The sequence below is a fragment of the Dermochelys coriacea genome, chromosome 15 (genome assembly GCF_009764565.3).
Source record: "Dermochelys coriacea isolate rDerCor1 chromosome 15, rDerCor1.pri.v4, whole genome shotgun sequence".
In the NCBI taxonomy this organism is placed as follows: Eukaryota; Metazoa; Chordata; order Testudines; family Dermochelyidae; genus Dermochelys; species Dermochelys coriacea.
In genome coordinates, this window is record NC_050082.1 from 6,417,989 (window position 1) to 6,490,077 (window position 72,089).

The window sequence follows — 72,089 nt, forward strand, 5'->3', positions numbered from 1 at the left end:
ACTAAGCTACGCTTCTCCCCTTTATACTGCACAGCTGTTGGAGCATGCTCAGCAGGGTCAGAGGGTGTGGCTTCTGCTGCTAAGAGCACTGCTTTAACCCCTTCTGCTCCAGTGTGGAGCCCGTATGCCCCGTCACAGGGAGCTTGCTGCATTCATACGATTCTGCCAGCATCCCAGGAGGTGCTGGGAGGAACAGCAGCTGTACATTTGAATGACTGGTTCTCAGGGGCATCTCCAAGTGCTTGCCCTCCCCTCCGTATGACTCGTTAATTGCCATGGGGGAGGTTTCAGCCCCACTGGGGTTATGCAATGTCTATACCCATTAGACAAGAAATCACCTTTCTGTTATCTCTGCTCCACATGTCTGCTTACATTAGGGGGCTCCCTCACCCACAGAAGTGCTGCTGAGCTGGTGTCAGGTTTGGGATGGCCTCCCCTCTACTCTTCATATCCAACCTGGGGCTGGAACCAGCTTAATAAGAAAGAACTTCCATGTCTTGTTTGATGCTTGGGGTGGCAGGGGGATTGTTTCTGTGCCTTCTTCCTTATACGTTACAAACTAGGGTAATGCACAGTTGCCATTAGGGATCTGAGTGCTTTTGGCCTGGATCCTTATTCAGTTCAGAGAGGAATTAGCGCAGGTCCTTGCTCTGTTAGCTCAACACCCTTCACTGTGCTTGGAATTAGGAGGTTACCCATGCTCTGGGTTTGGTCCCAAGGATTAGGGGGCTGGGGGTCCTCCCTATGATTGCAGCGAGCTAGGGTTTCAACCCACCTTGGCCCCATGGGGAGAATGTGTTTCTCTGCCATCTTTAAATATAGTTTGTTGCCTACACTTTAGAAAGGGTAAAAGAAGAAAGAGTAGGGAAAAGCTGATTTTTGCCCCATTCGTCTGGGATCCCAGCCACTTTGCTTCTCTGCCCATGCCCACAGCTCTAGGGTCACATGGAGCTCTGCTGATGCTTCTCAGACCAGACCCACATCCTCTTGTTTCTATCCTCCTGGGGTCCCCACTCAGCTCTGCTAATGCACCTAAAATCCATCATGCAGCACCCCTTGCTAGTCCAGTCCTGGGTGTCCACACATCGACGTCCCTCAGTCCTGATTTGCACCACACTCCTGCTTTTTTCAGTCCTGGTCCATCCCCCAGCTCAGCTAGTGCATCTCAGTTCTAACAAGCAGCATCCCCTGCTATTCCGGCCCTAGTTCTCCCCTGAGTAGAAACTGAAAACGCCACCAACCTGTGCAGCTTTTTCAAGCGGCACAAGTGATATCCCTAAGTCGTTTATGTCCTGGTGATGAAGGGGAGCCTCCATGGAGGAAGACTTAGTTTCCCGACCCACTGCCCTGCATCACCCTCCAGCCTAATTTGTTCATGGCAAGGTGTGAGAATGAGTCTTTGTAGGGTCTTAACACACTCTCAGAATTGAGGTGATGCCTGTAATGAAAGGCAGCTCTTGCAATTGGCTTATGAGGGCAAGCTTGGCACGGCACCGGCAGCACACGGATTTAGCCAACCTGAGATGGTAAAACAGTGCAGCTTCTAACAGAAGTAAAGCCGCATTCACTCCTGCTGTACAGACTCCATGCGTTGTGCATCGCACACACAGTTCATTGGTAAGTCATACACCTGCCTGGGAGCTGGGATTAGAACCCTGATTCCCAGAGCTCTAAAAAGCACAGGCCTCACCTACTTGCGTCTCTTAGCATCTCTCTAAACCACTGCATGAGTCAACCACTAGAGGGCAACATCTGTATATCTAGACTTGGAAGGATGAGATTATCGGTAAATGTCAACAAGTCTCGATTTCACTGTACATGCACAAACAGACAAAAATACATCTCCATCGATAATCACTGAAATTTACAGATGGGCAAAGGAAGAAGAATGCTGCCTGAGAACTTACTAGACTTGAAGGGTGTTTACTTTGTATATTTTGACATGTGATGCTGACAATTTGTGTTTTAATGTTATAACTTTTTGAATCTCAAACCCTACTTTCATTAAACAATTATTTCCCCCACCCCATAATTTCTTGCAACTGTGAACATTTAAATTAATAAATAAAAAATGCTTAAACCCCATAATTTTAGGCAACTGTGAAAATATAAATAGATAAAAATGCTTAAACAAACATCAATATTATCCAACAAAATTAAAAACTAAAAATTGAATTCTGCCAAACCTACTTATATCACACTATGCTGATAAGAAACATCCAGAGTACAGGGCAATATGGAATGGGGCTTTAGGAATAAGGTTGACAATAATGTACTGGGAAACAACCCTCAGGGCAAAAGAGAGGGAAAAGGAACCTACAGATGAATTTTCATAACCCTGCTGTATGTTCTACTATAGGCAGGGTTGATTTCTGATCACCTGTGACTTGTGGTTATGTCTCCTTGAATGCTTTGGTGTCAGTCCTTTAGGCAGCCTAAGTGGATAGCAGACAATTCCTCACACACACACACACTCTCTCCCTCTCTCTCCTGGTCCTTAAATGAAGTTGGCTGGGTAGGTAGGTGGGGAACATTTTTAATTTCACCCCATGGCAATGGAAAGGGTTAATCCATCCCAGGGGAAGTCCCACAGGATCAGGTGTTTGTCTCTGGATAATCATGATTTCTCCCAGGGCGCAGATTTAATGTTTTCTACTATCACCAGGGATGGGGAACTTTACATTTTGTCTAGCTTCAACACCTCTGAGGTGCAACAAGAGGCTCCTGATTTGGGAGCAGGGTCAGCTGGCTCCAGACCCCTCTAGTTCAGATTTTAGGTGACGTGTTCCACTGAACCATGGTTCAGAGTGGATGTTTTGCCACCCACAGCCTGGGTTCCACCTGTTTTTCCTGTGGTCCTCAGGGTGTAAATTGTGCTCACTCTGAAACATGCCTGCTCCTTTAACAGGGATGCATGAGAAGCCTCTGCACACTGTTTGCTGTTTACTCCACAGAAGATGCGTTTACTTCCCAGAATCATCCCTTTAACAGGTCAGGTCTCCGTTGCATCTTCCCCTATGAGTGCCATGGCTGTAGGTTTCTAGTTTCCGCAGTGGCTCATTTCACAGTGTTGCCATTCATAGTGTGTTTCATCTTCTCCTTAAAGAGGCAAGCGCCACAGTGGGCCCCACCATATCCTAATAAATGCCAGAGGAATTTGTGATTAAGCCATTCCATTAGTGTTTTATCCAGCAGGCTTTTGATTTGGTCGGTCATCAGTCCCAGGCTTTGCCCTGAGCACCCCCACTACCTCCATGTTTATCAGGCCCCGAGTGGTGGGAGATAGGGAAGGACTACGATAAGACTTTTCAAGTGGCAGTGTGCTGTAAACATTCCCACTGGTGCTGTTAGATTAGAGCGCTGGGAAAATGCCTCAAGCCCCCCCGGACCACCAATGTGTCATGACAGGGCTAGGGGCTGCAGAGTTGTTGAAAAACCAGGTGGGAGGAGCTGGCAGGGCTGAGAGTGCATAAACTAAAGCACTTGGCTGTCAGGCAGCAGGATGGGTTATTGCCTCACAAGATACATCGCTCAAATGCAGTATGTAATGCACACCAACAGGGCCCAGTTTTCCTGGGTGCTGAGCCTTGACTTCAGGGGAGTTGGGACTGATTAGCTCTCAGGATCCCAGGCCCCTCCGGCCTATCTACATCCAGGCCAACACTGAAAGTGTCTTGGGGTTTGGCTCCTAAATGGAAATATGAGTAGCCAACCCTCCAGCTGTAGTTCTGGACACAATCAGTGGGGGCTGTGTTTAACAGGTCAAACCAGATAATCATCACAGACAATTTTTAAATCGAGATTTTTCTGAAAGATCTGCTCTAGGAATGATTTGGGGGAAAAGTCTCTCTTATACAGGAGGCCAGACTAGATGAGCACAATGGTCTACTCTCGTGTAGGAATCTATGAATTCAGTAATCCCATCTGGCCTTAAATTCCGTGACGCTAGATGCTTCGAAGCCTTTCTTGTTGTCCCACTGGGGAACGTAGAGCGTGTCAAAACTCTGCCTTTCCATTTCACAGGCAAATTTGTCTTTTTCAAAAAAATGTTTTCGTTTGAAATGAAAAATATTTTCAAAGTTTCCTGCCAGAAGGAATTTCTGAACATTTCAGTTTTGGAAAATTGTCATTGTGGAATAGCAACCTTCTCTGGAATGGAAAGTTTCCAATGTGAGAAAAAAAATGTCATTTTGAATCTGGGAGGGAATTTTTTGTTAAAATCAACATGTTTTCCAAAGGTTCCAATTTGGATGAAAATGACATTTTGCATCAGACTCATGTTTCAAGAAAAAGCTCTAGTAGAATTCCTTGGTGTAATTCCATAACAACTTCCCAGTTGCCACAGGCTTCCAGGGACAGCCAGAAATCTGCAGGATTTACCCAATAATCTGGAGATATCCAAGAAACATATATATTTGGGGGGACAGAGGCCGTCTTATTGTGCTGTGTTTGTGAGTGCAAAATGGTAAGGTGCTATCGTTCAGCATACTACTCATTTTGACTGGTGTAAGTGACTTTGCACAGTGCTGAGCAATGGAGAAGCTGGTCCACACGGCTATAATTTTAACTCTGACAACATGTACAAACTAACTCGTCTTTGCCAATGCACATCAGTTCTTGTTCTAGACATGGAGTGCCTGGAATAATGCTACAATAGATGGGTTCTAATGTGCAGTGTCGGCAGTGAATTTGCCAGTCCAGTGTGGCCTCATCAAAAGAGGAATGTGAAAACTTATAGGGTTTCGCAGAAAGTGATGCGGGTGGTACAGTAGGTGGTGCTCTTTCCACTGAGAGAGCACTGAGCCACTGCCCCGGCATGAGGTTTGCTAGAGCTATGCAAAATCTTCTCAGCCAGACCCAAAACTGCATAAAAATTTGAAACCTAGAACTCAGACCTTATTGATCCAAAGGTGGCCAACATGGGCTCAGCTTATAGCAAAGCAGGGCTCATTTATTGGGCCAGATTCTCAGCTGGTGTCAAGTCAGTTCAGTAAATTCAAAGGAACTGCTCTGATTTTCACCAGCTGAGAATCTAGCCCATTGCTTAACATTTTTCAGCGTAATATGGTCCCATCTCTGATGGAATCCAAACAAACTCAATTGACTTGGGTACCCCTGAACTTCATGGCTGTCTTTGCAATTTGAACCTAAAGCTAAATTTTGCAAATGGCCCCACACATTAATAAATGAGCTGAAACAAAAAACTTTGGCTCCAAACAGCATTGAGACATTCAACATCCAGCTCTGGATCTCAATTATGCTGCTTGATCCTATGATGTGATTTCAGCTGAGCCTCACTTTGAGTTTTTGAATTCAAAGGAATTTAGAACTCAAAACAAGACTTTTGGGGTGCAAACCCACATGGGATGCAAGTGACGAGAATGTTTGCAGGAATCCTATAGTGTAAGCGGGGGAATAATCCCGCTCTTGTGGGGAACTTCCCTGGCTTCTGCACTACCCCGGTGAAGTGGGCTAGCGAAAGGATCTGAGTCCTCGCTCCCACTTCCTTTACCCAGTGGCCTCCCTGCCCTTGATGACTCCCCTTCCACTCTCCTGTCTGGCAGAGTCCTCATAACCCCAACAAGGCTGGGCCTAGGATTCCTGGGGGGCTCGACCCCCAACCCTGCTGTGGTCACCTAGGACAGGGGCTAGGGTGTCCCCCACTCCGGGGTACTCTCTCTGCACTGGGCACTTCTCTGACCCACTGACCATTACATACAAGTTAAAGCAAACGCAAGTTATTTAATCAACAATTAATTTTAAAAAGAATAAGGAAAAATGGGAAAGGTTAAAGGAAACACATCACTCCGCTCTGTGGCAGGGAACATCACAAACGGTGTCTCTGGAATGTCAGGGCAGTTCACAGTCTGTTCCTTGTAAGTCCCCGGCCTTCTTCTCAGGCCCTGGCTATGCTGCAGGGATGCTGTGGGTTGGACACTTGCTCTGTTGGTGGCCACACGCTCTCAGGCTCTAAGTGGCAGGACTCTTCTTCCCAGTGTCGCCCCCGCCCTGTCAGGATTATGATCCATGCCTGGCCTTCAGAGCCTCTTATCTGAGGCATCTCCCTGTGCTGGGCCCGCTGCCCAGGGTCCACCTCAGTCTCCCCAGCTGCTCACCGCACCCAGCTCCTGACTGCTCCAGCCCCAGGGGTACCATTCGGTCTCTGCACTGCTGCTGCTGCTCTGCCTCCAGGTCCCTGGGCTGCTTCTCTGGCCCCTCTGGCTCTGGTTGCTGCAGCTCTGCTCCCAGGGCAAGTCTGCTCTCTCTGGGCTGTGCCTCTGGCTTTGGGACTGCAGCTCTGCTCCCAGGACAGGGTCTGCTCTCTCTGGGCTGCTTTTCTGGTGCCTCTGGATCTGGCACAGCTCTGCCCCCCAGCTCAGCTTGGACCCCTACTTTCTCCTTAGCTTGGCCCCACTCTGTCTGACCCAGGCAAATCCAGCTCACAGGGAGGATGGGACCTCCCTGGCCTCCTGACACCCTGATTAGCCTGCTCGCCCTGTCATTCAGGCTCACCTGGAGCATCGGCCTCTCCCCATTGTTCCTGGGGACTGTCAGTCTCAGGGTCCTGATTCTCCATCGACCCTTCCCCCTTTTTAGTACTGGGAGCTAGCAACTAAAACACCCCCACTGAATGTTAGTAAGGGGGCAACAGTCCCCTTATACTATGGAGGGAGAGAGAGATTCCCATCGCTCTTGCATTCGGGAGCATTGCATCCATAGCAGTAAAGGGCCAAACTCTGCTCCCACTAACTCCCAAAGTCAATAGATTTACTCTGCATTACGCAGATGTAAATACCAGCAGAATTTAGCCCAGGTGCTTTTTGCATATCGATGTGCACTGCTAAAGAGCAGTCACATTTCACCCCAGAGGTGGCTGCATTTCAGTGGTGGGTATAATAACTTTGTATGTAGAGTCTGTAAGAGCCTTAGCACCAGGGTTTCGCTGGTAAGCCAGTGGGTTTACATCAGCTGAGGATCTGACCTTTGGTAAGACTAGGGAACAATAGGAATGTAAAATGTTCTTAGAAACTGGTAGGAACAAAACAGCCTTGTATCAGCCTATGATCTGAAACATGATTCACACATGTAATGAGTATGATCCAATTCCCATTGCCACTGAGTTCAGTGGAAGCAGGATTGGGCCCCTTGTGTTCTACTCAACTCACAATCCTGTGCAGTCTCAAAGATACATCCTCTCCCATAGGTTGGGCCACCAAGGATCCAGGAGGGGGGTGCAGGGGCAGTGATGCTGGGGTCTCTCTGCAGTCTCATTGCCCAAATGGAGGGAGATGAGGTTGAGAAGTGGTTCCATATGGAACAGGACCCAAAGCCAAAGTGAAAATCTATCCGTGAGGCTGGTGACTGGTATCGCAAAGCCAAGACTGAGGCTTTTGCTACACAATACGGCACTGAAGGAGGAACACAGAGCGGCAGTGGAATGCATCCTGCAGATCGGATGACGCCCATGTCCGCTACAAACCCTGTGCTCTGCAGTTTCTTAGTCACAGATTATAAATCCACAAGCGCTAGTGTTGAGGTACAACTGCAGGGGGAGGAGAAGAGGGAAACATAGCCCCCCAGCATCTCCCCACCCCTTGCGCATTTCTAGTGGCCAGTGACTCTGATACAGACATGGGGCAGATCTTAATACAGCAAAACCTATATGAAATGCAGGAGGAGGAAACAGTCTAGACAGACAGTCAACCGGACTCCCAGTTCTACTCTTGCTTACACCAGTTACCCGCTCCTGATTTACATCGGTGTGAGACCAGAATAAAGCCCAAATGTGATTACAAGGGTCTGACTGCTGCTGGATGCTTCATGCACTGAATATCAGCCCCGATTCCCATGCTGGTTTTATGCTGGTGTGACTCTAGTCACACCAATGGAGCTCGCCCATATTTATGCTGGCAAAAACAAACAGGAGAATCAGGCTCATCCATTTGGGTTTAAAGACGAAGAGTCGGATTCTCTGGTTCACATAAGCAGCACAAAGTGACCTTAAACTGGTCAGAGATTCCCACTGGAGAATTCACACTGTATAGGGCAGGGGTGGCCAACCTGAGCCTGACAAGGAGCCAGAATTTACCAATGTACGTTTCCAAAGAGCCACCGTAATACGTCAGCAGCCCCCTCCCATCAGCTCCCCCAACCCGCTCCCAGAGCCTCCCACCCCTGCTGATAAGCGCCTGCCCCTCCCTCCCCGCACCTCCTGATCAGCTGTTTCATGGCAAGCAGGAGGCTCAGAGTGGGGGGGAGAAGGGAGGGCATGGCAGACTCAGGGGAGGGGGCGGGAAGGGGTGGAGTGGGGGTAGGGCCTGTGGCAGAGCCAGGAGTTGAGCAGTGAGCATCCCCCAGCACATTAGAAAGTTGGCGCCTGTAGCTCCAGCCCCAGAGTCTGTGCATAGACAAGGAGCTACATATTAACTTCTGAAGAGCTGCATGGGGCTCCGAAGCCCCAGGTTGGCCACCCCTGGTCTAGGGGAAATCTCTGCCAGGGAAAAGCTACCTGCTATGCCAGCTGCCCCCACCCCCAATAAAAGCAGGAGGAGGGGGCATGTTGGAAGGGGGGCGAGGTGGAAGGAGGTATACTGGAGCTGAAATCGCTAGCAGAAGGACCCCTGCTGCTTTAACTGCTGCTGGGGCTGAGCAACTGGGGATCATGGAGTCGCAACCAGCTCCCTGTAGCCACCACTGTCCACTAGGTCAGAGCAAAGCTTGGATGAGGTGGAAATTCGGGCTGAAGGGGATTTAGCTCTGATCTCATTTACCACCAGCATCAACACGGAGCAACCCACTGCCTTAGAGGTGTTGCTTTGGATTTACAGGGATGTAACCGAGGGAGACTGGGGGTGCAGTTTGGAGGTAGGAATGGACTAAGCACCCAGAAAGTGCTCCTCCCTGCTCTCAGCCAGAACCTCTTGGGTCTGCCACAGGGGGGAAACTCACACAGCCATCATTTATCATTGTTCTGGCAGTACCTGGAGGTCCGAGTCAGGGAGCAGAGCCCCACTGTGCTAGTCACGGACACACAAAATCATTCCCTGCCCCAAAGAGCTTACAATTTCAGCATGTGTTAGTGGAAGGAAGTTTTTTTCCTGCTTAAATCTGGGATTGAACTAGCCCTCCCTGTTCCATTTGGGGGACAGGCCTCCTCCCCCCACATCAAGTGCAGAGATGAATGAAGGCTGTGGGGGGGGGAAGGCTTTTTTCTAATTTCCCAATAGGCTGAGGTTGGGGTTGACTAGCGTTGCAAGTGAAGGTTCATTCTGGTATTTATTTTATCTGAACTAGTTTGCACACACACCCCCAATAAAAACCAAACAGCTGCCCCACCTACTAGCCTGGTGATTTATTATTGGGTTTTTTTTTCTTTTTTATGCTCATTCTTCAGTGGTTTGTGTTGCTTCTTCGCATTTGGATTGTGTTTTTTCTTAAGTGTCATCATAGGGTTACACACATACAAACCCATCCATACATACCCACAGTGTCACACAAACCTTGTCCTGCTGACCTCTTGTCTTACACCTAGATTGCAAGCTTTTTGGGGCAGGGATCAGCTCTTTGTTGTTTGTTTGTACAGCACCTAGCACAATGGGGTCCTGCTTCTTGACTGGCCTCCTAGGCTCTACTGCAAACATAAAATAACATCAGCACTACTATTACACAGGGTAAGGTCCTAAGCCAGTGCAAACTGATTTCAATGGAGCTAGGCCCATTTATATCAGTCAAGTATCCTGCCCACAGAGCCATACTAGTTTGCTCATTTTGTTTGCTAATGCATCATTGCAAATCCTCCCTGAAACACTGCGTGGTGCCATGAGCTCATTGGACATCACTCCTTGGGAGGGATAGCTCAGTGGTTTGAGCATTGGCCTGCTAAACCCAGGGTTGTGAGTTCAATCCTTGAGGGGGCCATTTAGGGATCTGGGGCAAAAATTGGGGATTGGCCCTGCTTTGAGCAGGGGGTTGGACTAGATGATCTCCTGAGGTCCCTTCCAACCCTGATAGTCTATGATTCTTGAATCTATTCTATTTTCCAGCCGAGGACAGATCATAAAACACTCCTGGATCCAGACTATCTGGAAGCCATGAGGAAAGCGGGGGTGGGGAATTTCTTTGAAGCAAACAGCTGGCCTTCTATGCTGCTTTGATGCAAACTCCCCCTGCCCACCAATAGCATCTTAGTCACACCACTTTCATAGCTTCTATACCGGCAGCGCTGAGCTCTGGGGTCCTCCCACTTTCCCCTATTGGTTCTACAGTGAGTAAATCTCAGTCCTTTCATGATTCTAATTTATTATTTTTATATTTGCCGTGGGTCTCTGGCCCTCTTATTAATGATAACCTCCAGGAAAGCTCCTCAGATGCAGAGCTTGATTTTCTGCCCAGGACCTGTGGACAAGTTTTTCCAAGACAGCCTCAATAAAGCAGCAGGTTTCCATTAAGTCAGAGGGACTGGTCTCCTTTACTTTTGGGATATTGAAATCCTCCGGAGCAGGATAAATCTTGTATGTTTCACTTTCTGAATTTCTAGCTGCACTTTCTTTTTTACAATAAGAAAACTCCTTGTTGTCTTACACTGGCATTAGCAACATCCTTCAAGAGATGCCCAGACTGTGGCCTGGGGTCTGCATGCAGCTTGTGATATCCTCAAATGTGGTCCACTTGTGGTCTCAGCCCTCTCTGCAATTGGCTGGTTGAAGCACTATAGGTTTTTATTTGTGGTGAACACAAGCAACAAATGATTCCCAGGAGTCTGTAAAAGGCAAGGCGGCAAGCTAACTTTACGGAAGTGTGCAGTCATTTATGATGAAATATGCAAATACGTATGCAAATTAGACATGGGCCTTAACCAATTACAGCCCTCTGTGGCACAGCAAGTGAGTGTCCCCAGTGTAACTCACCAATTTAGGAAGATTTGACGGGTTTATAAAAAGGTGCAGTGCATTTCATAGGAAGCTTGGAGATGGATGCACATTTATCAATGAATATAAAATATTTTGTACTCAGATTGTGTGTAATCTTAGTACAAATATTTTATATTCGTTGATAAATGTGCATCCATCTCCAAGCTTCCTATGAAATGCACTGCACCTTTTTATAAACCCGTCAAATCTTCCTAAAGAGTAGCATAAATGTTTTCTACAATGCCATTGCTGGGGGTGGGAGGAGAAGGGAAAGAGGACTGGTAGATAGCTTTTGTATATGACCATAAATTCTTTAAATCAGCACAGTATAAAATAGTATGGACCAAATTAGTGGCGGCTGTATCATAGAATCATAGAACATTAGGGTTGGAAGAGACCTCAGCTGGACATCTAGTCCAATCCCCTGCTCAAAGCAGGATCAACCCCAGCTAAATCGGTGACTGACAGTATAGAATTTGACTTAATTTGCTTTTAGCTTGTGCCTTTTGTATTCAATGTACTCTAGCACTTTACAAAGCAATGGGCTAAACACAGTACTGTCAGTTCAGACGAATACAGCTGCTCTTATGTGCTCAGCATGCGGCTGTGAACTTAGAAAGATCCTTTTTTATAAGGATGCTGGTGTTACTAATAAAAATTATACCCTTATATCTATATACCGTAGCTCCTTTTATCAAAAGGACTCCAGTGTGCTGAAATGCAGGGGGAGGATTCAGAATCTGTTATTGGATAGAAGGTCTACACAGCAGTCTTAAGGAAAAGTGGAGAACAAAGACAGAACAAAAATAAGCTTTGTGTGGCAGGGAATGTCTTGTTATTATATGCTTGTACAGCACCTAGCACATGGCCTTGGGGCCCTGATCTATAAGTTATAGAATAGATATATACACACACAGAGCAGGACAGTCTTACTCTTTCTGAAAAGTGCCATTCCAACTTTAACTTGCATCTACATAGCCACCAGAGAGAAGAATAAGGGCCTGTGTGGATTACAGCATAGATAATCTAACCCTACCCTTATCCTGTTAATAAGGGATTTGAGCCTACAACTTTTTGATTCCAGGGCAAATGTACGGCCAGCTAGGCCTGTCAGAATACGAAATGAATGATGGCAGGAGTAGGGATATGACTGTAACATCAGCTAGTATTAATGTACCAAATGGGTCAATTTCAGGGCTTAAAAGTCCCCCTGAGATGGACTCGTGGTTTAAAATTGGCATTTAGGCTATCAGATATTATGTTTTAACTATCAAAATGGCCCCACCAGCTGATTTTTCAGAGGCCAGTTTGACTGTCCTATGCTGATATAAAAGAATCATCATAGAAAACAAGGGCCAGACACCAAACTGGGATCAGCCCTCTATATGATAATAAAGTGATAAGTAATAGTCAGCATGGATTTGTCAAGAACAAGTCATGTCAAATCAACCAGATGGCTTGTTACCCTGCCAAAGTAAGCTTTGTGGATATGGGGGAAGTGGTGGATATGGTATATCTTGACTTTAGTAAGGCTTTTGATACTGTCTTACATGACCCTTCTCATAAGCACATTAGGGAAATACAACCTAGATGGAGCTACTATAAGGTGAGTGCATGACTAGTGGGAAAACCATTCCCAGAAAATAGTTATCTGTGGTTCATAGTCAAGCTGGAAGGGCATAACGAGTGGGGTCCCACAGGGATCAGTTCTGTTCAATATCTTAATCAATGAGTTAGACAAGGGCATAGAGAGTACATGGATAAAGTTTGTGGACGATACCAAGCTGGGAGGGGTTGCAAATGCCTTGGAGGATAGGATTAAAATTCAAAATGATCTGGACAAACTGGAGAAATGGTCTGAAGAAAATAGGAAAACATTCAATAAGGACAAATGCAAAGTACTCCACTTCAGAAGGAGCAATGAGTTGCACACATATAAAATGGGAAAGGACTGCCTAGGAAGGAGTCCTGAGAAAAGGGATCTGAGGGTCATAGTGGATCACAAGCTAAAGGTGTGTCAACAGTGTAACACTGTGGCAAAAAAAAAGAAGCAAACATTATTTTGGGAATTATTACCAGGAGTATTGTAAGCAAGACACAAGAAGTAATTCTATTGCTCTACTCCACGCTGATTAGGCTTCAACTGGAGTATTCTGTCCAGTTCTGGTTGCCACATTTCAGGAAAAATGTGAACAAAGTGGAGAAAGCCCAGAGAAGAGCAACAGAAATGATTAAAGGTCTAGAAAACATGACCTATGAGGTAAGATTGAAAAAATTGGGTTTGTTTAGTCTGGAAAAGAGAAGACAGAGGGGACATGATAACAGTTTTCAAGTACATAAAAGATTGTTACAAGGAGGAGGGAGAAAAATTGTTTTCCTTAACCTCTGAGGATCGGACAAGAAGCAATGGGCTTAAATTGCAGCAAGGGAGATTGAGGTTGGACGTTAGGAAAAACTTCCTAACTGTCAGGGTGGTTAAGCACTGGAATAAATTGCCTAGGGAAGTTGTGGAATCTCCATCATTGGAGATTTTTAAGAGCAGGTTAGACAAACACCTGTCAGGGATGGTCTAGATCAGGGGTCGGCAACCTATGGCATGCGTGCCAAAGCCGGCACGCAAGCCGATTTTTAATGGCATTCAGCTGCCTGCTGGGTCCCAGCCGCCGGCCCCGCTCAGCCTGCTGCCGAACCAGGCTGGGACCCTGGCAGGCAGCAGCTTGCCATTAAAAATTCTGCCTGCCCCAGCCCACTCTTCTGCGCCCTGCCCCTGCCCCCTCCCTGCGAGGGCAGGGTGAAGAAGCTTGGTCCTGCTGGCTGGTGCTGGAGGGCAGGCAAGGTCCCCCTTCCCCTGCCTCTTCCCCCAGCATGCTGGAGTCCTGCCCCTCCTCTCCCTCCCTCCCTCCCTGCTGATCAGCTGATGGCCCTTGCGCGGGTGGGGGAGAAGCGGAGCCGCAGCACATCCGGGGAGGAGGCGGAGAAGAGGTGGGGATGGGGCCTTGGAGAAGGGGGGTGGAATCAGGGCACATCCCCTCCAGCCCCCTGCCATGAGCCGCTCTGGGCAGGGGGCTGGGAGCACCCCCACAACCCTAGCCCACACCCCCAGCCCTCTGCCCTGACCCCTGCACCCCCCACGACTCCAGCCTTGACTCCAGCACCCCCCACATCCCATGCCTTGACTCCAGCACCCCCCTCACATGCCCCCAGCCCTCTGTCCTGACTCCTGCACCCTCCTCATACACCCTCAGCCCTCTGCCCTGACCCCGGCACTGCCCCATGACCCCAGCCTTGACTCCAGCCCCCCCACACTCCATGCCCTGACTCCTGCACCCCTCACATTCTCACTCCCACCCTGAGCACCAAACGGGAGCTCCTGCACCCGCTCCCCCACATTCCTACCTTCACCTTTTGCACCAAATGGGAGCTTCCCAGGTAAACACTCCACATCCAAACCTCCTGCCCTAATCCTGAGCCCCCTCCCTCATTCTAGCTCCTGGCCAGACCCTACACCCCAACCCCAGCCTGCTCCTTCACCCCCAGCCCTGTGCTCAGTGCACTCCCACCTCAGCTCAGTGCAGAGAGAGAGGAAGAGAATGGGCTAGAACCAGGGAGAAGGTATGTACCTACTCTATGTGGGCAGGGCTGGGATCCCAGACTGGCAGCAGGCTGAGCTGCTCAGCGCACTGCCAATCTGGGTCCCGGCCGCTGGCCCCGCTCAGCCCCCTGCCGGTCTGGGGTTCTGGCTGCCAGCCCCTTGCCAGCTGGGGTCCCGGCCGCAGGCCCCGCTCAGCCTGCTGCCGGCCTACGTGAATGGAACCCCAGGCTGGCAGCTGGCTGAGCGGGCCGGCGGCATAAGATCAGTATTTTAATTTAATTTTAAATGAAGCTTCTTAAACATTTTGAAAACCTTGTTTACTTTACATACGAGAATAGTTTAGTTATATGTAGACTTCTAAAAAACGTTAAAATGTATTACCAGCATGCGAAACCTTAAATTAAAGTGAATAAGTGAAGACTCGGCACACCACTTCTGAAAGGCTGCCGACCCCTGGGCTAGATAATATTTAGTCCTGCCATGTGTGCAGGGGACCGGACTAGATGATCTCTCGAGGTCCCTTCCAGTCCTACAATTTTATGATTCTGTGACACAAAGGGCCTGGAAAGCAGCCAGGTTTCCCTACCTGGAGATTGTTTTGGGGAGGGAGGTTTCTCCAGCATGTGTTGGCAGATGTAGTCCGTGGAGGTGGGGGTGTTCAAGGGTTAGGATGTGTGTGGCTGGAGCAGCATACTTAATAGCCAGTCTGCTCCTGTGTTTTTCCCTCTCTCAGCTGCACTAGTGAATTCAGCATCTAGCCCTTACATTTTAAAAAGGCACTCTTGGTACGTCTACACAGCAAACATACCGCTGTGGCCACAAGTCTCAAAGCCAGGTCAACTGACTTGGGCTCATGAAGCTCGTGCTATGGGGCTGAAAACAGCCGTGTAGATATTCTGGCTCAGGCTGCAGCCCAGGCTCTGAGAGCTGCCTGCCTCACTCGCTCTCAGAGCCCAAGTAGGAACAACTACAATGTTTTCATCCCCATACCATGAGCCCGTGTTTGTAGAGCCGGGCTCTGAGACTCCCTCTGAGAGTTTTGGTTTTTGCCATGTAGATATAGCCTCCGTTTCTAACATGGACTTATGCTCTTTGATTGAGCTTTCTAAATTGCAAGTGTCAAAATTATTTAACTTTTTACATATAGTAGATGGCTCCCTACTACACATGCATGCAGACCACACACTCAGGGCTAGACTGGGGATGGATTGCAAGGTGCAAGTGAGCAGCAGTATACAGAATTGTTTGCAATACATCAGCTTAAGTTGGCAGGGGCCCTTAAACGTATAGTACATGTCTAATGGCCACTGTCATGACATAGGTACACCCTGTCATGGGGGTCAGGTCACGAATGGTTAAAAGAAAGGGAAAGGCTGTACTGGAGCTGGTTAGGTCCTTTGCTGATGACCCTGACAATAAGGCATGGTAGTGTGGCCTAGTGGCTGGAGTCAATAAAGTCATCCTTCCTCACAGGCTGTGTGGCCCAATGGCCAGAGTTAATGGAGTGGCCCTTCCTCACAGGGCTGTGTTGGCCTACTGGCCAGAGTCAATAAAGTCACCCACCTTCACGGGGCTGTGTTGCCTATTGGCCTGTTGGGGAAGTGGGGCACCACCAAGGGGTGTGTGGCACCCAGGTAGGGGGACTCAGGCCCTCCCGGCTCCTCTGAGTCTCCGTCCAGGGCCCTGGCAGTGGTGAGGGTGCTCGCCTATGAGTCCTTGGGAATCTCCCCAAAACACGCTGACCTGTTCCCTGGTTCTCCAACCAGAGCAACGTCTAAGTCCCCTGGGCTGCTCCCTACCCTGTCTTCCTTAGCGGTGGTCCACAGTTCCCCAGGGTCTCTGGGGTCCTCAGCTGGTGCAGCTCTCAATGGCTTGATCCCCTCTCTGGCTTCCGCAGGCAGCCTGGAATCCATCTGGGGCTCGGCGCACCTTGGCTTTGTGGTCGGCGCCTTTAGCAGTTCCCGAGAGGGAGCTTACGATCTGCATCCTTCCCCTTCAGCAGCCTGGCCAGACTAAGCTGGCTTGCTTCCTTTTATGTCCTGTCTTCAGGCAGAGCATGCCCAGCAGAGTTGGAGGGGCGAGGCCTCCTTGGCCTGCAATGCAGAGTTAATCCTTTCTGGGCCAGGGAGGGGTAGGCACACCCATTACAGCCACCATCTTGTCTGACACACTGTGCATCTCCAAAGCTAAAAGCGTGACCTGCTTCAGCACTAAATCTTTGTGGGGTAGGCTGTGAAAGCCTCATAACCTCTCTTGATTGAGTAGAGGAGGACCCGTAACACACTCACCAGTGAGCTGCATGCATTTAATACTAGTAAGCTATTACACTTTTTATGTCATATGCACAAGGAGATCAATTGATGGCTGTTCTGGGAATAAAATATATTTTGTTTTTTAACTTGAGAGTTTCCATTTAAAGAATGCCAACCTGCAAGTCAGATAATGCAGGGTTAACACTTGCAGTGTGTTTGATGACCCAGGGTCAAAGCACTAGGCCTAGGATACCTAAAAGACAGTCTAAAGCTCTGGGACAAAAACCGGCGTTGAACACTTCATTCCTCTGGCACAGCAGAGCTCTCACCAATAAGAGTAAATTCTCATCTCTGCAGAAGGTAGAACTTTCTCCAGGAGCTGGTCCACGACTGTGGAATGAAGTCCCCCAAGAACCCAGGACCATCACAAACCTCCCTTCTTTCTGCTCCAAGTGCGAGGCATATTTCTTTAACCTTGCCTTCTCTAATAGAAACACATAGCAACAAGGATATTTATTTAATAAACCTACCAAAAGACAACACTCGATTGCACATTTGTCCCTCTGGGGAGAGGATAAGATAAAAACTGTGTATGACAGTATATAGTCACATTGCTTAATGCTTAGATATTACAATGATGAGCATGGTATAAAAACGTATATAGAATAGAATGGGCAATTTTCAGTGTTGCTGAAAGTCCTGAAAAGATTCAGGCACAGAATCACTCTGGCTCCATCCTTCTGCAGTAGTTTTATGCTTCACAATAGGCCCCCATATCCTGTTAAGCAGTGGCCAGCTGTAATAAACACAGCCATTAACCACATTTCAGAACAAATACATAATACTATGTGGTATTTATATTTTTACCACCCCAATGGGACTTTGGCAAGTAAATAATATTTTACCACCATGGGCCAATAACCGTCCTGAAGTGGAAATATATTTCCTTTGCCTGTAATAACGACACTATTGTTCCAAAGGGGATGTCAGCTCTATGCTCCTGAATCAACTAGATCCTGCGGAATTTCCCCTCTTCTCTCTTCACTGTATGATGACCTGCAATACTGGGGCCTGATCCAAAGCTCTCATTGATGTCAATAGAAAACCTCCAGTTGATTCAACTAGGCTTTGGACCAATACTATGACCATTAAAGAGAAGGAAGGATTAATGGGTTTGGTTAAAGCAAGATACTGCAATCTATCAGTCTGCAACTCTTTGCCCGTCCTCCACCATCTCTTTCTCATGGGATTCTTGATCTGATGGGGATGGACAGAGGGAAGGATCTCAAGGCACCAGTGAAAACAATTAAAATTTTCCTTTGTTTTCTCATCCCTATTTCCTTTCCTTCCCCTTTATAAAAACAAGGAAATTAGATAACCAAACTCCCCCTCCTCCAGGACTTTATTGCCCACGTAAGGTTGAGAATTTAAGTGCACTGAAGTCAGGAAATCCCAGGTTTACATTTCCAAATAAACCATGTGCTGACTGCATTGGGCATATGGCCTTCTCCATGATCTAGCCTACTACTGATGAATACACACACAGCCGTAAGCAGAGACATGCCAGGTACCTGAGTTTCCATGAGAATTTTAACCTCTTCATTTTCTGAAGTTTGTTTAAATTCTCAGTCTTAATGTTTCACTGATGTAACTTCTTGCACTTCATGGTAACCTTGTTTCTTTGTTAGGCACCAAGGCCCAGATCTTCAGAGGTATGTAGGCACTAGCTGTCATTGAAATCAATGGTGTGTTTGTCCAGATTCTCAAAGGTATTTAGGTATCCAATCCTGCCACTTCCACTGACTTCAGTGGGAGTTCTCACATGAGACTTCAGGACTGGGTCCTTATTTTCCAAATGCTGTGACCACATTTCCTGAGCTTTGAAAGTCAGCATCCTCTATAAATATGCTATTATTTTGGGTATTTTGGGCTATACCCTCCCCTCTTATACACACAGATGGGTCCCACTGCAATCAACAGATTAAATTCTACAATGGGATGCATTCAGGTGGCTCCTTTCACGTCAATGGGAATTACATGTTTGGCCCTGTCTGTACAGCTGGTGACATGTAAGAGAGCTACAGAATAAGATAAGGCTGCCCCTTTGCTGAGTGCTGGTACTGTGTTCACCCAGTGTCTGGCCAGCCCTCCCTTCTTTTTAATGGAAGGATCAACTCCTCAGTTCAGGTTCTATAACTCCAACAACGGAAACAGCTGCCTATTCCCTTCTCCACCCTGGATCAATACTGTCCCTGCCAGGTCCCAGCCACAGCATTCGATGGCATACATTATTTATCACTAATTGGACTGGATGCTTTGTGTGTGCCAATGAATCAATTAATTCATGAGTATTTTCCATCAGGTTTCTGAGCACCCTCAGAGAGACTTGCAGCAGCAACGACAGGCAGCGAAGGGCTTGTGGGGAGTTCAGCAGGGGAAGGTAAATCTCAGAGAAGTTTCCCCTTTGCAAGGCATTGGTGAACTGAGCTGGAACCCAACACAAAGCAGAACTTACCTTGCACACCCACACCTATCTGAGGTCAAGGAGAAGACTTGAGCCAGCTTTATCTACACACTATCTACATCTCTATCACCTTCCTCTCCCCTAATGACCCTACCTTACCTTAAAGGGTGTACTGCTGGGGATGGAACCCTTCTGTCCCACTACCCTCCCAACCTGCTCAGGGATGGACCACTGTCCTCCTCTCACACTTATAGTCTGTAGGTGGTAGTGATCATTTTGGATGCAATTGGATGGCCTCCTTTCCAGGCTGTCCAAGGTGCAACCACCTTACAGTCTTAGGTCTTGTCAATACACTAACTTGCACCGGCTAATTTAAACTGGTTTAGTTAAAGTAGTGCAAACCCCTGTGTGCATGATCTTATTGTGGTTGAAGAGCAGCTTATTGCAGTTTAGCTTAACCTTGTTCCTAATCAATTTAAGCTAAATCCAAATAAGCCAGGCTAACGCTGAAATAAAAGCATCAATTTAGCAGTTGGTATTTGTTTAACAAAACTGGTTTCAAAATCGCACCTGAAGTTAAAGTGGCACAGTTCTATGTAGATGAGACCATAAGTGCTCAGACACCACAGTGAGGGGGGTGGCATAAGGACTAGAATAGAAAGCAGTAGACTAGACTTTCCCATTTCCTTATTTTGGGATCTTTACGGGGGTTGTCTGTGAATCCACCTTCACTCCAGCCCATGGAAAAGACCATCAGCTAAGTAGCTACCCATCTGCTTCCCAACTCCAGTTAGCAGCAGCAGGACCATGAAATCCCCCTTCAGTCCTGTTGCTGCTAATTTGAATGTCAGTTTATCTCCTACTCTGGCTGGGTAAAACAGCTTGTGAAGGAGAAACAGTGGGGTTGCAGGGACATTTCTGACTCCTGCTACTGGATGGGAACGTGGACTGTTGGCCCTGAAGAATTTTCCCATGGATTAGAGGGGCCAATAGATCTTTGCTGACTAACCAGTTCAGAGTGGGGGATCAGGCCAACCAGTTGCCCCTTGAAGCTCCAGCCTCTACAGATCCCTGGGAGGTTGATAGGCAACTGCTTCCTTCCTCCTAAAAAAGCAGTTAAAGCTAAAGGAAACTGGGGTTCTAAGGACTTTGGGAGGCTGTTGACAGGAGACATGGTCCCAGAAATCCTGTTGAAGGGAGGTGGGATATAGGGGCAGAGGGCTAAATCAATAAATAAACCAGGTTTCTTATGAATCTACCAGCTTTTGCAGGATCTGAATGGAAGACCTGATCCAAACCCCATTGGAGTCAATGGCAGACTTAACCAAAGCACAGAGTGAAACTCATCCACGTTGCCTTGCTGGACCTTCACACTGCAAGCACTCTTGCTGCATAGGAAGATGTATATCCACCTGGATGGTTCCTCTCTCTTGGTCTAGCTTTGCCTTCTCTCTTGGTACATACCAGGACATCCTCACCAGCTGACTGGATCGATTGCTCCTTATTCCAGATCAATCAGAGAGAAATCAGGTAAGAATAACCTACTCTTCATTTTCCATTTTCATTTTTCATTTTTCATTTTTCAGCTTTTCCTTTTCCCCCACCTGCTGCTGGTGATGGCTTATCTTAAGTGATCACTCTCCTTACAGTGTGTATGATAAACCCATTGTTTCATGTTCTCTGTGTGTGTATATAAATCTCTCCTCTGTTTTTTCCACCAAATGCATCCGATGAAGTGAGCTGTAGCTCATGAAAGCTTATGCTCTAATAAATTTGTTAGTCTCTAAGGTGCCACAAGTACTCCTTTTCTTTTTGCAAATACAGACTAACACGGCTGCTACTCTGAAACCTACTCTTCATTTGGAATTCAACCTGCAGACGGACTCAGAACACACTCTGCTCATGGAACAGCCTCACCATGGAGAGGGTTGTAAAGTGGAGCAGCCCCCAGGACCAAACTGGCCATGGACAGCCCTCAGGATTGGGGGAGCTCACGGGCATGCAGCCACCTTAACCTGACCCATGGTGGAGGGCACTACACACACATATAGGAACAGACCATCTGCTGAAATGATTACCCTCTAGTCTAAATAGACAAGCACAGAGAGAGGAAATGACTTGTGCAAGGTCAGAGCTGGAACTAGAGCCTGCATCTGCTGCATTCCAGCCCACTGCCCTATTCATTGAACCAGACTGCCTATCTTATGAGGCATGCATGATTACTAGGACAGTACTAATCACGATTACTACTGGAGTTCATGCCCTGCTGGGAGAAGCAGATAGCATCTAACCCAGGTAAATGCATCTCCATCTCTCTACTTCAAGCACATGCCCCTTAGCACAAAGGTGAGTGATTGCTTACTGTATGTTCAATGTCACTGATTTCCACAGGCCACAAGATACCCCAGGAAGGGCACAGGCCTGTAAGCTGTGGGGGAGATGCTTCCTGCACCCGTCACAGTGCTTCTTCAGCAATCACATCGGGCTGCTCCATGCTGATTCCCAACAGATGTTGCACTAATGAATAACAATGTAATCTCAGTTCCTTAATATAGTGCTGGGGTGTGATAAGTCTGAAATTGCTGTCATCGTCGGTGCTGGGATGGTCTGGTCATTGTTCAGAACTGTCCTCCTCTGATGATTATGTGAAGGGGAATTTATTTTCTTCCATCCACTCCCACTCCCACTCCCCTCCCTCCCCCATATTAAAAATATTTGGGCATATATATTTAAAGGAGCTCAATAACAGGCCAGGACGTACATTTTGATGGGGGAAGCATGGAATGGAAATGGGGAAACCACATATAACCATGCCTAGCACAGAACACACAATTCAGTATTTTACATATCGAATCAGTGAAAGAACCCAGGAGTGCTGGCACTGCAGCAGCAACCATGATTATTTCAACATATTTGGCCATTGTATGGGGGTGTTCATGAGTGTAGAGCAGGGGTGGGCAAACTGAGGGCCACATCTGGGTATGGAAATTGTATGGCGGGCCATGAATGCTCACGAAATTGGGGGTTGGAGTGCGGGAGGGGGTGAGGGCTCTGGAGTGGGGCCAGAAATGAGGAGTTCAGGGTGCAGAAGGTGGCTCCGGGCTGGGGCAGGGGGTTGAGGTGTGGTGGGAGGGAAAAGTGAGGGCTCCAGCTGGGGGTGCAGGCTTTGGGGTGGACATGGGGATGAGGGGTTGAGAGTGCAGGAGGGTGGTCTGGGCTGGGACCAAGAGGTTCAGAGGGCAGGAGGAGCATCAGGGCTGGGGCAGGCGGTTGGGGTGCAGGAAGGGGTCAGGGGTTCAGGCTCCAGGTGGCATTTACCTCAAGCAGCTCCCAGAACCAGCTCCCGGAACTTTTGGCTCCTACGCAGAGGCGTGGCCAGGTGGCTCTGTGTGCTGCCCTGTCTGCAGGCGCTGCCCCTGCAGCTCCCATTGGCTGTGGTTCTTGGCCAATGGGAGCTGCGGGGGCAGCATGCGGAGCCCCTTGGCTGCCCCTGTGTTTAGGAGCCAGAGGGGGGACATGCCACTGCTTCTGGGAGCCGTGCAGAGCGGGACAAGCCTCCGACCCTGCTCCCTGGGTGGACCACCGGAGCGGGGCAAGCCCCGGATCCCACTCCCTGGCGGGAGCTCGGGGAACAGATTAAAATGTCTGGAGGGCCAGATGTGGCCCCTAGGCCGTAGTTTGCCCACCCCTGTCTTAGGCCTTGTGATGGCTTGAGGGACAGCCCTCTTGCTAACTCCTGTCTAGTCTGGACCTCTTCTGGGATGAAAAAAGTACAACTAAAAGTTAAAAAAAAAAATCTCAACCGAAAAGATCTTTCTGCTCCCTCTTGGGCTAGTCCTTTAGGCTCATTCTCCAGCCCCCCTGGACTCAATAGTTCTTATTTTGGGCATATATTCCCTTTCTTCAGAGCTGGTAGAGGAACCCAGACCCACCCCTGCTCGGCATTCTGGCCCAGAGACCCCATACCTCCAAGCCCCACGTGCTGCATCCCTGCAGCCTGTGCTAAACACAACCCTTCCTCTGGTTCCCAGGCCTCTCACTTCTTCCTAAATTCTCCCAGTACTTTTTTTCTCTGCTGGAACACCACCCCTCAGGATTTCATTTCTGGGCCCACGCCCACACAGAGATTAATTCCATCTCTGTGGCTGTCTTCAGTTTGCCTTCCCCAGGCCCTTCCCAGAGCACAGGATCTCCCTCCCTCCTGGGATCCTCCTCCAGCTGAGTTCTCCACTCTGTTTATGCAGTCGTCTCAGATCTCCTCATAGTGGGGTCAGTCATTATAATAAAGTCTCCATATCACATTCAGCTGGGGGATAGCTGCCAGGTCTGATTCTGGCTTGCCTTAAAAAGCCAGTCAGCCTGTGACGTGGCCCTCTTGCACATAAATCAATTGTGTCCATCCTACCCAATAGGGAAGTCCACTGGCTTCTTTCACAAGCCACGTGTCACATTCAAGTGTCAGGAATGGGGAAGGCCAGATTATGAGGGGCACAGCTTTAATGGTGGACACCTCCTATGGAAGTTTGATGGCCCTTTGGTAAACTTAATTTCTGGGAGCTGAATGTGATGTTCTTGGAAGCAAGTGTGTGAGAACATTAAGTATAGTCGGGCACTGCACAAGTTTCGCCCACCCTTCACAGCAGTCTTGGCCTGCACCCGAGAGCTGGTCAGCAACTTTTTGACAAAACTTTTGTGGTGGAAAATCCCAATCTGTTGAAACCTTAACTGTCTGCTGGAAAAGGGCCAGTTTTGCTGAATTTCTGTTGCAAACAATTTTTTTAAAAAGTGTTGAAATTGTCAAAATGTCCCATTTTGACATTTTGTAAATGAAAAAAATTCCAGGTTTTGTGTCAAAGCGCCTTTTCATTAAGAAATGTAAGTAATGGATAGGGGGTTTGAATAAAAGTCAAAAATAAAATGAAATGCTTTAAAATTATCAAAATGAAATGTTTCAATTGACCCGATCCACATTTTTTTATTATTATTATTATTTTCAGTTTATGAAATTTTTCAAGATTTCAACTTTTCAGCCCAATTCACAGAGCAGGAAAAAATTTTGAAATCTTGAAAATTCTTACCAGATGGGAAAACCTGTTTCCTGCCTATCTCTACTACACTCCTGCTATTCATGTCCTGCCACTCTGCTTTCCTTAGCTACGGTCAACACATCTTTACCCTAATCCACAGCTCTCTTTTGTATTCCAGTCTTGGATTCTCCACCCAACATCTGCCAAGGCATCAGGGTCTCAAGTTACACAATTCTTTTGGTCACAATATTTTTTTCAATGAACTTTTCAACCAAAATTAATTTAAAATAGTCACTTTTGTTGAAATTGTCTGGTTTTTCAACAAAAACCAATACCCTATATTTTTTGGTAAAAATGTTTGGGTTTTGAAAACCAAACATTTATGTTGAAGTAACATTTTTGTTGTTGTTTTGGGGTTTTTATTAAAAAAAACCCCACCATTTTCCTTGGGAAATTTTGAAAACATTAAAAGAAAATAAGAAATTTCCAGTGCACAATTTTTTAGCATTTTTCAAGCCGCTCTTTTTCCAGGACACCCCTGTTATTTCACTCTAGAGTCTTTTCAGAACAGAGGCTGCCAGTTATGGAAAACAGCTACATTCTGTGCTGGTTTTCTGACAGAGACAATTGTCCACTAGAGACTAACCTGAGAGCCTCCCAAATGCTATTTCATTTGTGACTCAAGAAATCTTTACCCAGAAGGTTCCAGAAGTGAGGGGCCAGCATGTTATCCCCTTGCATCTCATTGCTTCCCATTGTGGTTTTATTTGAATTTCATGGCTATGCCATTTATTTTCTTGAAGCATTGTCTTGGCTCCAGCAGGGAGCTCAATAAAATGGCTTTGAAAACATTTTTTTCTAATGTGCTGCATAAAATACGGCAAAACACTGTCCGTGATTAGAGGAGATTTTTCTCAGGTGCAGCCTGGCTTCTAATCTGGAGCAGCCTCTTTTCTCTCTCACTGTCCAAACAACTGAGGAAATGTTATGGCCAGGTAAGAGACTCCTGTTTCCCAGTTTTAATTGAGCCCTAAATATTTCATGGACTATTCAGGGATCAACAGAACCAGAAATAATTTGTCTTTATTACAAATAGTACCAAACTGCAAAATTCACGTTCACAATACATCCAGATTTGGTTCTGAAGTTTCAGTTTGTTCCGTTATAAACCTGGGACCCATTTGCAAAAGTGGGATATGGATCTGGAATATACCAATGTTTGAGTCTTTTGGGACATGGGAGTTTAGCATGGGACCATATGTCATTTCCTTATGTTAATGGGTGAATTTCAGAAAATTTGGAGTTTGAGTTTGTTTTGAGTGAGCACCCAGATCTTTGGATACTTATTTATACAGAGCAGGTCCAAACATCCTGAACCCATTGGGTCTTCAAAACTGAGAACTCAGTTTCATCAGAACAGGTCCCTTCAGCTGGGAATTCCAGTTATAGGTAGTGTGGGGATGTGGACAGCTGTTGACCAGAAACTGGACCAAAACCTATCAACTTATTTCATTCATGGAAAAAACAGCCATTATATGAGAAAACTATCAGTAATTACCAACTTGTGTGAGCTTCAATCTATACTCAAGTAGAGGTGCAAGACGGTTCTGTTTCCTCTTCCAATCTCCCAAGCCAGCTTTGGTTTTTTCTTGAAATTAATCCATCTTTAAAAAAAAAGAAAGACAAAGAAATGGTCACTCTCACTTACCTGGGCTAAATCTCAGAGGAGCTGATCCCAGAGGGACCCATTCACAATTGCTCTATGGGAACAAAGAATTATCAAACCAGAACAGGGAATAACACCCACTTTATACCAACACAAATGATGACATAGGGCACAGAGCAAATGTGTAGCAGGCTAACACAAAAAGAATGCCTGAATTATTCAACATAACAAAGAGATTCATCAGATTTCATTAATATTACATATCCTAGGGGCTGGGGAAATGCTAGCTGGGCTTCTTTAATTCTGGATTGAGCTGTGACGGCTAAATCCCATTCTGATATGATATATCTCCTGCTCTTTTTATAAGTCTCCGTTTGTCAATGGCCACAGCAGACATCTCCATGACTAACCCTGCGATCCTTGGGTCTGGAAACAGCGCCGGTAAAGCAGAGGGGAACTCAGCTGTAACTCAATCTAGCTTGCTCCGTGTAAAATGCAATAAGAAGGAGGCCCAGGCCCACGATTGTAAATTTTCCTTCTGCACCATGCCTGTCCTCCTGAGTCTCTCTCTACCAGGCTATTCCTGCATCTGGGCTGTTGTATATTGTCCTGCTGCCTTCTTGACTCAAGGATTCCAGAGAAAAGCAGTTGGCACTAAGGCAGATAGCCCAACTGGCAGGAGGAGGGGAGGCTGGCAGGAGATGGGGAAGAGTGAAAAGAAAAAACTGGTATGCAATTAAGCTACTTGTACCCAAATAAGATAATTGGATTGGTCTGGGGTGGGGGTCTGACAGGAGGGATGGAGTCTTCTGCGTTCCATATGCACATATGTAGGGAGCAGTTCGGGAGGGGAGGTCACTTCCGTGGCACTGGTAATCACTAACTTGTGTGCAGCTGGGGAAATAACCAGCCTCTAACTGTGTTTTTCTTTTATCTAAAGGTTTTAATTGTAAAGAAATAAACTGAAGTGAAAAGGTCTCTTCCCTCCTCCTCTTTGAGACCATCTCGTCCCAGGTTCTCACAGGCAGTCAGATGCTACAGTAAGGTCTGTAAATAAAACAGAACTGAATAAAGGTAGTGCCACCTATAGCCTCCACGGGCACTGTGTCTTTCACATTCTTACGCTGATATTCTCCACCGCTCTCCTTAACAAGAGCCCCTCAGTTCACACCTTATTGTTATCATCATGTGTCAGCAGCCCAGGGGAGAGGAAGTACAGTCTAGTGGTGAGTGTGCTAGTTTAAGAGTGGGTAACTAGGAGTTCAATTCCCTACTCTACAACAGACTTTCACTGTGACCTTGGGCAAGTCACTTAGTCTCTCAGTGTATGTCTACACTGCCAATCCCCCTCTCCCTTGAAATGTAGCCACCACATTAGCATTATCACCTTCCAATAGCACAGAAACTTCTGAGAGGGACACTACGCTGCTATTTGGAGCCCTACAAGCACTAGTCAATGCAACTCATTGGCAAAGTGAGTTTTTGTTATTGTTGTTTTTTTGTAGTGTAGTACCTTATGTGCCTTGGTTTCCCATCTGTATAATAGGGATAACTACACTGTCCTACCTCGCAGGGGCATTGCGTGAATAAATAAGTCTCAAAGATTATGAGGGGCTCAGCTACTATGGAAATGGGGCTATATAAGTACCTCAGGCAGACAGATTACTATGATCGCTTAAACTACATTTACTATGTACTAGGATAGATTACCTAGTTTACTATGAGCCTATTACCTCTCACAACCTAATTAGGTTTGGCCTGGATCATTCTTTGGAAAGGCCAATACTCCGCAGGAAGTAAGATCTTGCTATGGAAAGTGGTGTTGTTCCATCTGACCAATCACTGACTGAATGTCCCTGTCAGGGGTCACTGTGCTATTGGAAGGTGGTAGGGATACGGAGGTGACTAAATTCCAGTTCTGGTAGAACACACCAGCTGCAGGTCAGCTCTGAACCCTCTTGTTTAGCTGAGAGGGAAACTTAAAATGGGGACTGGGAACAGTAGGGTCTGAGTCTAGCTGCTGCAGAACGGGTGTCCACATCACAAAACCCACTCCCCACCACCAGACCCTTCTGTGGCTGCCTCAGCAGAGAGTGCCTTCCATTCGGCTCTAGGTCAGGCTTCAGACATGTTGTGAGGCAGCTGCATTGATGCTGGCTATGCTATACCCATGATGCAACTAGAGAGCTGGGTTGAGTGGCCAGGACCCCAACAGCTTTTACGAGCACATGTAAGTTGCATGTAGTGGCCAGGACCCCAACAGCTTTTACAAGCACCCATGTAAGTTGCATGTAGGGGGCAGATTGGGCATCTGAACGCATACACACAGGCCTAGTTCTTACAGCTGTCCTAGCTGCCTTAGAATGGCTCATTCCAGTGTGCTGGTTTGATTTCAGCCATCCGATTGTGGGTGAGGAACTGAAACACCCAGACGCAGGTCAGAAAGCCACTTGAATCTCCTTCCGAAAGCCTGCAGCACGTGGAACTGGAGTATCCCTGGTAGGAGGAAAGGAAATGGAGCTGCCAAGGGCCTATCATCTCTCCATCCCTTCAGAAGAATTCTTCCCCCCCCCCCCCCCCCCCCCCCGCAGGTGAGGCATCACATGACAGTGGCAGCTGTGCAGGGGTAGAATATGCTGCACCTGTGTGCAATGTAGTTGCACCATTATTAGCATTCTTAAACAGCTGTAATTTGGGATGGAGGGGGTGAGAATCTGATGTCCCAAACCACAGCATCTCCATTGCTTTGTATTAAAATGGCCCGTGATGTACTTTGCAATAAATATATGAATAAATAGCCATTTTAAAATGAGATTCAGGCAAGCTCTTTTTAACTGAATTACCTCAGCAGAACTTTAGCTGGGGCTCCTCTGGTTACTTCCTACTCTTCAGATTTCCTCATTGTAAAAGCCATTACTTAGTACCTCCTGATTTATGGCTCCTGAGAGCACACATCAGCTTAATTAGGAGAGCTGCTTTTAAGGAGCATCATTTAAAGAGGCACTGATGGCAAAGTGGCTTCAGCCCCAGATTTGACCCGCAGTGCCATGAAATTGATATGATCGAGTACAGAACCTCCTCCAGATTGGAAATATCAGTTATCCTCAGTAAAATCACCAGCTGCAGGCCAAGTTAAACAAAGAAACAAATGCTCCCTACAAACTCCAAAGCGTTTAACTGATGATGAGGGACTTTTGTGCTGAGGTGAATTTCACGTTATGCCACTAAGCTTGTATACCAAAATCAGTGTGATTCCATTGACTTCAATAGAATGATGACAACTGACACCAGCTGAGAATCTACCCCAAGGGGTTTCAAAATGTAAAGCTGTGTTAGTGGGGATGGGATGTACTGATTCCACACTGGGCTAGAAGGGCTTAATGGGCTCATTCAGCCTTGTCCAACTACACCTGCAGTAGGCATTAAGCCTGAATAGAGGCCCTGCAAGGGCTGAAGCCAGCTAAGGCTGGGGCTGATAAGGAAGGAGAAGTGATGGTTAGTTGGCCCTCAGTGAGAGGAGTCTGGCTGGTGCCGCTGTCTGGAGTTGGTCTGCTGGTAGACAGCCTCCCTGGTGGAAGGTAGACAGGCCTGCCATGGGGAGCCCAAGTAGATGTAAAGGAAAGCTGGGGGAAGGAAGTCTGCCCCGGAGTCTCTGGGGGGGGAGTAGGATGGGAGAAGAGAAAACTCTCCAGCAGTAGAGCTGCCTGTGGGGCAGAAAGCGCTAAGAAGCTCTGCAGTGAGTTTGGGGAAGAGAGAGACAGCAGCTGATCCACTGGGAGCTTGTGAAGAGGCTATGGGAATAGAAAGGCCTTAGATAGAGCATGGTAGGCTGTGGCTGAGGGATGTAGTAAGGGGTCTGGATAGTCAGGCTTCACTGCTTATTAAAGAGTCCCCGGATCAGAACCGTGTGGAGACAGGGGGCCCTAGGTTCCCCCACTAGCCTGCTGAGGAAGGTAGAGCAGAAACCCCCTGCTAAGGGATAAGGGCTTTTGAAACCCCCTGCTAGCAGGGGTAAGGACTAGTGAGGCCAGAGCTGGACGGAATGGGCTATGTAAGACTGGACTGCTTTTTTTTTTTTTGTTGGACTTCTGGCTTGTGAACTATAGAGATACTAAGGGTTGCTGCCCCCAAAGAATGAGATTTATGGCCCCAAAGAGAGATGCAAGACCGAAGAGTGAAATTTTTCAGGTGGTATGTTAGATCATTGCTTAAAAAAAAATGAATATTTTATCAAAGTTAAATATATAAATGGGGAATTAATAAAAAGTCACCAAAGAAATTACTGCTGGGGAACTCAAGTGTCCTGAAGAGGGTTAATAATAATTATAATTAATAACAGTAATCCTAATTATTAAACACATTTGACTTACATAATCAGGGAGGGATTTCCCACAGGCACAAAGGAAATTTGTGGTTTGTGAAGACACTGCTCTACTTGTGTGGTGCATTTCACTTTCCAGATGATAAGTTGCATCTTTTTCTTCTCAATGGTCACAGGACAGCTCCTGGTGACACAACATACACTTTTAAAAAAAAAAAAAAAAAAGTCTTCCTTGCTACTGGGGTAATCAATGAAGGGCCATGAATTTGCAGTGTAGTTTAAATTTTGAACTGTATTTTGCAAAGCCTGCAAACTTTTGATCAAGTACTGCTTGTTTTTTGGGTGAACTCATTTTTTGACTCATGTCCACACAAACCAAAAACCCATGTTCCGCCTCCTCTCATTCACATATAGAATGCTGGCTTGTAGTCTCCATGATTACCAAACTACACAAGCTTGGAAAACAGCTTTCCAAGCTTTACGCCCCTTCTCTGAGGCTCAGGATATATTGTTGTCTCTTTCTGTGCCTGAGTAACAATATTTTAAATCTCTATATACTTACTCAAAATGAGTGAGAGAGGCTTAGGAACATGTGTGAGTGAGGTAGCATGCTGATGAGTGAGTCTCCCATGCAATGAGTGAGAGTTGATGTGTCTGGAACTATATGTGGCCCAGACAGAGGGCCAAGTTGCAAAACCCCCACAAGGCCAAAGTGGCTGTTAGCAGGGGATGCAAAAGGAGAGCCTGCCATGCCCAGCCACGTGTGGGGGTGTCAGCTGGTAAGTCACACTCTTACCTACTACTAAGACTAGTCAGACTTTTTTTCTCACCAAAAAACAAAATTCCCTTTGAAAATAGTGGTGGTTTTTTCCACCCAAATGCCATATTTTTCTCCAGGGAAGTGGGAAAATATCCAAATTGACAATTTTCTGATAGGAAAATTAAAAACAACAATTTTTTTTGAATTTCCATTTCCAAATAAAATGGAATCTTTTGTTTCATTTCAACTTAAAATGGAATTTCGGTTCAGTTTTCTCTCTTGGCTTTTTGGGGGGAAATGCGGATGATTTTGCAACTTTTGTTTTCCAGCCAATTCCAGAGCTGGTTGAAACTCTTCTGAATTTTGAAATTTGGATGAAATTAAATTCAAAATTTGATTTAAAGCAAGAGAACTTTTTTACAAAATATTTGCACTTTCCTCTCTCACCTACCCATGATAGTGCTGGCTAAAATTAATTTTTTTTTTAAATTGACAATGTTAAAATTCAATTTGGGGGAAAAACTGAAAATGTTTGTGGCGGGGAAAAAACAATCCACAACGTATTTTCCCTTTTCTCCCCTTCCCCAACCCCAGCTATCTCTTGTGTTGTTGATTAAGGCTGTATTGTGTTTAAGGAGCTGGTACTTGGATATCAGTTTAATTTGTATATCTAAGTAATGGCAGGGCTTTTGGATCAGGCAATGCTTTTAAAAACATTTAAACTAATAATTAAGCAATAAATTGCTAGTTATGGGACTGATCATTTTTTTTTCTACCCCTGGCTTCCATTCCATATGAAATCTAGCTTGTTGGGTAAGGCATCCCAGCCTCTTTCCACCATACCTGGTTTGGGCTTTCTTTTTCATTAACCCTCAACATGTGGAAATTAAAAAGGACCATGGAGGAAAATGAGGATTTGATGCTTTTATGATGCAGTTGTACTGCTGCCCTTTCCTTTGGGTTGCTGCTTGAGCTACAGTATTAAAGAGATGGAGTTTCTGTATGTCTGTGTATGGTGAGGGATAGGATGACCAGATAGCAAGTGTGAAAAATGGGGATGGGGGGAGTATTAGGAGACCATATTAAAAAAAAAAAAGCCCCAAATATCGGGACAGTGCCTATAAAATCGGGACATCTGGTCACCCTAGTGAGGGAAAAGACTGGAGTGCTTTACCTAGAGTGCTATTGCAGAGGTGTGGGGGGATTGGCTGGGAGGGAGGAAAAGAATGGAGTTATAGGACTCGCAATCATTGGACTTAGTCTTGCAAGTAGGAGAGAATGGAGAGTTCAGTGCTTAGGGTACTAGCCTGGGGCGGCTTGGATTTAATTTTTTGTTTTGCCACAGACTTCCTGCAAGTCCTTGGGCAAGTCTCTGAGCCTCTATTCCCCATCTGTAAAATAGGAATAATAGCACATTTCTACATCCCACGTATGTTGTGAGGATAAATACATTAAAGATTGTGAGGGGCTCAGATGCCGCAGTGATAAGGACCTAAGAGAGATTAGTCAGAGCAGTTGGGTAGGAAATTGATATTTTTGGTTCCAATGTTCAAAAGCATTTACTGATTTTTGTTTGTTTGTTTTTGGTGTCTTACTTTTGGAGTGTCCATCTTCGTCCATTTGGGCCCAATCTTCAGATGTGCTGAGAACCTGCAGCTTCTGTTGCTCTAACTGGAGTTGTTAACGATCAGGAGTACCTACAGACCCAAGGTATGTAAGCACCCCAAAACAGAGGGCCTTCCATTTGATTGGGCTTGGGGAGGGCTGAAAGCCTGGAAAAACTAGGCTGGAATCATAGGACTGGAAGGGACTTGAGAGGTCACCTAGTCCAGTTCCCTGCACTCATGGCAGGACTAAGTATTACCTAGATCGTTCCTGACAGGTGTTTGTCCAACCTGCTCTTAAAAATCTCCAATGATGGAGATTCCACAACCTCCCTAGGCAATTTATTCCACTGCTTAACCACTCTGACAGTTAGGATCCCAGAAGAAAAGGACTTCTTGTGAGAGTTCTAGGACCTCCTGCTTCCTTTCTTCTGGAAATTTGTTCAAGACGTGTTATTGAGGTATTCAGGTGCTTCTGTTGGGCAGCTGTGTCTGGAGCCCTCTAGCATCCAGGAATAGTGAACATGAAAGGATCGTGACTACATGGTTGAATAGAAATTCCCTTTGGACTCACATGCTCATGGGAAACTGTAGTTGCTGCCATCTCTAACACTCTGTCAATGAGCTTCCTTGGAATCCTGCCTCGCTGGGGGGAAAGGGCTGTGTGTGAAGGAGCCTTCTACACAGGAGCACCATCAATGGCAGTCCAACAGCACTAACTTGATACTGTCACTGGCAAAGGTGCCAGGCTTAGTGTGCACCTCTGCTGCCCTTGCTCTGTCTTCATGTCTTAAATCAACGATGGCAAACCATGCCCGCTCCCCCCATTGGCTTCTGGGACTGTGGGTTGGGGCTGTTCCTTCATCCGTCTGGATGAAGCCTGCTGGTGAGGTGAGCTTTCTCTTAACGTTACAGCAATCTCCTTGCATGGCAGCAGAGACTCTCCTCTGTCAGCAGCAGCTTCAGCTTTCTGTTCCTCTGGGTCTCTCATTCCCACTGGCTGCAGGGGCTGGGTTGCTCCACTACTAACCTGAGTGCTATTCCCAGCTCTGCTACTGAACTGCTGTGTAACTGCAGGCAAGACTTTGCCCCTCATTTGTCCCTGCTGTAAAGCGGAGATGATGATGATTGGCTTGCTTTGGAAAACTCTTTGAGATCTATGAATGACAAATGCTATATAAATATTCTCATTACCAGCTTCAGCTGCACTACCTCAAACCTCCAGGTATGCTTCCCATATTTACAGTGTAGGGCCCAACGTCTAAAAATGACTAGTGATTTTGGGTGCCTAACTTGCAGCAATTAGGCCTCAGAGGGTGGCTGCTCTGCACTTTGTGAAAACCAGCCCCCTTTAAGCGGATTCAGACTGAGTAACCCAAGAAAGAGGCATCTAAAATGTGAAAAATCTTGGTCCAGGTACTAGGAAGGTCCAAGCAGAGCCCTTTAGCTTTCAACCCAGTCTGCAGCACTGTGCGTCCCCCTTCTTTTCCCAGGTGTGCTCCCAAACACTTCAAAGGTGACCAGAAATTTTTTTTTCTTATGAAAATTTTCACAGGAAAACTTTCATCACAACTTTTGAGGATTTTGACAAAAATCCACTTTTTCCTCTGTTTTTTTGCAATTAAAAGTTTGGGGTTTTGACAACCAATACCCTAAAACTTCTGGTTTAAAACTGAAAAAAAAAATTTTAAAAATGCAAAATCCTGAAAATTTTCAATGGAAATTTTTTTTTTGAACCAGGAGACCATTTTTGACCACCATCCCCTTAAGCAGTCATTTCAGGCAGGTGCTCTCCTGCTCCATTCCCCACCCAGCCAAGCCCTTGGAAAGTGCCTCGCATGGCCGGAGTCACACACCTGTCACAAAGCAAGGCAGATTCTTCTGCCCTGACACTTCAACACAACCCACTTCGCTGTGTCTATTTTTAGACAGCTGATGAGTAAACTGGTGTGAAGCACTATGGGAAACGAGATGCAAATGCTGTTGTGGAAGCCCATTACTGTTTTATGGAGGTCACCCTGATCTAATTATGCCACTGTTCCTCCCAGCCCCAGCTTGACCCTGGCTGATCCTGAAACGGATTAACATGTCTTGGTCACTTGAGCGTGTGTTGTGTGTCTGCTCTGGCAGAGCAGCGGCTGAAGGTCTGGCCGTATCTCAGTGTTGTTTTGACCCCAGCCTTTCTCCCCTCCTCCCCCCCCCCCCCACCCCATGCCAAATCCTTCGCAGACCTGTTGAATAGGGGCTTTCATTTCAGTGACCTCTGGGGTCATCTGTTTTCGGAGCATGAAATATGGCTGCCCAGTGGTCAGAAGCAAAGAGATAAACTTCACTGAGGAGCCTTAACAGGCCAATGAGCCGTGACTAATGATGATTGTGGTTTGTCTTTCTAGAGTAAAATTTATTGGGCAGCTGACAACTTAGTGCACTGCCTGGGGGATTAACCCTTTCAGGTATGACTAAGGGCTTGGATTTGCATTGGATACAGAGCTCCTCCTTTCAAATATGCACCCCAAGAGGAGGTTGTTTTCATGGTCCTGAACCAATCCCCTGTCCCATCCTGAGCAGAACCTTTCTCCATGCCTGGCACTGCCCCTTCTCCCCAGATTCCTCTTAGCCCCACTCTAATGTGGGACATCTTAATCTTTTTTACCCTTTACCAAAGAATCAGTCCCGGGCTGGGCAGGGACTTTCCTCACAGCTGATTCCTACCATAATAGCATACTATTGCCATATCCCTAACACTAAGACTCTCCCCTGTCACTTCCTACAGTCAGAAAAGAAGGGAGGCCTTGAACTCTAAGTCCTGCACTGAGTTCAGCTGAAATGCAGCTGGATCGGCCTTGGGGCTCAGCTGCCAGAATGGTGTCCAGACACAATTGGGACAGCCCAAGGGCTCAGTTACCAACAGGCAAAGTGCTAGGGACCACTTCTTATGCCTCATCAGTGGTCTCTAAAGGCACGCAACTTGGAGGCTGTTGCACTGTAACTTATGCTTGTTTGCTTGATAGTACATCGCTGGCGTACCTCCCGTCCATCTCTGTGTGGAATGGCATGGCTTTGCACACCTAGTATAGCAAGATTTTTGGCTGCTAGGGCATAGGCACTGACTTTTTTATTTTATTTTCCCCCTTGGGCACTCCACTCCCGCTCCACCCTGAGGCCCAGCCCCCGCTCTGCCCCTTCCCACAGACCCCAGACCCTGCTCGGTGCTTTCCGCCTTCCCTCAAGTGCCTCCCACCAGCTGCCAAAAAGCTGTGGCTGGTGGGTGCTGAGCACATGCTATTTTTTTTTCCATGGGTGCTTGAGCCCCGGAGCACTCATGGAGTCAGCGCCTATGTGCTGGGGAGTTTATAGTTTCCTTTGGAGAAAGGCAAAAATAACTGGGATGGTGTGAAGCTTTTGTACAGGTAGGAGCGAAGGAAAGAGCTGATTGGTGGAATAGACTGTCAATCACCTGGAGAGATGGGGTGGGACTTCCCTTCCATGCAAAGTGTTCTGGGTAGGGATGTCTTCTATAAAACTCCCTTGGCTTCCAGCTGTGAGTTAGTTGTCAGAGTAGTGTTGTGTGGAGAAGAGTGGGTATGTTGGCTGTCATGGTATAGAAGGTATTCCTTGTTGCTTTTCCTTTTAAAATAAATCTAGAGTTTTTTTTAATTTCTCTGACCTGGGTTTTGCTGCTGTGCTCTGCCACAATAATAGTCTACCATGTTGCCAGCTGGGCTACAGCTGCTTGAAACAGTTTGAAATGTTGATGATTTTTTAAGTTGAAATTCAATATTTTAATACATTGTGGTGGAAACTTTGTCTTTTTTTAACCTGCTCTAAACTGGGACCCCTATTTTCTTCCCTAGAGGAAAAGGGTGGTTTTGCTTATTTGGGGGACCTCTGAAAAATCATCTTAATGGCCCTATCAAAAATCCTAAGGCCAGGCTTTGTGAGATCCCATCACTAAGGGATGGCTGGGGATTGTCAGTGCTGAAGAACGCTCCTAAACCTACTTCAATTACCAAAATCTGCTTCTAGATACACAGATGCAACTCCCATTCAAGTCAGCAGGCCAGATGTTGTTTGTGGGTTGGGAGTAAAGGCAGATTTCCACTCAATGGAAGCTGTACCTGGATGTGTCTGAGGGGAGAATTTCCCCCTGGGCTATTGTGTGTGGGGGGGGGGGGGAAGGAAGGGAGAGAGAATGTGTTATCTTGTTTGGTAGCCAGAACACACAAGCAAGCACTTTTTTACAGCACTCCTTTTATAATATGAGTCTGCCACCACCCTTGATCCACTACAAACTGGTTCCTGTGGTTCCGATGAAAACAGACTCCAAGTTACCCTTTATTGCTCCGTGCCTCAATTTCCCCACCTAACAATTGGGGATGGTACTGATCTTTTTGAAAAATGCTTTGAGATATATGAATGAAAAATATAACAAGGTGTTATGAGGAAGTGAGAGGTTCAGTTTTTATCTCATGCCTTCACTGAAAACTGGCCCCCTCAGCCTTCGTTTTAGGGATTTCTCAAATCTCCCATCTCGTAGGGGATCGTGCCTTCCCCTAAGAAGGCACAATAACTGCTTGTGCATTAATAGAATCACCGTAACTCCTGTAGGCCTGGTCTACACTATAGAGTTAAGTTGGTGCAAGGCAGCTTATGTCAACCTATGGAAACATGTACACTAAATTTCGCTCCTGCTGATGAAACTGCCGCGCAACGATGACTTACCTCCAGCTCTGCGATAGGCATAGAGTCAACATCGATGTAGTTAGGTTGACTATGTGTCAGTGTAGGCAGTGTGTTGCTTATGGCGACTGTTACTGGCTTTCAGAAGCTGACCCACAATGCCACGTGCTGATAGTATGATTGGTACAAGCGCCCCGGGGGAGGATACATGCTGCTGACACAAGGAGCAATGTGTAGATACGCACAAGCAAAGTAATTACTCTGGTGGCTGTATGCGGATGTAAGTTAGATTGACTTAACCGTGTAGTATAGATATACACTCAGGCTCACGTGGAGCCTGGTGAACGGGAACCTAGCTTCCCCTGGAATTTCAAATGCTGCTTTTTCCCAGAATGGTCAGCAGGGGGTGCCCTTGGAGAGTCTCTTCTCCCATTGCAGCAGGAGAGAAGATGTGTGCAGGGGTCACCATATTTTGGAAAACCAGATGGACAGCAATCAGTATTATAAAATCTGGGTGACTATAACTGCTATAAATCTCTGGGGTTGTGATGTTCCTTATAGTGATGCTATCATATCAGATAGATATTTATAATACAAACACGTGACTTTTAATAATCCAGTAAATGTTCTCAGGGAGGGCCTTTTTTCCATAAATTGCCTTTAAAAGAAACAAGCCCTAAGCCTGATATGAAAAAGGTATGAACCCCTCTGATTGAGCAGGACTTCTGGAGTTCAGAACTCTTTCCCCAGAAAACTCTCTCTCTTTCTGTGGAAACTCATTGATTTGAGAACTCCCTGTTTCTTCAGGCATCAGAGGTTTTTTATATCACAAACTTCAGTGAGCAGGCTGCCTAGGGGTTGTACTGGTTGACAGCAAAACAGTGGAGCCAGTGTTCTGCAGGGGGGAAATTATATGGGTGCAGATTCAACTGATATGCTGCAGGCTTCAGTATTCTGCAGAGTGCAGTATTTGGGGATGTGGTTTGTTTGCAGCAGGGAGATGCTGAATGGGAATGTGGGCGACGCTGACTTGCAGCAGCAGATTGCCAGGATGCATCACTGTAATTTCAATGCTGATCCCAGTTTCCCATTAGCCCGTCATTGTTACAACTCTTCGGTTCTTTGGAGCCAGGTTTGACAAGCATTCAGGGCTCTCAGGATTGATGCTTCCCGGCCTCGCACCTGTAGCACACAAATGTAATTATTGTGACTGTGCCAGAGTTGCTCCTGGTTTATGCCGTGTATGTTCCCACTAGTTATCCTGGGTGATCAGCACCTGGGTTAGTCTAGCCTGGTGTGAGCAGCCACACTGCAAAGCCATACCTGAGTTACAAAGTATGTCTACACCACAATAAAACATCTGTGCCTGGCCTGCGACAGCTGACTGGAGCTTGTGGGGCTTGGGCTGTGTGGCTACAAAACTGCAGTGTAGATGCTTGGACTTGGGCTGGAGCCAGGGTTCTGAAACACCACAATGGGGGAAGGGTCCCAGAGCCCAGGCTCCAGTCTGAGCATCTACATGGCAATTTTACAGCCCTGGAGCCCAAGCTACAGGCAGTTGACACAAGCCAGCCATGGGTGTTTTCATTGCAGTATAGACATTCCCACTGTATCCGTAGTGATGCAGCACTTCTGTGTGTTTCCTTCCCAGTGAATTGTAGGAGGATTCCTGTCCTGGGCACATGAGAATTGGGATAAGGCAGTGGAGGACTCTCAGCACTTGAGCAATTTAACCTGTGTCCCTCACTGGAAAGTGAGTGACAGCTTGAGTGAGCATGTAACTCAGGCTCCAATCCACACCTCTAGCCCTGGCAGCTAGCCTGGGTTTAAAGCACCACTACACTTGGATGAGAGGTTTTTGTGTGTGGACAGGACCAAGATTCTAGTCTAATTCTGCAGGAGTATATAGAGAAGAATCAGACCCTATCCAGAGCTTGAATAGTGCAATACTTCATCTGAAATGTTTTTCTGATGAAGCAACATTGATTCTTTCCTCTCCAATATTTTCTCAAATATTGTCTAGCCCTTGTAGGAAAATGGCAAGTGTTCCATTTTAAAAAATCTTCAAAAGAAGTGGAGGTTTTTTTTAAAAAAACTGTGGACATTTTTGAGGTTTTTAACAAAGCCAGAACCTGGAAAATTCTCTCACTTTCAAAAAAAATTCAATTTTTGGTTCTTACATTTTTGAAAAATGGATAATTTGGAAAGCAGCAACTTCCATAAAAAGATCACTTCTGGTTGAAAAGAAATGTTGACCAAAATCTTCAGCCAACTCTAGTAGTATCAGTATTAAAACTTTCCAATCTTGATGTTTACTAGTATAAATGATGTTGATTTCCTTGTAGTTCTGGGTTAGGACTTTCCTTCAGAATATTAGGGTGAAATATTCACAAACATTTTGAAAAGCTTAAAATTTGGGCTTTTTTGCATTTTGTTGAACACTTGCAGCTGACCCTTTTTTGTGGTAAAACCCTCTTCAGTGAAAATAGGTCCATTTGTAATTAAAAATGGTTTCCCCTTCTGAAAATGACACACTTGAATTTTCCAAGTTTTCACTGACAAATTATCAGATTTGTAAAAGTTCACACAAAGTTGCCTGAAAAACGGGGAAGTAGTCTGAATTTTTTTAAAACTTCTTTTTTTTTTGTCAACTTCAAATTTCATTAAAATCATAAGAGGTTTTCAATCACCCAGTCCTTGATAGAAAACAAGTGACAATTTTCTAACGTTTTTATTAATTAAAATGGCAACAATTTTCATTAAAACTTGTAAAAGGAGCATGACAAAAATGGAAAAGTTTCATGAAAAAAACAACTCCTCCTCCTCACAGCCATACAAAATGGTCTCCTGTCCATTTTCCTGGCTCTTCCCCTCAATAACCAGCTGGCCCCTATATTCCTAGTCCTGTTTGATCTCTTGCAGCAAGAGACCTTCCTTAGACTATTATCAGTGAATAGTATCCAAGCAGGAGATACAAAAATACAACTCTCTACCTTTTTTCTTCCCAGGTGGAGGACCACCCACAAAAAGGGCATGTGGTACAAATTCCAACCAACCTGCTAGTTGACTCTTCTCCTAGGCAGTTGAGTGAGAAGGGATAGGAAAAGATACAGAGGAAGTTGAGGGGACTGGATAGACAGAAGGAGGTAGTGGAATACATATATTTACAGAGAGGAAAGAGGCAGATGTAGAAACTAGGAGGTGGTGAACAGTGAGATGGGGGATGGAGGGAGTGATAAGAAAGAGGAAACAGGTGGGGAAAGCGAACTCCCAGTTTCCCATTGTAGAGAGAGACCTTTAAGGCTCCAGTCTCCAGCAGCAGTGATTAGCCAAGACATGATCCAGCCTTAGCTGGCCTGATACAAGGTGAGAGGTCACCAGTTGTCTGATAAAAGGGAGTATCTAAAACCTCTGGGGCAGGGGGGAGGGGAGTTGGAGTAATGGAACTGTAGCAGAGAAAGGATCTCTAAGCAAACAGATTGCAGCCCAGCTCTACAGACACACTGTGCTAAACCCTGCAATCACACAGCTATATAGGTATCAAACTCAGCACTGCCTTGATCCTCCATTACGTGCCTATTTGCTTCTGTTTTTGCAAATGTTACCTGTAAAAGCGATGGGGTAGCCTCAGCCACTGCATTGTTCTTCCTGTGGTGTCCTAGCCATCATGTTCCGTGCTTAAGAAAGTTGTGGTTTGGGGACTTTGTGCAATCTCAGTGTTTGAAGTTATGTCAGTACAAAGAGCCTTGAACCTGCTGTCAATTAGCCCTAATGGATGAGAGGCTGCTGATTGGGTTGGGAGAGGGTTGGAATTCCCTTGCTGAGCCTTGTAAAAGAGTTTAAAGGAAAGGGGGAGATGGTTAACCAAGCTGGGACTGTCAAGGAGTAGGGAAAGAACAGTGTCCATAGATAAAGCTATTAACCCCTTGAGTGCTCACTTCCATGCACGTGAGAACTTCATTAGAAAAAACAATGGCCAACCAGCACTTTGTACCAAAGACTGAATCAAATCTGTAATTTTCAAAGGCCTTAATGTTCAAATTCCAGGGAAATCCAATGGGATTTGGGCACTTAACTCCATTAAGTTCTTTGGAAAATCCCAGACCACATTTTGAAGGGGTTTGAGGAAGTTTGGTTAACTTCTCATGACATCACCATTCTCTTCTCCCTTTAGTATTTTGAGGTTACAGTCAGGCCCAGAAAAAAACTAGCTCCCAGAGCCGTGGAGGAATGGCAGTGTTACAAAATCTGCAGCTCAGCTTTGCAAATGCGTTTGATACTTCAGATAAATAGCTCAGTGTTTGTGACTGAATTACAGTGAGTGCTGGTGAAAGGTTCTCGATTTATAACCTTGGAGGCTGACTTTTTTTTTTTTTAAAGCCACACAGAAGATAAAGCTGGTGGAAGTGTCAGTGTATAACACCCCCTACATTGCTGCCTGCTCATGTGTTTCATCTTAAAGATACCCCTTTTAGGAAAGAGGGGAGTTTCCATAGATCAGTCAATCCTTGGCTTCTCCACTTGTTAAAGGGGGCAACTAGTGTTGACTTTGGTGGCAGATTTTGGGTTAAGGACACCTGTCTCCTTGAAAATAGACCAAGAAAACAACCAAGTCACCTTCTGAAGGTTGTCTAATGGCCTTAGTGAAGGAACACCTTTCATTCTCTGGTAGGTTTGGAGGTGAAGCTGTGTGACCTAGAGATTAAAGGCATCATGGCCCATTGGTAGATCCTTGAGCTGCCCAGTTCTCCTCCTGGCTGCTAGGTGCTTTTCTGAACCCAAACCACAAAGTTCACACATACCTACCAATTACGGGGTTGGTGACACCACGCAACTGGGGGCCGGGGGCGGGGGAGGTTTCTGAAGCTGGAGGAACTCTAAGTAGCATGGGGGGTAGTTAAGAGAGGAGGCGGAAATGATTGCGGTTGTGGATCTTGTTGGCAATCTCCAAGGACATGCTGGAGTTTGCAGTAGCGGGGAAGAGCTTCCCACTAGTTCTACACTAGGCAGAGCAGGGCCTCTGCAGCCACAGAAGAGCCTCAGAGCAGCGGAACTAATGGGGTGACACTATTTGAAGAAGGATGGGATTGCAGGGAGACGGCTCAAAGGATTCTCATCTTCAGCACAGCTCTGCAGGGGCTCCCTGGCTGGGTAGTGAATCTGGCAGTGGGGCGGGGTGGGGCTGTGGTAACATTGCTACTTGTCTGGGTTTTCCTAGGTTGGTCCCTTTTCTGGAGGTAGCTCTCCTGGGAAATCTGTCAGTACACCCTGCCAGGGTTCAGTTTGATGGGCTCAGGATCATCTGGATGTGCTGGTTTTTTGTACCTCAGAGGTGGTAGCCCTACGCTGGCATCCCCATGGCTCTGCATATCCACTGACTGAACTCTTCTGCTTGGAGAGAGTAGGCAGCAGCTGCTTGGCTGACTGCAGCCCTGAGGCCATACTAGATGCCACAGGGCAACTCCTTTGCTGCACCTTGGTTGGGAGCAGGACCCCTGCACCTTAACTACTGCATGTCACCCATATGCGCAGCCTGTTTACCCAGGTTGTGCACAGGAACAAAGCCTTAGTGCTTAGTAAATAGTGTGAAAATCCCAAATTGGTAACATTTTCCATTAGGTGTCTCTATAATACCACAACTTAACTGTACCACAGCTGGTGTTTGCTTTGTGTTAGGTCCCCCCCCTCCCCCCGCGAGGCTTCTTGGAACAGGATTGCTTCAAAAGAGTAAGGCATGAGTCCCACATTAAATGCCATGGAAGCACTTACTGGCTGCAAAGAATTCTAAGTGCTTAGTGTGTAATTGTCACTTTGGTTAGCTACAGAACTGAGCCAAGAACCCATTAAATGGTAACAATTTTCATTGTATTTTCACTTTGATTGCTTTACTTGTGACTGACTCTTGTAGTGCATTCAGTGGGCCCAATCCTGCTGCCATTAAAGTCAAAGGTACACAGTGCATTGAATAGGAACCAGATTGAGCCCAATGGTAGCTACAGAGACTTCTGTGAAAGGTGTCTGGTAAATGATGAAGCCTATGTTAATTTGCAATGATTTGTTCTACACTCTCTAGTACTTACCTCCCTTTCACGAGAGTGTTGTGAGGCATAACTAATGGCCAGTACTTTGAGATCCTCACACAAAAAGCTGTGCAAGGATTATGATTAAATTACTAAAGTGAAACATTGTTACAACCTCTGCAATTAAAATTTAGCATGTGTCATGCTTTGGTGTCAGGAAGACTAAATCAATGCAAGGGTTAAGGTCTAAGGGCTTAACCAGGAGTACGCGTGCCCCCGGCAATATGCAGAGGTCTTCCAGGGGGTACATCAACTCCTCTAGATATTTGCCAAGTTTTACAACAGGCTACATAAAAAGCACTGGCAAAGTCAGTATGAACTAAAATTTCATACGGACAATGACTTGTTTATACTGCTCTATATGCTATACACTGCAATGTAAGTACAATATTTATATTCCAACTGATTTATTTAATAATTGTACGGTACAAATGAGTCAGCCATTTTTCAGTAACAGTGTGCTGTGACACTTGTATTTTTAATGTCTGATTTTATAAGCAAGTAGTTTTTTAGTGAGGTGAAACGTGGGGGTCTGCAAGGCAAATCAGACTCCTGAAAGGGGGACAGTTGTCTGGAAAGGTTGAGAGCCACTGGACTGGAAGAGCACCAGAGCTCCACTGAGGATGAACTGCCTGTGTTAGAAGCGGAGGGTTAGGGTTAGGAGAAGGACTGGGGGCCTCTTTTTGATGTTTTTCATGCCAGCAGTCAGACTGTATACAGAGACATAATTAATTTCCATAGGAAAGGACCTCTTTTCCCTGCCCCCATCTTGTCTGGTCAGGGAGAGAAAGTGAAGGGAAGTGGAGAATTTCTCCCCAGCATCAATCCATTGCAGGCTGTTACATGGTGAAGAGAGAACTTACAGTACACAGGCTCTTGGTCTTAAAGCAAGCTTGTTCTGTGCAGCCTTTGGCATGTTTATGTGGTCAGCCATGCCTCCAGCCACGTATCATTTAGGAATGGGGATGTTTAAGCAGGAGAGTATAAATACTTCTAAGCTGCTGGGGATCGTTCTGGTGAACATCCACGTGATGAGGAAGACTACTGTGTAGTGGCTAAAGCATGAGACTGAGAGCCAAGACTCCTAGTTCACTTTGTGCAGGTTTGGGTAAGTCATGGCCACTCTGCCTCAGTTTTCCCCTTGGTGAAATGGGCATAATGTCTGTTACAGAGTGAGACTGTGGGAAAACAAGTTTCTGTTCATGAAGCAGTTTGACATTCTCAGATTAAAGGGTTTACTGAAGTATAAAATAGGGTTGTAGTAATCATCCCTAGCCCTTATGTAGCACTTTTTTATTAGTAGATCTCAAGGTGCTTCACAAAGGAGGTCAGTATCATCTCCATTTTACAGATGGGGAAACTGAGGCATAGAGGTCACCCAGCAGCAGAACCCAGGTATCCTAAATATCAGTTGAGTGCACTAGGCCACACTGCAGTATGGACACATTTACTGTGTGTCTGAGACTGTAGATTTGGATATTCAAACCAGCTGAGACTTTAAAAAAATCGAACGAACCTGAAATCAAGTATTTGGGGAAATGTAACAAAACTTTTTAGCTTTAAAAATGAGACCAAAAATGCTCCCATATTTCTCTACTGCCTGGTTTTGGCCAGAACTAGATGGAACCTTATTAGAAACAAGGGGCCAGATTCTGTCAGGTGCTGAGTATCTCAGTTCAGGGCAACTGCACCTGTATTTTCCCTCAGTGGTCCCTGGGGGCCCACCCACTCTCAGGTTTCTGGCTCCCCAGCCATTGCCTTTCTTGGGTGGAGATCTACGTCTCACTTCTGATTGACTAGGGTATTTCCAGGCTACACAGTTCCCTGCCTTCACTGTATTATTCCCAGCAGAGCCAGGCTGCCCAAGCACACCTGCTTGCTTTCTCTTTAGAGACGGTGAACCATGCGATTGTTCCAGTTATAAGTTACCCACGTAGCACTTCTTATGCAATCCTATTTTATTCTTAAGGTAAAAGCACTACGGAGAAAACAAAGAACCTGCCTGCATACTAATACGCTTACCAGAGAACTCCCCAGTCTTAACACGGGCTCTGGCAGGAGCAATCTGTCAACAGCCCATCCACGGGTTTTCCTTTATGCTCACAAGTTCATCACAGCTTCAGCTCAGAACAAGCCCTTGGTCTGGGCCTACTGAGGCCCCATCCTACCAACCCTGCCCTAAAGATTGGGATCCTTCGTGGACGAGCAGTCCTGTCCATTTTCTGGATCAGGAAGAAGGCCCTGAGCCAACTTAAAATGAGGCTGTTTATCCAAATGCTCCCACATTTCTCTACTGCTTGGCTTTTGCCAGAACTGGATGGAACCGTACTGGTAACAAGAGACCAGAGATGTGGCCCCTTGTTACCAATAGGCTGATCTGAGAGGGATCAGGTACTAAGATCTGCTGAGGGGTAGGTAGCTGTCAAGAAACCAGTTTTGACGGCCCCCAGTTTTCAAGCTGCTGCAGCCCTGTTCCCTAGTCCCAAACAGTATTACATGGCCCCTCCATTCGTGTAGTGGCTTAGTACTTCACAGTCCTTGGTGTAGTTGTGCTTATCACACCCTTGTGAAGCAAAGCTGTTTTCCCCCTTTTATACACTGGGTGCTTAGACACTGATTTTTTTAAAGATACTTAGAAGTCTATTTTCAGAGTAGCAGCCGTGTTAGTCTGTATTCGCAAAAAGAAAAGCAGTACTTGTGGCACCTTAGAGACTAACAAATTTATTAGAGCATAAGCTTTCGTGAGCTACAGCTCACTTCATCGGATGCATTTGGTGGAAAAATGCATCCGATGAAGTGAGATGTAGCTCACGAAAGCTTATGCTCTAATAAATTTGTTAGTCTCTAAGGTGCCACAAGTACTGCTTTTCTTTTTTAGAAGTCTATAGATACAGGTAGCATTTTCAAGGACACCCATGCAAGTTAGGCACCTGTGCTCCTATTGGCCTTTGAAAATCTGGCCCTAAGTGACTTATCTAAGGTTTCACAGGAAGCCTGTGCCACTAGCACCCTAACCACTGAGCTGTCCTTCCCCTCTGTCTCTTCAAGGGCTGCACTCAGTTAGACATTATTCTAGGGTCTTTGAGCTTTATGGATTGGCAGGGCAGAGCTACTTTCCATCCAGCTTCTGACATGTCCCTCCCCACCCCCTATGGCAAGGTGAGAGGGCTCTTTTGGGGGAGGAGCCATCTCCTTTGGCTTAGTACCCACAGCACACAGGGGCCAGAGCCAACATGGAGAATCTGACCTGTGATGAGAACAGAGCTCCATTGTCAGGGCATTTGCTCCTGCTGTATTCAAACTAATTTGCACTTCCCTGCTCCTTCCTAGTCTGTAATCATATAGTCCCTGGCTGTAATAAGGTCAGTTGTTCTAAAGCCAAGAAGGATCAGGTCTGGTCAGTGCTTGGACTGAATGCCATCAAGGAAAGCCCAGGGTGCTGTGGCAAGTGGTATTATTGAGGCAGCAGGTGGCGCTCTTCTCTCTGGGTGGGGCTAGAACCCATGGCCTTGACCTTGCATAGTTTTAGGAGTTCGTAGTTTAGGAGATGCAATCTTCTTGATCTGATGTTGCATAGCAGTCCTTACCATTGCACTTCTGATGCTAAATTAGCCTTGACGTCTCAGCCAAATTTCAGTCAAGGTTGTTTTATTTTTGTCTGCTTAAATTTCCCCAGCAATTTCAATTGGATAGTGAATTCTTCACTTCCTGTCAAAGCTTTGGGCAGCATTTCTGTGCCGTGTCTATCAAGCTGATGCATTCCACCCAGAGGTGGGTTGCATTTCATTGGTCCCAAAAGTGATAACTGATTTGCAATGAAATTTTTATATAAAAATCTGTGATAGTATTAATACTGAGCTATAAAACTGCTTATTAAAAGATCAGGCCTGCCTTTCTAGCTGCCTTCAGCAAAGGAAATTTCTTCCTTTACAAGTGTTGTGTCTAGAAAAACAGTCCCAGGCAGTTCTAGATAAGAAAAATAGTAGGTATGTCTCATATATTTCTGTTCCTTCGATGTTCATAAATCTGTTGGTTTAAAACTGTCAACAGGATAGAGAAAATATGAGCTAGAGACATGGTTATCACAAGTAAAGGAATTTCCTCAAATGTGAGAGCAGGACAGTAAATACCGGCAAGGGGGTGGGGGGTGATGGGGGAAATCCCCACATGAAGTGTTGTAAATCTGTGTGAACCTGATGCAAAGACCACTGAAGTCAATGGGCATCTTTCCAGTGACTTCGAGAGGACTTTGGGTCAGGTCCTACATGAGGTGAAGTTGGTCAGGAAATATTTTTTCCTGAGAATACTTAATGAAAACAACACTTCCAAATTTTTCAGGTTTTTGTGGGGAATATTTTGGGCCACCCAGTTCAAAAAAGGTGCCACTTTTGGTTGTCTAAAACCATCAGCTTTTCAGTTTTGGTTTTGTTTTAACTCTTGATAGAAATGTGAAAATATAAATTATTTTTTTACAAAAATTCCTCTTAGGTTCAAAAAGTGTTTTTTTCCATCAAAAATGTTTCCACAGAACATTTTGGTTGATTGATCAGCTCCACTATGAAGCTACAAAAACACAAGGGAAGGGCGTCAATACCTGGGCAATGTTATTATCCCAAGACTTCTCCACGTGAATAATGGCTGTAATGTGGCTTTGCCACAAGTTCCAGGGAATAGGCAGAATGTAATTTTTCTGCCTCGAAAGCATACCAGAAACTAAATTGAGTCAGTCACGGTCTGGTTCCTGTTTTGTTTTTCCCCCTGGCTCTAGGGAAGAAAGAATCTGTGCCAACTCTACACCATGTGCAGATGGCGTCTCATTATGGGCTGGCTGAGCTGTGCTTCTGGCTAAGGTTATACCCATACCCAGCCCCTGCCGGGCCACTCCCATCTGCACAGGTGTGGAAACAGCAGTCCCACAAGCTCCTCCACTCCAGCACGGTACTGCACAGGGGCAGAGCAAGGATCGCAACCTGGCCCTAGGCAGTCTAATGTGTATATTCAACCCTGCAGGCTGCTTGGCACCTTTGAAAATCAGATCCAGGGTTCCCCAAATTGAGCACTCAAACCAGTGGGCACTTCTGAAAATTCTTGTCTTAGTCCCTTTGCTGCCAGCCCCAGCAGCCAAGACAAACTCTGCGTGGGCTAGGGAGACTGAACTGTCATTCTGTCGGGGCTGATCTGCCTCTATTCTGGGGATAAACAGATGGCTTCAGTTCCCAGGGCTGTCAGGCCAGTCCTAAATTCATCGAACATGTTCAAACAAACATTTTTACAATAGAAAAAGAAAGAAGAATCAGATAATGCGGTGGGTCAAATTCCTTCCTGGCATGAATCAGTGGCATTGGATGAGAGATTAATGTGCTGCTCTATTTAAAAATTATTCCTCAATGAGCCCCATCCCTCTTCTTCCCTATTGCCCCATTCTGCCTAAAGCTGCCATCCTGCATAGTACAGCATTCCCACTGCTGCCCAGCTCCTCCCCTCCCTTTCCCGCGATACCCTGAACATGTGCAGCCAGAGCTTCACGGCTGCGTTTCGTGGGTAAGAAGTCACTTGCTAATATAAGAATGTTTACATTCAAATATAAGTGCTATTACACCAGCCTATATAATAGTCCTCTCTGTATATGTTTTCAAGTACTTAGAGCTGGGTTTTTTTGAAAGCCATTATGCTCATGTGATTTTCCTCAAAGCCTTTTGGAGAGATTTTGTTTTGACAGGAGGGCATTAAGGGGGTGAAACTGATAGCATAAGTACCACTTACAGACTTTGATCAGCTTGAGTCATAATTCTCCTGGAGAAAGTCTTGTATATATTAGTGGAGGAAATTAATTTTATTGCCGCTGAGGCTTTTTCCTGGTAAAGTGCTGGGACTTTTTTCCTGCCCCCCTCTGCAAGCTCTTGTGTGCGGAGCTGAAGCACAGCTAAACTGCCAACCTATTCCAATTCGAACCCAGTCTCTCAACTCTGAGAGCAGCATCTGCAAATAGCTTGGTGCAGCTCCACGCTGGATTTCAGACTCTTGCAAGGATGATTTGCAATGCAGGATATTTGCAACCAGCTTTTAAATGTAAATGAACCAGGGATGAGCTGCAGCAAAAATATGCATAGTTTGAGGGTTCTCCCTAAGTTCCTGAAGATAAGCAGGTAACGTGAGCCAGCAGATAGCTAACAAGCTTCAGGCAGGGTGCTTGATTCCCAGGCTAATGGCTTGCAAAAAAGCTACATGAGAATGGGCCAAGTATTGCATCATCAATCATATTTCAACACCAGGGCACCATGTATATGATAAACTCTGCCTCCCTCCCACCCAAGACACTAAGGAGGGAGAAACAAACTTCAATTGTACCATAGACTTTTGGGTGAATAGATCTTTTCTCTCAACTCGTCATAAATCATGTAGCTCCTGCACTGTCTGGCATACAGAAAATGGTTGGGATTTGTTTGCCAAATGTTGCATTTGGCATAGAAATGTATGGCTCTTCCTAAAGACCGGCATAAGTGGTAATTTCACTAACTACGAATGATTTTGCTTATGCCAAATCTGAGTCAGGATGCAAATTACAAAAGAAGAAAACTGCTCTCTTTTTTATTATGTGCTAAATACAGTCTACGTGTTGTCCCATCAAAATGGATATTGAGAGTGACAACCCAGCTAATGGGAGCCAATATAAAAACTCTGCAACATCAGATCTTTCATAGGCTGACTGTTAGAGCTGGTCAAAAAACAAAACAGAAACACTGAGACGTTCTTTAAACATTTTGGACAGGACAGGACACCATTACCTAGCATCTCCTGGGAACGGATAACCACTGGTGGCCGCCACATACGCCAGAGCACTAGTTATTAGCAGGTACGGACCTAGTGCTCCACAACTGTCAACTAATTAATACTCTTCCATGCAAAGCCCTGAGCTTCTGGACCTCCGCTCTGTTTCCTCCCCCCATCTCTGTTAACCACCCTAACTGAAGAAAAGGCCAGTCTGGGTTTAAACTAGCTGTTCACAGGTGATCCCAAGATGCTCATTATAGCACATGCTGCAAGGTATTTAGTTGGTAACTGTTCATATAGGAAAGAGGTTGCCTGTAATGGTAAAATGAAAACACTGGAACACAAGACAAAACATTGTTCTTTGGTTACAGCTGAATTTGCAACACAAGAAGTCTGGAGAGCTGGTATTTAGGGGTGTTTCAAGATTTTCAGAAACATGGCTAGACTTCAGTTAATCAGCATCCTAACTGGACTTGTGTCAGGGCTGGAACAATTGGAGGCTGTTTACTGAATATTTATGGAAAGAATATTGGGAGTCTGTTCTATTGTAAATACAAATATACCCAGACTTCATAAGCAGCAGCAATATGCTAATACCATTCTCACTTTTGAAGCCCCCCCTCAATCTGAATTTGCAATTTCCACCTAAGTAGCCAACAGCTCAAGCAGAGTGAACTTGCCACGGAGATATTAAGCTGAGGAAGATTGCTTTGACAATACAGCAGTCCAGGGGAGGGGGAGCACAGCAATCCAGGGGAGGGATAGCTCAGTGGTTTGAGCATTGGCCTGCTAAACCCAGGGTTGTGAGTTCAATCCTTGAGGGGGCCATTTAGGGATCTGGGGCAAAAATTGGGGATTGGTCCTGCTTTGAGCAGAGGGTTGGACTAGATGACCTCCTGAGGTCCCTTCCAACCCTGATATTCTATGATTCTATACATCATAGACTATGCATTTGAAAAGAATGTCCCCCTTTCTTCAGACCTTTCTCCTTGCCATGCCAAAATCCAAATAAAATGGAACAAGAAAATGTCTGAGCAAAGCTAGTAGAGCTGGTCAGAAAACTTTAGTTGAAACAGCATTTTCAGATGGAAAAACTGTTTCAATGAACGTGTGTGTGTGTTTAATGAAACCGTGTCTATAAATTTAGGTGAGAAAAATTGGGAAAACGTTTTTTTTTAAAATGTTAAAATGTCCCACAAAGTGGAATGAAAACTGTCTTGATTTTTGGCTCTGAAATCTACTTTATTTTTAAAATAATAAGGGTCAAGGTCAAAACAAAACATTTTGAAATTCATCAAAATGTTTTCACTTTTATTTCATTGAGTGAAAAATTAAAAAAATTAGGCATTGTTTCAATCCAATTTTTTCAAAACCTGAGTTTTTCTTGGGACAGAATCTATTTTCTGGCCTGTTCTCAGAGGCAGGCCTCTATCCCTGCACCGCTCACCCCCATCATGTTAATCTGTCCTCCTTTTGTTGTTCTATCACACTTGAGTGTCTTTTGTAGTTCAGAATTTGTTATTCCCTGAATGGTGAGGTATAGGAAAAATTCTTTCCTCTTCCTCCTCCAAACTTGAGCCTGCCTGCTCCCTCCAAAAGAGAGGATGCAAATGTTCAGCTGGAGTCCAGCAAATGTGAAATGTTTATTCCAGAGATTACTAGTTATCTCTATACTTTCAACCTCTCTCTGGGGGTCAGCACTAACTCTTGGGTTTAATGGAAAGGAGCAACTCCCAGAGCCATCTCCCAGTGACAAGTAGTGGGTGAATCACTGGCTCTGTCATTCTGCTCTTCTCCCTCATCTTCTCCTTCCCTGCTGATCATTCCTCTGCAATTCAGAGATCTTTTTTTAAAGTGCCGAGAATATATTTGTGTGTCAATAAAACAAAAACAAAAAAACCCAGCACAGGTGTCAACCTTTCATCTCATCACCCTCGCAGTCAGCCAGTTAAACGCAATCTTCTTTAGATGCACCTTAAAGTTGTTATTGGCCTCTTTAACTTCACATAAATTGAGCAATAACAGCAGTCTATCTCCCTGGTAAATGCAAAACAATTCCCTTCCCTTCTTCAAGTATCTGACGGGTAGAAACTTCTACATGGCTATCATTTAACCCCATTTCATTTCATCAAACTCTTTGGACTTAATTCCTATGGATTAATTCCTAGAATTGGGTGGAAAATGGCTTTCCTATTCCATGAGAATTTTCAAGATTTTTGAAAATCTTCTGATCCAAATTGGGACCCAATATTTCTTTTACTCCACATATTTATTCAAGTGACACCATTATAGGACCTAATCACATTAGCCATGCCATCAAGGGCTCGTTCACCTGCACATCTACCAATGTGATATATGCCATCATGTGCCAGCAATGCCCCTTTGCCATGTACATTGGCCAAACCGGACACTCTCTATGCAAAAGAATAAATGGACACAAATCTGACATCAGGAATCATAACATTCAAAAACTGGTAGGAGAACACTTCAACCTCTCTGGCCACTCAGTAAAAGACTTAAGGGTGGCAATTCTGCAACAGAAAAGCTTCAAAAACAGACTCCAATGAGAAACTGCCGAGCTTGAATTAATATGCAAACTAGATACCATTAACTTGGATTTGAATAGAGACTGGGAGTGGCTGGGTCATTACACATATTGAATTTATTTCCCCATGTTAAGTATCTTCACACCTTCTTGTCAACTGTCTAAATAGGCCTTCTTGATTATCACTACAAAAGTTTTTTTTTTCTCCTGCTGATAATAGCTCATCTTAATTAATTAGCCTCTGACAGTTTGTATGGCAACTTCCACCTTCTCTGTATGTATGTATGTATGTGTATCTCTCTCTCTCTCTCTCTCTTTCTCATATATATATATATATATATATATATATAATATCTTCTTATTATATGTTCGATTCAATGCATCCAATGAAGTGGGCTGTACCCCACAAAAGCTTATGCTCTAATAAATTTGTTAGTCTCTAAGGTGCCACAGGTACTCCTGTTCTTTTTGTTTCCCATGCGTACCTCTTAATGGCACTGGATAGCACTGCAGCACACTTCTGTGTTGATTTAGGGGAATGTGACTTTTGCAAAGGCTTATAGTTAAATTTGTGGCATAAAAGTCCCATGCTAAGCTATAGTGATTTGGGTTTTAGTTATTTCTCTGTCTCTTTTAAAAGTCTTTAAAACTGATACATAACTGTATGAGGGGCTTTTCTGTCCTATTTAAGGGTGAAAAACACAGCATTAACAGAAAAGAGGGCTGGAATAAGATTTCTTAGTGGCTCCTCACTATCATCCCCTAGGTACTTGTTCATTTGCATACAGATGGAATGAAGCATTCAGGATTTGGATACAGGAGGATTCTAGAACTCCAAGGTTCAGGACCTTGATGAATTGGCAAACTGAAGATCTTAGACAGGTTGAGACTCTAACAGGAAGTGAAGAGACCCTGGAGAAGCTGGGAATTTCAGCAGCATGGGCTGTACTTAGTACGCTGAATTAAACAACTATTTTTTCCTGACACTTGAATTGTTGGAACTGTACATGTGTGAATCTCGGCATAAATCCTAGTATATTCCAAGGTAAAATGTCTTGATCTGGGGCTCTGACTTTAAATCAGTATTCAACATTCCCCTCTTACTAAAGTTGTACTTCAAGGGGCAATGTTTCTGGTGAACCTTCTTTTTCACTAGTGAAGGATCTTTGTGCACTGCAGAATGCCTAGGAGAACCCAGGCTTTGCCTCCTCTTTTCTGAGACCATCCTCTTTCGAGTTTGACACCTGGAAATGCTATTATTTTAGCTCCTTGGTGGCACCATATTACATATGCTGCAAGGAAATGGACCTGCTGGAGAATGAAGTTAAATATTTATACAGAGATGATTGAAATATTTTGAAATTTTGACTGTCTGACATTTCAAAATTGAGAAATTTGAATTTTATGAAATTTCTCCTTTTCTATAGGACAACTTCAAAGAAAAATGAGGGGTTTGTGTAGTGGTGATTTTGTTTTTGTGTGGGTTTTTGTTGATGTTGGTGAGAGGTCAAAATAACCTACCTTGATACATTTCGAGCTATATACACTATGAAATGAAGAAATACTGAGTGGCTAGGCCCAACGTGGGAAGCAAACTAAAACATTAACCCAGGTTCAAGCTGAAGAGGAGTCTTGGGAACCTGAGGCAAACTCTGCATGCAAGAAAATTTGCTATTTCTACATTTAAAAAATCTGAGTACATGGGAATAAAGGGCCCCATTTGCTATTGCATAGTTAATGGGGATGTAATTGTCAATACAGTCACATGGATGTAAAAATGAAGTAGTGCTGCAATGAATCAATCCTAAACCCTAATTCAGCACATAAGAGAATAAGTGAGATACCTATACGATTGGCTGAATTCTGCTACCACTGGAGATCCAGCAACCGACTCTGAATGGTTTCCAAGGGAGCTGGAGCAGATGCGGTGTGAAATATGCTCTAGCTCTCCCACTATGCAGTAGGCTTCCAACTCTATTAGAATTTACAATCCAAGTTTTGTTTTAATGAGTTTTTCTGGGAGGGAGAGGGAGGACCATCTTTGTTCACTGTTTTATTCAGTGTCTCACAGTGGTGTCTCATGGCTCCTAGGTACTACTGCAATGCTACTAAAATAACTAAAGGTAAAAACCAATTTTCCTTAGCTGGAATGAGACAACACAATGGCTAAAAAGACCCAAACTGCTGAACATGGACAGTAAAGTCAAGTTGGAGAACATATTGGCTATATAATGTATCTGCACAATGTGTCAAGCTTTCTAGATCTGGTTTCCTACTAGCAAATGGCTCCCTTTTCACCATGCCGTCATACCTTAACCTGGCTCTGCACACCTGGGAGTGAGTAGATAGATGAGCCTTTTTAGGCTCATTCAAACTTGGTTGATCTTGAGATTCTAAATGCTCTTGTAGCTTAAAATGGGAGCAGGAGCTAAGAGACCTATTTCTGTTTCTGCTACAAACCTTCTACAGATCACTGAGGCCCAGAATTTTTAAGGGATTTTGGCTCCTAAGTGACTAAATCATAGGCTCCTAAATCAGTTAGGCATCACAATGCCTGAATACCTTTTAAAAATCTGAGCCTTGGGCTAATAGTTTTAAACCTGGGTGCCTAAAGTTAGGTCCCTTAAGCCACACATAAGTAATAAAGGTACCTATATTACCGTAGTGCCAAGGAGCCCTAATCAGGGACCAAGACCCCATTGTGCTATGTCCTCTACAAACACAAAAGTGGTCACTGTCCCCAAGGAGTTTACAGTCTCAGGAAGAGAGACAACAGGTAGAATCAGGCACCGCAGGCAGTATAAGGGAACAATGAGTGTGTCTACACTGCAATAAAAAAATCCACCACAGCAAGTCTCATGGCCCAGGTCAATTGACTTGGGCTCCCAAGGTTTGGGCTGTGGGGCTAAAAATAATTGTATGCTCTTGAGCTGGAGCCCAAGCTCTGAGACCCACCCCTCTCTCGGGGTGTCATGTCCCAGGCTCCAGCCCAAACCCCAACATCTACACATTTTTTAGCCCCACAAGCCCAAGCCAGCTGAGCCAGGCCAGTTTTCCACTGCAGGCAGCCTTCAAAAGAACATGCTGATTGCAGCTGCCTACATCACTTTCTGCCAGTTTGTTGTGGCTGTAGCCTTGCACAGATCAAACCACAGAAGTAATCTCTTCACGAGCTTCTGCAATGAGCTACTTCATAGAGCAAAACATTCTGTGCTCAGGGCATGTGTGCTGGGATGGAGTGCAACCTCATTTCCAAGGACCTGGTGTTTCACAAGTTCTAGTGGCTGCTGTCCTGTGGTGCTCAGATGTGGGGGTGGCTGCTGGACCTTCCCTGAACTGCTGGAACTTAGCTGCGTGGGGCAGGAGAAAGCACTTTAGATAAGAGAGGCAAACAAAAAGGCAGAGTGTTGTACTTTTGATGTTGTCAGTACCAGATCTCGCTGAGTCCCTTTGGAACAGACTTCAGTGCGGAGACCAAAAACTTTTCCACCTTTCCGTTCAGATGACAATACTTTCCTGATGTGGCTCTCACTGCACGTGTCAGATCATCTTGTTGTCTCCCCTTTGCCCTCCTCCAGGGAAGCCATTACCCAACTACGCCAGAGCCTCTGATGTGGCGGCAAGTGACCCTTGGCAATCCGCAGAAATTCAGGCTTACAATTTATTGATAACATCAAGTGACACTTTAGTGCCTCCGAGGACCTGGTCTTTCCTGGCTCAGAGCGACAAGCAGCAGAGAGGAAAGGATGTTGTCTTAGGTCCCGTCTGGCCTCACACTTTCCTTCTGCCACTTTCAGGTTTCTTCATTTAGCAAGATCAATATCTTCCAGTCGCACTGGTCCTCCCTTCTCTTGTCAGCCTTGCTGACAAACAAGGCATTACTTTCCTCAGCAATTCACTTGCATCTCTGAGTATTAACCAGGTGCTCTGCTGACAGGGTGGGAGGATGGAGAAGCCCCTGGCTGCTGTTACAAAGTAGCCTTTCAGCATACACTTTCTCTGCTGGGGCCTGCATAGTAGAAAGTAGAGCAATAGAGCTGAAAGTGTGTGTGTGTGTTTTGTTTTTTAATACCCAAAAGGCCAGATTTTCAGCTGGTGTAATTCAGTGTAGCTCCCTGGAGATGAGTTCACATCTCCTGAGTATCTTTTCCTCAGTGCTTTTTGAAATCTATCTATACTAATGCAAAACCTCAAGCCCTAAATTATTGCCACATTAACGCTGCAGCAGTTGGGCTATGCCAGGGCCTGATTGCGCAATGCTGCTGTGCATCCTGTGAGGTCATTGACCCGGTGCAAAGGGCATGGAAACTCCACCAGTCAGAATGTAGCATTTCAAACTGTCTTTGCGCTGCTGTCAATGACCAATGCAAGGTGCAAGGGTGTGGAGAATCAGGCCCAGACCATTAACTCTCCCTCCTTTCTTGTATGTTCGTTAACTCTGTGATGACATACATCTTTCTCAGACAATAATAAAACCTCGTAGAGGGCTGCTTAGCTATAGCTCTCAAAGCATCTTACAAAGGAGGTCATTATCCCCATTTTACAAATGGGGACACTGAGGCACAAAGAGGGGAAGCTGCTTGCCCAAGGTCACCCAGTAGCCCAGAGCTGGCAATAGAACCAGGGTTCAGTCCACTGCTCTGTTCATTAGGCCATGCCGCCTCCCTGTAGCATAATATCAGACAGCTTATTCTGTAGATTTAGGGCATAGTCTACACACAGGTTTTGTTCCAATATAACTCTCTGTCAAGGGTGTAATTTAAGAGGCGAGGGGTTAGAAGGCTCGTACTGGAACAACTACTGTAGATGCAGTTATAGCAGTATAAAGGTGCCTTGTCCCAGGTTAGCCTAAACATTTCCATATGGGAATACTTATACCAGTATAAACACTTTGATACTGATATAACTGCATCCACACTAGGTCTCTGAACCACTTTAAACAGCATAATTTTTGTGTGTAGACAAGATCTTACTCCACTCATTTGCTTTTTCCACTCTCTCTCCTGGACTAGACTATGTGTGGAGTAAGATAGCCTTGCTCATGTTACAAGATATCAATTTTCACTCCTTAGATAGAGAGCCCCCGAACATAATTTGCTAATACACAGCTCATCAGATGCTGTAGACTGGCCTAGCTCCACGGGTTTCACTGCAGCTGTGTTAGTTTACACCAGCTGAGGATCTGGCCCAGTATTGGCAAGCAGCTGCAGTACTGCCAACTCCACCTCTTCAAAAAGCAGGAGTCTGAGGGGACGCTCCCACTCCCCAAAGCGTGAGATTGGCTTAAAGCTAAGATTTCAATGCATAAAATATGGGGTGTTCTTTGCTTGCTGGTTTCTGAGCCTTTGGGGGGGGAGACTTTTTTTCAGGCCATCCTCTGCCACCCTGAGGTCTAGCGACTTGCTTTCTTAAAATGAACGTTGACAGTCTCAAGTAATCAGCTGACTCCAGGAGCTGGGGTTTTAAGAAAAACATCAGCTCTCATAAGAATTAGCACTCTCCATCTATGGGAAAGGAGCTGGGTCCTGGCACCTTTCTGCAATTTCCTAACTGGAACGGGTGTTATCAGTGCAGCTGCTCCAGAGCCATAGGAAGTTGATTTAATGGATCTACCACATTGCAGATCTGATGGTCATTCTCCCACAGTGCAGCGTAGGCTGCCTCCATGAAGCGCTGCTCCATCATTCACAGGGAGACTGGAAACTGCTTTTTGTGGCTTCTTCGCCCCCAGCCCCATCCCCTCACACAGCAGACCCACGACATACAACAGGTCTTTCCTCTTCAGGACATTTCCTGAAGGTGGAAGAGGGTAGAATGGTGTGAGATGGTCTTGAAAGACTTAATTTCTCATTCTTTAAAGCTCCATGAATTAAAGTTCACTTAGCTTCCTAAGGGCCTTAAGAGGGGAAAAGAGGTTCCCAAACCTTTGCATAGAGAAGAGGATGGCCCAATGGTTACAACACCAGCCTAGAGCTTGGGGAGAGCTGGGCTCAAGTTCCTGCTCTACCCCAGACTTTCTGTGGGACGTTGGCCAAGTGATTTAGACCCAGATCCTCAAAGGTATTTAGACATCTAATTCCCACTGACTTCAATGAGAGTTCGGTGCCAAAATACCCTTGGGGATGTGGGTTCATCTGGGTCTCAGGTCTCCCTCTGTAAAATGGAGATGGCAGCTCTTCCCTCCCTTCCATGGTGTTGCGGGATAAATACATCAGAGATTGGGAAATGCTCAGATACTATGGTGATGGGGTGCCATATACTTGCCTATAGTCTGTACTGCAGTGGCTGCAGTCAGTCTGTTCTTACTTTTGTTTTTATAATACCTGCCAGGGGCACTATGACCACCCCCAAATGCTCTGTCTGCTTCGTCCTATGGCTTAGCTGTCTGAACTAGAACTTTTTACCTGAGTAAAATCCCAGGGCTCCAAGGGCTGACAAGAATTGGATCTAGCCCCATGCACTTAGCACTCTATACTGGGAGCATGAGAGGTCGTTGTAGGTCATTGATGCAATTCTGCTGTGTGCCGCCTTGCTGCGTGGAGCTCTGCGTTTCCACATCCAGTGTCAGAGGGCATGGCTCTCCTGGGGCCTAGCATGCTGTGAAGAGAGGGGCATATCCTGTCTGCCCTCAACCTGAGCACACGACTCCTACAACTGGGGCTAGGCACTGTCAGGTCAGTCAGTCTTTGCTGCCCAGAATTCCCTTCACCCTGCCACACACACACATTTCCACCTCTTTCACTCGCCTCCACACCTCCCAGCCAGCTCTAAAGGCCTGATGTTATTGGTGAGGCTTCTCTGGCAATGGAACACCTGGATGTGTGGCTCCCAGTAGACTCCATCAGTCTTCTTCTTGAGATGGCTGGAAGGGTCACTCCTATGGCAGTCCCTCCCCACCAGGGGCCCAGAACTTCAAAAAGCAGCAGGGGGCTGATATATATTTTATAATGAACTTTCGATTCAGCTAAAACTTCTGTCCTTGTTGGCGCAGCCCTAGTCAAGCACTAAGACATGCCAACCGGTGCGTTGGCGAGCAATTACTGCATGCCTCAGGCAGTGTGACACACAAGCTGGAAGAACAAGGGATTTGAAGCACCTTGCAAACACAAGAGTTGTCCTGAATGACTATCTGGGGAGTGGGTCTTGCTGGTTTCACAACATAGAATCATAGAATCATAGAATATCAGGGTTGGAAGGGACCTCAGGAGATCATCTAGTCCAACCCCCTGCTCAAAGCAGGACCAATCCCCAATTTTTGCCCCAAATCCCTAAATGGGCCCCTCAAGGATTGAACTCACAACCCTGGGTTTAGCAAGCCAATGCTCAAACCACTGAGCTATCCCTCCTGGAATTTGCAAAGAGACACCAGGCAAAAAGCAAGGTCCTGTGGATTGACAGGGGGGTGATAGGGGGGCATGACATCTTTTGCATCTAACTGAAGAGCTCTATTTGCATCTGGCATTCTAAATCCATGTCACAATTCACATTAAGGGCTAAAGATTACTTCCATCCAATGAGCTGCAGAGACCAATATGTTGCCCATTGATCTCTTATCACCTGCTCTCTCTGCTGAGAGAGAAACACTCTTCTGCATTGATCCAGCCACTTGTTCCCATAATGGTCACTTTGCCATATGAAGCTTGAATAAGAAATATTATGGGCCTCTTTTTCAGCAGCACAGCACAGCAGCACCCACAACTCTAGCTGTACGTAACCGGAGCTGTTGCTTTGCTCATCCCTTCTGAAAACCAGGCCTCATTTTATCATCAGAACAAGTGTGGGCTGCAGTTCATTTCATTTTTCTCTGCTGTACATAGCCTTGTTAGTGAAGCCTCTGGAAGGCGCAAGTGATGATGGCCTTGCCACTTAAATGTGACTGTTGAAATCAATGGCAAGGCTCCCATTGACATCAGTAGTGCGGGATCAACCCCGAGTGTGGTCCTGCTCTGGACAATAACTCTGAGTTCTGATCTGTTTGAGAAACACCACCCCACTCTTTATGCTCCTTCCCAGCTGTTGAGATCAGCTGGGATGTTCTTGCTAGCAGTACCCACATCTGACTGCTGGTGATCTCAGTGAGGAACAGGGCCCTCCACATAGTAATTTGCTTCCCCATTCATCTGGTGTGCGAGTCTTTGCAAGATTGGGCACTTTAGGCCCTGATCCTGCCACTGGCTCTGTTTAGGCAGACCTCTGCATCAGCACAGAACCTCCCTTGTATCAATGAGACTCCATGTAGATGATAGGGTTGGCCTGGAACGAGCCATTGGCTGGATGAGGCTTTGGAATGCAATTTCTTTGAGCAGGGACCATGCCTTCCTCTACCTGCAGAGCCTCCCACTAGAGCTGGGTGGAGATGCGCCATTCCGTTTTGCGGGGGAGTTTCAGGTTTAGAAATTTGGTTTCGTTCTGATTCAGATGTTCCTGGGAGCCCAGGATGCAGCGGAGCTGGGAGCCAGGGCTCCAAGGCTCTCAGTTCCCCATCCGCCGGCCTGGTGAGCTGTCAGGAAGCCAGGCTTGATTCAGTTGGAAACCTGCCTGGTTTCCAGTGGAATTTTGTTGAAATCCACACAATTCTGAGGATTGTTGTGATTGTGATGAATGAGCAAATGCCAAAGAAAATTGTTTCATTGATTTTTTTTTTTTTCCCCCCAACCAGCTCAACCCAGCACATTGTGGACTACCAGAAACAAATGAATATAAACCATAACAACTTGCATAGGAACGTATCCTGGTCAGCACAGGAAAAATGGAATCGGCTCTAATGTGTTGCTCTGAACCATCCATCCACATAGTATCCTCAGTGTTAATTTTGTTTCCATTAATATTTAAATGAGATATGAACCAAGAGTTGTCAGTTCAACTGTAACATAAGTAATTGATTCCTGTTGTTCTACATGATTTCAGCATCCTCTGGAACTCTACAAAACTCTTCCCCCCCCCATGTAGTAATTGACCTTTTCTATTTCATATCTGCCAATTTATTATAAGGCAAATTAGAGAGGAAGAATGGTCCAGTGGTGAGAGCACTAACCTAGGACTGAGGAGACCCGGATTCAATTCCCTGCTCTGCTATAGACTTTCTCTTTGACCTTGGGCAAGTCACTTAGCCTTCTCTGTGCCATGGTTCTCCCTCTGCAAAATGGGGCCAACAGTACTTCTCTACCTCATATGGGTGTTATGAGGGTAAATACATTAAAGATTGTGAAGTGCTTTGAGATCTACTGATGAAAAGCACTAATACAGTGACTCTCCACTTTTCCAGAAAACTTACCCCTTTCAGGAGTCTGATTTGTCTTGTGTATCCCCAAGTTTCACCTCACTAAAACACTACTTGTTTATAAAATTGGACATAAAAATACAGAAGTGTTCCAGCACACTATTACTGAAAAATGGCTGACTTTCTCATTTTTACCATATAATTATAAAATGAACCAATTGGAATATAAATATTGTACTTACATTTCAGTGTATAGTATATAGAGCAGTATAAACAAGTCATTGTATGAAATTTTAATTTGTGCTCACTTTGCTAGTGTTTTTTGTGTAGCCTGTAGTAAAATTAGGCAAATATCTAGAGGAGTTGATGTACCCCCTGGAAGACCTCTGTGCACCCCCAGTGTACATGTATCCCTGGTTCAGAACCACTGATCTAAGAGATGAGCACTCAAAGGAGTGTTAGATACAGCTAAAAGTGGGGGTGGGGGTAGCAAAAGGATGTCCTTTGGCTCTCCCAGCCCTGGGCCTCTCCACATTAATCTGGTCCCTTAATGCAAGATAGAGCATCCTCCTGGAGGTTTGCATCCGGTGCCAGATGTCAAATACCCCTGGGACTGATATGGCAGACGGGGATCGCTGAAGTGAAAAGGAGTCTCGCATATGCTCCCTTCCCCAATCACAGCTTCTGCTCTGGCAGTGGATTTTGGGGTGGGGGTGACGTAGGTATAGCTCTGCTGTCTCATCTGAGGTTCTTTCTATGCAAGATGTACTTTCTGGGCGCTGGATCTGCTTTGATGGAGCAGTGCAAGGCCTGCAGCGCACAGCCCAAGACGAGGGCTGGCATTTCAAACTGTAATAAGGTCCGGATATTAGAGCTGGGCAGGAACTGGATTTTCTGGTTCATGGGAAATTCTGAAATATTGGCTTCTTTTCCTATTCCAAAATGGAACAAAAACAAACAAACATTGAAATTTATCATTAAACCAAAATTAACAAAAGTTCCTGGGGAACAGGGAATTAGTTTCAGGTCAATTGAAAGGTTTTGTTTTGATAAAATCAAAATGTTTCATTCCAATTTTGACTGTTGTATACTTTAAAAAATTATACACAAAGCAATGAATGATGATACTGAAATTTCATTTCAAACAAAAAATTAAAACATTCCTTTCTGAAAGTGTTGAAACGGGGCATTTCAGTGTTATCAAAATGCTTCATTTAATTTTTGTTTCTGAAATGAAATTTCAGTTTCAAAACATTTTGATTTTGATGAAAATGTAAATTTTGTTGAGAAATCATTTTAATGAAAAAATTCTTGCCAACTCTGCTTGATATAAAAGTCTTCAGATAGGCCTATTAGTCAAATGTTACTAGATTAAATGTGGGTTTTAAAAAAAATCTTCAACTTACTGTGGCAATAGATCATTATCACTTATTTTACACCTGTCAGTTTGTAATTCACTGATCCTATCTTACTGCTTTTAAAATACCATCTCCCAGAAGAGCTGTTTCAAGGACCACTGATTCCAGTTGTGAATAATTCATTATCTATTTATAGATATACATTTTAAAGCCCCTTACAAAAAGTTACAGAGCCATAATGTACAATCTCACAAGAATTTCATTTTGCAGGCTGTTTGACAACAGTTTTTCACCTCCATTTCCTAAAGAGGGAAAAAACAGACAGTTGTTTAATTAATGTTTGTGAAGTGCTTTGAAAGGTGCAAGAAGCTATGTATGGGCAAGGTCACCTGTAAGGAGTATGATTTTGTCGGTGGAGTGTGCCTGTTTATTGCAAGAATTCACAAGTTCATAGATGTTTATGGGAAAAAGGAACAATATGATCATCTAGTCTGACATCCTACATAACTCAGGGCATAGATTTCACCTAGTAATTCCTGCATGTGGTCCAATAACTTGTGGTTTTTTAGTAAGACATCTAATTCAATGGAATTGCCACTCCCCTTTTTTGTAGGTTGGTATCACTCTTCAGTGAATTTGACTGCAAGTGTTAAGTACTAATGTGTAAACAGAGTGGTCTGAACCTCTAAGCTGGAATGGGGGTATGTTTAGGGTGACCAGACAGCAAATGTGAAAAATTGGGATGGGGGTGGGAGGTAATAGGAGCCTATATAAGAAAAAGACCCAAAAATCAGGACTGTCCCTATAAAATCGGGATATCTGGTCACCCTAGGCATCAGAGGGAGTCTAGGCTGAGCCCATCCAGAGGCTGGCAAAGACGAAAGACTAGTTACTTGCCCCTGCATGCAAGGATTTGCAGAGAAAATAAGTCTGGGCCTGCTGTGGGGCATAATTAACTCTCATGTAGCATAAGAGGGGAGCGTCTGAGGGGAGTTTGAAGCTAAATCTGGCAAAGGGAAGGTGAAAGAAGAAGGGTCTCTGTGAAGAGGGCTAGGGCATTTGATTGGAATAGGCCATACTTCAGACCTTTGCTCTGGTTTGGGGTGAAGCTAGCCTAGGTTTGTGCAGTGCTTTGACTTTAACTGCGGGAAGCCCTGTCAGATCTGTATCTGATGCCCAGCTGTCCAGCACTTTTCTTTGTGGTGACTTTGTTCTGTTACAAGAAAAGCCCAGTCCAAATATTTGTTTATCATCACTGTGGTGTGCAGAATCCTTCCCTGCTCTGATTGGCATTTCACACCAGTCTACAGGAAGAGTGTGGATTACAGGAAAATGCAGAATCACACAAATTCTCTTTAACTGCAAAATTCCCAGATTAGGAAGAGCAATTTAGAGAGAGCCTGGGCTCCTTCACTTTTGTGTATGCTGTGTCCTTTGAACTCCCACCAACTCAGTTCTTGTGGAATGAGACTTATTCCCCCATCACACACATGTGCATCTCAGGGGAAATATTGGCACCAATGAAGCCAATAGCACAGCTCCCACAGACTTCAGTGGGCCCAGGATTTCACCGCTTACTTTAACTCTACTACAAAACAAAGCCCGTATCCTGCTCTCACTGAAATCATGGGAGTTTTGCTGCATCATCCAAATAGCAGAATGAACCCTAATAAATGTGTGAAAGCAACATTTCAGATGACCATGCTTCACTTGTCATATTCTTGATCAGCTGTTAACCATTGGTCCATTCAGAGGCATCAGGCGTTTTTACACTATTGTAGGTGGTGCTGGAAAAAATAGTATGTGATCATGTAGTTAAACATTATAATGCATATACACAGTGGGGCTGAATTAAGGTTGCATGGGCAGCTTTAAATCTGGCACTTCCTAATTTTTGAGTGCTTGACTTTGCAAGCATAATAATGTTCTTCTAACATAGTTTTTGTGTGTGTTTGATTTATTTTTATATAATACATACATACACGGACACCTTGCCCATACCAAATTAAATTTTGACTAGATTCCCTTAAACAAAATCCATAGGAACATGGGGTACTATTATTCTCTACACTATGGTGCTATAAATCCTACTTCTGAATACATTAACCCGTTCAATAATTGGAGAGGCATACAGATGCTATGTCACACGCTTGGCTGTACGTTTTATTTAGGATATTTCATTTTCCATCAGCAATGTTATCTCAATCACAGTCTCATTCAGAAACCTCATCTATTCATCCTGTTAGAGTCTGTGTTTTCCCTCTACCTTCAAACGTATATCAACATTTAAGTTAAACTCATCTGAGACACTCATCGTCATCATTATTATTTATTTAAGCCCCAAGGTGACATCGGCAAAGGCACGGTCTTTCATTCTCTTTATAAGTCAGTAAGCCTGTTAGCAGATTTAACAACCAACATTTAACACCTTACACAAATTTAGCAATGCTACTTTGCATACCTGGTTTATTGTCTCTTAGTTTGAACTTCCTAGGACATTCCATTCGGAGTGTCAGGGTTACTTCAGTATCACTCCCTGTCACTTCCCTAGGTGCTATTTGTCTGTGTACTGAATAAGGCAAGAGTCTTGTGGAGAAAATAGTATGTGATCATGTAATTTAAGACTACCATAATGCATAGGCACAAGGGGGCTGAATTAAGGTTGCATAGGCCTACCTTTTGAACGCTTCAGCTTGCAACCATAATAATTGTTGTCACTTTTTCTGTGTTGTCCCATGAAACAAGGGCACTTATTGTGAGGGATCTACAGACCATACGCAATCTTTGCCTGCTCGGAGTGGCATTCTGTCCCCCTCTAGTGGTGGCTAGGCCAGCTGGAGATTGATGAGTCTGTTACAATCATGGCTAAGAGAGATGTATCTTTTAGCTCAGGCAGTAGAGGCTCATGCATTTAGCTCAAGAGGTTCCAGGTTTGATCCCAGGCGATGACAAGTGAGGTGGTCAGCGTTACACATATAGCAAAAAGCTCCAAGCATAAAATGTTATAAATCTTAAAATAAAAATAAAAAATAGTCAAATGCAATAGACGCCATTAGCATAAAAAAATTTATATCCCATGCATCTAGCTAGCAGAAAGGAGAAGAATGAAATGGGGAGTGTAATGTTTTTTGCATAACCAGCAATCAAGTTTATTTGGAGGAGGGAAGCACAGTACATTTACTAACTGTACAAGCACTCAACTCGAGCTGAGTCTGCTCAGGCTTCTGAAAACAAGTTCGCAATGGGCATGCTCAGAGGCTTCAAACTGCTATTAGCATAGCCACACCCAACCATTGCATCCTCTTATTACCACAGTCACTCCATACAGGCAGTTTGATAGATCCTTACATCTCACTTTGTTTAGCTGCCTTAATTTCTTTAGGATTACACTTCTAATGTTGAAATAATGCAACACTGGGCTGGATCAGCTGGTTTTGAAATACTTTTTGAAAGTCACTCAGAGTGTGTTTTCGCCCTGTGTGTATATGGCGGTTTTTTGAGGACACATGCACTCTAATGTAATTCATTCCAGCCTAACTACATTGTGGCTTAGGCTTGGGGCTACTTGGGCTAGGCAACCCTGGCAGTGCTGGCATCTGTAGTTCTGCAGCAGGACGCGTTCGAGAGGGAAGTGCCTATAGCGATTCTCTCAGACCCATATTTGTTCCTTGGAGAATCAAGTTTCTCCCTTTTTTTCCTCCTGTGTAAGCAGATGTCTGGGATGCCTCAGGAGTGGCCAGCAGATCTCAGTGATTTGCTTATTTTCAAAGGCGCCCAAAGGAATTAGGCACATTAATCCATTGGGATTTGGGTGCCCAATTCCATCCTCCATTTGTAAGTTTATCGCATTTATATTGCGGTAAGCACCAGTCGAGGCCTCACGAAAGCTAGGGCCCCCTGTATGTTTGGATCTGTATAAACATAGGCCTGAGTCCTGTATGTATATGGTTAACTTTGTGCCCCTGACTAACCCCATTGATTTCAATATGTGATGGTAAGCATGTGCATAAGTCTGAGTAGGACTGAAGCTATATTCGCTCCCAGCCCAAAAGGGTTTATAGTCTAAGGAGAATAAAGAATGCTTTGCCAGACACCATGAGAAATATTACTGCTAGGAAACTAACCTTTGTACTATATCCCTCTTCACATCACATTGCGGAGTCTACATTAGGTAATACCCCCAGATCTGCTCTGGGACTCGAAGCTTCTGGCCTGGAGAGGAGAAGGCCACCATCGACCGCCCATTGCCACTGTGGCTATGCGGTCTATGGAGGCACTTGAGCTATCATACGTTTTACTTTTTACCCCACCCCCCTCTATGCTTTGGCAGTACGCTGCCCTACCAGGATAGACCAGACAGAGCTAGCTGACCTCTAACCCCTGAGGAGCAGTAATGGATTGGAATATTGATCCCAGCACTTGTCACGCTGAATTGAGGTGCCATTGTTAAATCCCTAACCTTTAGTTGTGCCTGGATTCTGTAAACACCCACTCTCTCCTAATGCAGACGCTGCAAACATGATGTCCAACAGGCTATTAGCAGGAGAACAGCCTCTCCCCTGTCAAAACACACAAGGTGCCACAGTCCCCATGGGAACGCCAGCATCTGCTGACAACTCTCTGGCTTGCCTTCCTTGCCGTGCAACAAGGCATGAATAACAGCGGCTGCCTGGCTAATCCCACAAGTGTAATGAAATCTTCATGAAACCTCAATAAAAAGGGATCACTGGCAGCAAGCAAGAGAGTTACGGCTGCTCTGTCTGGAAAGAAGAGGAACTTGTAGCTAGTTCGGGGGTGGGGAAGCTGCAGAAGAGAGAGAGATTGTCCAGCTTCAGGTTTAGCTATCGCTCGGTTTGGAATATGAAGTATAGTGTTGCAGGAAGCCAGCATCTTACTCCTCCTAAATGAGTGAAAGTGTGTGAGAGGCGCTTATTCAGAGCAGCGTGTGGCGGGGAAGGGGGTTTGCTTTTAGCCTCATGATGGGTGAATTTCAGAATGTTTGGAGTTGAAGGGCCTGATTCTCCCCGTCCTGTGCCTTGTGTCATCAAATCACAATAGTAGTGACTTGCACCCACTTTTCACTGGTGTAGATGCCAACGCAAGATGCAGGACAACCACAAATCAGACCCTGAATTTAAGTTCAGCCCCCAAACTACTAATAGTAATAATGAACAATGGGTGGACTTTTCAAAGTGCCTAAGCCTTTTAGGAGCACAAGTCACATTGAAAGTCAATGGGATTTGATCTACTAAATCAGCAGTTCTCAAACTGTGGGTCAGGACCCTGTTTTAATTGGGTTGCCAGGGCTGGTGTTAGACTTGCTGGGATCTGGGGCCAAAGCCTGAGCCCCATCACCCAGAGACAAAGCCAAAACCCTTGGGGCTCAGGTTACAGCTCCCCTACTTGGGGATGAAGCCCCAGGCTTTGGCCCCCCATCCAAGACAGTGGGGCTCAGACTTTGCCTTTGGCCCACCGGCCCAGGGCGGTGGGGTCTCAGGTGGGCTCAGACTTTGGTCACCCGTCCTGGGGTAATGTAGTAATTTTTGTTGTCAGAAGGGAGTTGCAGTGCAATAAAGTTTGAGAACCCCTGTACTAAATCTGTGGCACTTTTAAAACAAAAATAATAATCATTTAAACATAATAAAAGCTAAGGTGAATTGAGTTCTTACTCAAACCTTGGATCTGAACTTTAATGAAGTCTGGATGCAGCTTGTTGGCTTGGGACCATCACTGCTACAAAATAACATCATTTTAAAAAACCCACAAACCCTCATAATTAAAAAAAAAACCCAAACCCTCAATTAAATTCCAGCGTATAAAACCACTGCTGATGGGAGTCTTTTGAGTCTGCCAGAGTACATGGGAAATCTCTCAAGAATCGTTTTTCTCATGAGATATCTGGAGTTCATCAAATGGTTTGTAATATATCATTAATCCAATGAATTTAATCTTTTCTCATGCCAAGAAGTTATCCCCACTCTTATTTTTATTAAAGTATTTGTCAACTGATATCGGTGAAGAAATTTCAGTCTATGGGTTGTTTTATGAGCCATTCGCTAAGCATTATTCATGGGCTGTGGTTGGTTGACAAGGTCATCATGTGATATTGCTTCTGCTCCCGATTGAATGATTGAAACTTTTAAGACTGAAGAATAACAAACACAGAAAAGTCACTTTTGTGCATTTTTGGGAGGTGGGAGGAGGCAGTATGGCCTAGTGTGGATAGCACACTGTACTGGCACTTGAACTGGGTTTCATTCCCAGCTCTGTCACTGGCTTGATGTGTGACTTTAAGCAAGTCATTTTTCCTGAGTCTATGTGCCTCCATTTCTCTATCTGTAAAACAGGAAGAATACTTTCCTCCTTTGTAAAGTGCGTTGAGATCTATGGATGAAAAGTGGTGATAGTGTAGTGTTTATTGTTATTGATTGCATATGAATACAGGTATCATACCAAGGACTTCTGTTTCTTGAGCATTCATGCCAACAAAAACTAGCCCAAATGTTAATGAATAAGAAGGTGCACAAATGCATCAATAGACTGTTCGGAATTTGGCAGTTGTTTTGGAATTTGGCAGTTCTGCATGTACTTTTTCTGACAAACTCCTTTGGGGGTGAAATATGCCAGGATCTCAATTCAAAGATGTGCTTGCTTTGACTTATTAAAAAAAATCAGTTCATACCTTTGTAAATCAGTTGGTGTTGGAGCAAGAATTTTGGGATCCTTCCACGATCATAGAAATGTAAGTCATTCTCAGTATGGAAGATAGGTCTGAGCTTCTATGTAGAGAATGAGTTAGAGTGATAAAGAAGGCAGAAGTATAAAGACTCCCTTCTGGTGGGCTGGTTTTGATAGTAGCTCTCATCTCCGACTAGTTGCCCATCCTGAATCTTAAACAATAAACCTGGTCCTATCCCACTTCCTGGAAGAATTAGCCAGAAGGCCAGTAAAAATCCTGAACGTGAACTGAATTCATGTAGGAACTTCCACAACCCATATGGAGGAGGCAGCTCTCCAACAATAGGATGCAATAGTATATGGACTGTGTTTTATTAATTCGCTCCTGACGTGCTGAATAAGCATGAGACTACAGTGCAAGTGCTATCAAAGCAAATATGCATGTATCGATGCAACCCATTTCTCATATGTGGAGTATCTTAAGATTTGAACATGAAACAATATATATAAAGTTAATGTTCTAATTGATATGCACACATATAGGCTTGGCAGCGTTCAATTTTAATCTCTTATAATTTCAATAGAAATTGATGTTTATTTTTAAGCATTTTTTTCTGTTTTTCTAGATTTTAGATTTTCACATTGAAAGAAATGATGGGTTTCTAGTCAATAAGTGAGTCAGACCATAAACATTGTGATTCAAAAAGTCTAAGCATTAAAACTGTCAGAACACAAATTGTCAACACCATATGTCAAAATATACACAGTAAATATCCTTAAATCAAGTGCTTAAATCAATTTCTCAAGCAGCATTTTTCTTACTTTGCCTATTTCTGTACATTTTGATTATTATCCATGGAAATATTTTTGTCAATGTGTATGGTGAAATCGATCTTTATCAATATTTACTGATTAAAAATGGAATCCTTCCAAGTATATATAATAGTGGGTATGTGTATATGGTTTGACAAACCTTAGAAGGTGTGAGCTGTCACCTTTACCATACCAGCTGACTCCTGATTGCAAGTCCAGCACAGAATTCTTTCATATTTGCCATTTGGACCACTTAAGTTCCCCTGCTCACTTTAGAACATAAGGACAGCCATACTGGCTCAGACCAATGGTCCATCTAGCCTGGTATCCTGTCTTTTGACAGTGGCCGGTGCCAGATGCTTCGGAGGGAATGAACAGAACAGGGCAATTATGGAGTGATTCATCCTCTGTTGTACAGTCGCAGCTTCTGGCACTCAAAGGCTTAGGTACACCTAGAGCATGGGACACCTGACTATCTTGGCTAATAGCCATTGATGGACCTATCCTCCATGAACTTATCTAATTCTTTTCTGGACCCAGTTATATACTTTTGACCTTCACAACATCCTCTGGCAATGAGTTCCATAGGTTGGCTGTGAATTGTGTGAAGAAGTACTTCCTTATGTTTGTTTTAAATCTACTGCCTCTTAATTTCATTGGGCGACCCCAATGAAATCATTTAATCATCTCTGACATTGGCAACCTTTTCTGTGATAATCTGATTCTAGTACTCTAGGATAGTTCTACCCTGTGATAGAAAAACCAGCATGGTGTCTCCAAATCTGGGATTGAGTAACACAGAAAGCATATTTGCTTTTGATTCCTTGATGTTTTATTTATTTATTTGTATTACAGTACTGCTGAGAAGCCTCATCCAAGATCCAGGCCCTCTATGCCAGGCACTGTACAAACACTTAGTAAGAGATCATTCCTGCTCTGGGGATTTCATTCTCTCAATAGAAAAGGCAAAGTGTGGGAGGGGAAACTGAGGTACAGAGAGGGGAAGTGACTTGCCCTATATCCAGTGCTCAGGTCATACTGCAATGCCCTGGCACTCTTTTTAAGAGCAGGATGGTATTCAGTATTTCTGCCTATCGTGGGCCAGATGCTGCTTTGCCTCCCCAGCTGCAGAACATCCTACAAGCCAGCCAGAGCTGGATCTGGGCAGGGAGCATTTGGCAATGTCGGGAGCCAGGTAGTGGGGCAGCCTAAACAGCAGATTGCTCCTGGAGAGCAGGAGCTGGGCTCAGAGAGAGGGGGAGGCAGGGATAGAACAGATTCTGTAGGGAGTCAGCCCCTGCTCCCCGGGCCTCCTCCACTGCCTCTATCTTCCTCCCTGTTCCCTTCG

At 45.1% G+C, this 72,089-nt stretch overlaps 2 long non-coding RNA genes across 2 annotated transcripts; one reads left to right on the forward strand and one right to left on the reverse strand.

Annotated features, from left to right (window-relative positions):
- Positions 1-20,123: 20,123 nt before the first annotated feature.
- LOC119843910 lies at positions 20,124-26,665 on the reverse strand. Its single transcript, XR_005289085.2, has 4 exons — positions 26,322-26,665; positions 25,804-25,909; positions 21,581-21,735; positions 20,124-20,718 (listed from the first exon to the last, which is right to left on the reverse strand). It is a non-coding gene; the product is annotated as an uncharacterized LOC119843910 (long non-coding RNA).
- A 2,602-nt stretch (positions 26,666-29,267) lies between these two features.
- Positions 29,268-53,644, forward strand: LOC119843885. The gene is made up of 3 exons (XR_006275922.1): positions 29,268-29,489; positions 32,596-32,702; positions 53,439-53,644. It is a non-coding gene; the product is annotated as an uncharacterized LOC119843885 (long non-coding RNA).
- The last annotated feature ends 18,445 nt before the right edge of the window (positions 53,645-72,089 follow it).